Here is a 69,152-nt window from a genome sequence, read left to right as displayed (position 1 = left end):
GGGGGCCCCCTTTTTTGAAGATAAAGGGGGTTTTTGCTCGGAAACGGTGAGGAATTTTCAACTTTTTGGATTTTTCCCAATTTTCCCATAAAATTTGGAATCGAATGGAAAAAACCGCAAGTCTCTACGACCACTCCTTGACCCCAAACATTTCTATGAGTGAGTGAGTGAGTGAGTCAGTGAGTCAGTCAGTCGGATTGGGGCTATATAGGTTCTTGAAAAGCCATTTTTTTTCGGACTTATACCAAATTAAGTTTGACTCTAGGGTAAACAGGCCATAATACGAATTTCGTCCGTTTTGCGATATCTCGACTCCTTCATGCCCAAACGGCCTCCCCAACCGCGAGCATAAAAAAGACGCCGCGCGGGGTGCATTCCATGACAGAATAACAGGCCTTGAGACAAAGGTTGTCAGAATCGGCCCAAATTTTTTGGTGAGTCTTCCCTACTAGTAGACACTAAAAACAAATTTTTAGATTTTTTGAAATTTTTTTGTAGTTTTGGTCAACCATTTTAACCAAATTTTTACTACAAAAAATAAAAAAATTCCAATGCTAATCGCATTGCAGGGTGTTCCCAGTTTCATAACTGGTTTAAAAGTAAGTTTTGAAATACCAATAAAAAGGAGTCCTGGTTTGGGAACGGTATTGCAGCAAGTTGTCGAAACAGTAACAAATTGTGTAGAAATCATCGTTTTGGCCTAACTTTAGGCAGCCACTGCGTCTAATCTAAGGCGGCTAATCGTTCTCCCTCAACGGGTGGGTGTTCTTTGGCCTACTTTAGAACACCTTTGTTACGGAGTGCGATTAGCCGCCTTAGTTTGGAGCGGTATTGCAGCAAAGTTTGTCAAAACGGTAACAAATGTGAAGAAATCGTGGTTTGGGCTGACTTTAGGCAGCCACTGCATCTAATCTAAGGCGGCTAATCGTTCTCTCTCAACGGGTGGGTGTTCTTTGGGCCTTCCTTTGAAACACCTTTGTTACGGAGTGCGATTAGCCGCCTTAGTTTGGGAGCGGTATTGCAGCAAAGTTTGTTAAAACGGTAACAAATGTGCAGAAATCGTGGTTTGAGCTGACTTTAGGCACCCACTGCGACTAATCTAAAGCGGCTAATCGTTCTCCCTCAACGGGAGGGTGTTCTTTGGGCCTTCCTTTAGAACACCTTTGTTACGGAGTGCGAGTGCGGTTTGTCAAACCAACCGTTTAGCTGGTCACAGAATTGAGGAAAACATGACAAGTCAACCGCAGCCTTCAGAAGCATGCCAAACAATCCAACCTCAGCAACAATGAAGGGGCAGTTTCAATGCGCGACTACTCGTTTTTTCAGTCTCGTGATTTTCGAAAGGGCGCAGACACCGAGAAAATTGTTGCCAACCCACGAAAATTAATTTATTGCGTCTTTTCTGCTACGAACGTTTTACCAATGACGGATTTCAGAGATGTTCCAATGTCAGGACACAGTGCAATGCGCTAGCATTGGCATTTTTGAATTTCACGGCGTGTTGATTTCTTTTGATGGGTCACTTTAAATTTTGACATTTGGCATGATGGTGTCGTGTCGTTGCCATGGCGATTTTTTTTTCATGTTTTAACCATTTTCTCAGAACACAGACAATTTCTTGTCACTTTGATGAGCCAGGAGGTTTAGTTTTGAGGAGTGGTACTTTTTTTATTTGAACCATTTTTCATATCATGAACGGTTCTGGTTTTCGTTTGTTGCAAATTTATGTTTTTCGCGTTTAGGGAAAAATTTCCACGATGAATTTTCGAAAAAAAATTGGAATTTTCGTTTTTTTTTAGTTGAAATAGTTTAGCGTTGTTTATTTGAAAATCGAAGAGGGGGGGGGGAGGAATCCACGGACCTCGGACAAAAGGGGTTCTTGGAACCCCTGGGAACCCCTAAAAACATAGAAAACGGCAAAAAAATCGGGGTTTTTTTGCAGGCAGATCACTTCTGTCTTGAAGAAAGGGGGATTAGGGGGCAGAACCCCCCAGCCGGGAAAAGTTTAAGAGATTAAAGGGTTAAGATCCAGTTATCTTTAGGTAAAGCAATTCTATCTGATGAAGGGGGTCGGGGGGGTCGGACCCCCTCAGCACGCAACAGGGAAGATGCAACCGACGCCATTGCCAATGCCTGCCGAAGGCAGGCTAGCGCCGCAGGCCAAGGTACGCCAAGGTAGGTACATTGAAATTTGGGTTTTTTTTTCACTGTTTTGGCCTAAATTGACACTCTGAGGGTTCCGTCTCTTGTTGGACCTTAACGCTTGGGTCCCACTATTGAAGAAGCAATCGATAACTTTCAGAACTCTCATTAGGCAACATCTCAGGCCTCTCCTCTCTTGATTCAGAATTTTTGCAGCTGGCCATGAAATAAACTAATGGAGTATTTACCTCAATCCCTCCAATCAAAGAAAATACAGGATACTCCTATTTAGGCTATAACTTTAAAAATCTTCTTGTGCATACTAGTTTGTCGTAAAAGGTTGGCCTTGACACTTTTCACTTCTTCCATTCATTTTTAAAAGATGCTGGGATGCACAACTCAAAATGTAAATTACGTTTTCATTCGCAAGCTTTTTAACCAATCATTTCACTATAATTGATCAAAAATGTACAAAATAGACAAATGTTAGGGACTTTTCAGCTTAAAAAGCTTACAGTTAATAATATAATAGAGATTTTGAGCTATGCATGCTGGAATGTTTTGAAAAGGAATCGAAGAGGTGAAAAATGTCAAGGTCAACCTTTTACGACAAAATATTATGCGCAAGGAGATTTTTTAAGATACAGCCAAAATAGGCTCAAAAAGACTCTTCGACTGGGTTCAGAGCCTGGGATGTGCCTTCAAAATTCAAATTTTAGTCTCCTCGAAGAAAGATTTAAGATTCCGAACAAATTATGACACTGGGATCCATTTGGAAACTGGCAAAATTTTCACCAGAACCTCCCCTTAATTTGCAAGAGTAATTGCATTCTGCATTATCCTGTATTTTCTTTAATTGGAGGGATTGAGGTAAATACTCCATTAGTTTATTTCATGGCCAGCTTCAAAAACTCTGAAACAAGAGAGGATAGGCCTGAGATGTTGCCTAATGAGACTTCTGAAAGTAATCGATTGCTTCTTCAATAGTGGGACCCAAGCGTTAAGGTCAAACAAGAGACGGAACCCTCAGAGTGTCAATTTAGCCCAAAACAGTGAAAAAACCCAAATTTCAATGTTCCTGATTTTTTTTCTCCATTCCTGTACATGGGGCCCTCAATGGGAGATTGCAGGCTCTTAGTACACTAATACGGGAAGCTACAAAAAAATTTTCAGCCAAATCCATGATGACGTCTTTTTTGATATCTGCATTTTTTTATTTTTTGTCGTAAAAATTTGGTTAAAATGGTTGACTAAAACTACAAAAAAATTACAAAAAATCTAAAAATTTGTTTTTAGTGTCTACTAGTAAGGAAGACTCACCAAAAAAAATTTGGGCCGATTCTGACAACCTTTGTCTCAAGGCCTGTTATTGTGTCATGGAATGCACCCCGCGCGGCGTCTTTTTTATGCTCGCGGTTGGGGAGGCCGTTTGGGCATGAAGGAGTCGAGATATCGCAAAACGGACGAAATTTTCGCCCAATGGGTCGTATTAAGGCCTGATTACCCTAGAGTCAAACTTAGTTTGGTGAAAATCCGAAAAAAAAAAATATTGGCGTTTTGCCTTTATATAGGGTCTTGGGGCACGGCTTTGGCAAGTCTGACGACCTTGGGCTTTCGAATTAAGAGTTTTCTCACCATTTCGGTCATTTTGAGTCAGGGAACCCAGCGGAATTCTCACTTTCGCAAAATAAGAGCTGGTCTACCATGTCGTGTTTGGGGGTACCAAAAAGTGACAGGTCGTGCGTCGGTCTGTCTGTCTGTAACTCACTCACGTTTCTCAGCAACTACAGCACAAATAGTTTCAAAATTTCGCACCGGGAGGCTCCTAAATCTCCCCCAGGGGGAGTTTATCTTATATTCACGATAACTATTGTTTGAAATATTCAAAACATCTTTTTGAATCAGGTTCTTAGCGTGGTTAGGTTGGCAGTGGTTGGCAGCTCGTAGCAATTTTTCATACTTGCGGCAAAACCTTGGCAAATAAAACAAACTAAAGAGCAGAAGGGCTAAGAAGTGAGTACGGTCATAGTTTTTCGATATTTTAGAATGATTGAAACCCCTCCGGAGTGTCAACTCAGTGAAATACGGAAAATGAAAGTGACAATTATTACGCGTTTCGTCCGTCCGTCCAGCCCCTCCCCTCCCCCGCTACAGGGGAAATGTTTTAGTCAGTGGAGTGTGTTTGATAATTGCAAGAATGATTTGGTCTTTTTAACCTTTGTGAGTGTATTTCCATTCATATTCTCAGACACTATATTTTTTAGTTTGCTTTGCTCAATAACAGTTAGAAAATATATTAATACATTCTATGAGTACAAACCAGATGCTAATCTTGCCAAAATAAATAGTCTTTACTGACTCTTGGCACTGGTTCTGGGAAAAGGCTTCATTGCAATGCTGTGAGTTTACTATAGTACTAACCTTAAAGAAAACCATATGATGAATGCATGTAGCGCATTCAAGGTTTGACATTGACATCAGATTTAATGAGACGATTCACTGACTTGGTCATATGATTTCATGAGACGATTCTTTTAACTTAAATTCATACATAGTCTACGACAACTGGTAATTTGTGTTGGTCATGGTTTGAGTTGGCTTTTTTTTTTAATTTACTCAGAATGTTAGGTAAATACTTTTGCTAAACTGTTTCAAAGATGAAATAACACACCAGGACTATCATTATGAACAAGATAAACTTGCGTTTAGCAATAAGTGGCCTCGACATTGGATTCTATGAAACGATTCATTGGATCTGACAGAAGGTCTTCTCCGTAAAGTAGTTGAAATCAGCATGCCAGTAAATATGTCTCTTTTTAGATAATGCAGATAAATCAATATAGTTAAATCCACTAGTTTAAACTAAAAGGGAGAAAGGCTTTTGAGGGATTACTAACAACATTGCGTAATCAGAAGTTTAGTAACAAGGAGATATCGAATGGTAATTGAAGTATTTGTGAATCGTATTAAGCAATTCAATGCTGGCTGTTAAATGTTACTCGACTGAGTAACAGGGTTCATGGCATGACACTATGAACAGGAAACGCTCTTAAAAAACCTAACAACTGAAGACCCATACTTTCAACTAGAATAACATGATTTAGGACCAAAATTTCCTCGGTGTTTCATTGCTTTCTGCAGTATTTGGTGTGCTGATCACAAAAATGACTTCCAATGTCATCCCAGACCTTAACTTAATATTTACCAATTTTGGACCAAAATTTTTACATCGAGTTTTACATGGTTTCCTGCAGTTTTTGGTGTGCTGATCACGAAAATGACTTCCAATTTCATCTCAGACCTTTACTTTTCCAAATATTTACCAATTTCGGATCAAAATTTTTACATCGAGTTTTACATAGTTTCCTGCAGTTTTTGGTGTGCTGATCACGAAAATGACTTCCAATTTCATCCCAGACCTTTACTTTCCCCAAAATTTACCAATTTGTGACCAAACTTTTAAAATATAGTTTCACATTGACCCTGTATTGGCCTTACTTTGCATATATTCTTCACCATCTTCTACAAGAATACAGACGCATCGCTCGCCTACTACGCGCCCCAAAAAAACGGCGCGTACCCCTAGTATAGGAAAATAGGAAAAAGTCGCAAAAGTTGAAAAGTCCTCACAGTTTTTTTCCACTCGATTCCAATTTTTTTAGGAAAATGGGATAAAGTCCCCAAAGTTGAAAATTCCTTACCGTTTCCGAGCAAACCTACTCAATCTTCTGAAAAGGGGACCGACCGACTAAAAAAATTTATTCGCCCCTGCGGTAGGTCTGGTTGAAAATTTCCGAAACTGTGCCTGCCGCAGTCGGGTCCCCGCCACCGGCAATGGGGTAAATCATCATCATTAAGAACCTTTATAGCCCCAATTCGACTGACTGACTGACTCACTCACTCACTCATAGAAATGTTTGAGGTCAAGGAGTGGTCGTATAGACTTGCGGTTTTTTCAATTCGATCCCAAATTTTATGGGAAAATAGGAAAAAATCCCAAAAGTTGAAAAGTCCTCACCGTTTCCGAGCAAACCTATTCAATCTTCAAAAAAAGGGAACCAACCAACTTAAAATTTTTATTCGCCCCACCGGTAGGTCTGGTCGAGACATTTCCGAAACTGTGCCGTAATCGGGTCCCCGTCACCGGCAACATCCTCAAAATCAATCATCACCAAGAACCTCTATAGCCACAAAATCCGACTGACTGACTCCCTCACTCACTCCCTATGTTTGGGGTCAAGGAGTAGTAGTAGAGAGTTGCAGTTTTTTCCATTCGATTGCAAATTTTTTAGGAAAATGGGATAAAATCCCAAAAGTTGAAAATTCCTCACCTTTTCCGAGCAAACCTACTCAATCTTCTAAAAAGGGGACCGACTGACTAAAAATTTTTATTCGCCCCTTCGGTAGGTCTGGTCGAGAATTTCCGAAACTGTGCCGCAGTCGGGTCCCCGCCACCGGCAATGGGGTAAATCATCATCATCAATCATCATCAAGAACCTATATAGCCCCAATCTGACTGACTGACTGACTCACTTACTCATATAGAAATGTTTGGGGTCAAGGAGTGGTCGTAGAGACTTGCGATTTTTTCCATTCACCTCTATCCTTGTCACAGCAGGGTGATTGCGTAGGGGGTCATTTTGGATGTACCAAATGTTCTTTTTTAAAGTTCAACTTTAGGGGCTAAATTTGGTGTAGATGGCATACATAGTACCCCACAGTACCCCTCTGAGCGTGGCAGCGCTACAAGTTGACTTTTATTTTCACTCCCTATGAAATACGGCGGAATTTACAGAAATAATGACGGAATTTACAGATTACGGAATTTACAAAGTGAAGTTTTTAGTCTCCTGAACCGCTGGCTTACAAGATAGGTAAAAACTGTTGACGGTGTCATTTTCAGCATCCAAAATAGCATTTTTCAGCGAAGGTTGTGGGAACTTTCTCCCTCAGATGGAGGAGCTACGGCCCGAAACGGAATTTACATCCATTTTTACACCCTTACCGTTTTGAACACTTCTGACGGCCTGGAAGCGTCGTTTGACCGCCCCAGGTCCCGTGGGCACGGGCTTCTGGAAGTGTTTTTTATGTTCTTTCGATCCCATGTGGTCGCGAGTTTCTAAAATGAAAAGGAACCCCAGTAGACCGTCATTTGTAAAAACAGCATAGGTCACATGGTCACACGGTGGACATTTTCCCAAAGGCTGTTTCGGGTTCAACAAGTGATGATACAAAGGTCACCCTCCGTAATTTTGTGAAGAATAAGTCAGGGGAGAGAGTGAAATAGCCAGTTTTCTTTTGATGTGGCTGAGTCATATACTACAGCATGGCAATGTTGTCTTATAGGTGTTGGTGACCATGACGGAACTTACAAAACGACACTTTAGCAGCTTACGAAACCCAGATAAACAGAAGTTAGATCGACTTATCCACATGAGGACATGGTCTTCGTTTAGTAAAACAAATTTGAATTGCCCAAGCTACCAAATCAACCTCAGTTCAGGCGCAAGGCCCCGGTGACCTGAAATGACCCCCTACGCACGGAATCACCCAGCAGTCTTCAATATTTTCCGGACCTTGTATGCACCCATTGACTGCCCCAATGCAATACAAGCTATCTATTTGGGCAGTAAAAGTAGCTTAATTATATGGTCAAAAGCTGTTAAATAGACGTTTCAAACAGGGATCCTTAACTTAACTCAACATTTAACTAACACTGCTGTCTTAACGTAACATAAGACAATGTTCGCTATAGGTTAAGGGTACGGACTCATGAAAGTACTTGCAAAAGTATATCCACACAAATTCGAGACATAAAAAAATAACTTACCCTTTTGAAAAGATGTTAGAAGTTAAGGGTAATAACAACTCTTATGATAACGTTATGATGCACTTATGAGGTAAGTTAAGGATCCCTGCTTTCAAAGAAGCAGTACATTTACTTCCTTAGAAAGTTTGCCTTTGGTCACCACGGACTTACTAAAAATACTTCGGTACGCGCCCCACACATGCAGGGGTCTGGGGGCGGAGCCCCCAGCGAGCGTCGCGAGTCTTGGATATATTGTCGGAGAGCCGACATTTTGAGAAAAACCTTAGACATCGAACTTATCTCCTCTAATGTGAGAGTGATAAAAAATATCCCAGATTTAAAATATGCCCAATTTAGCCAAAACGCTGTAACGAAAATTTTGGCGAGGTGCTATGGTTGTACCGTTGAAGTTAAAAAGTAGGGCTCTGGCTGAAAATAGAATCGGATACTCACTCCAAATGTCTTACGAAGAAATTTCCCACGAAGGAAATGGCGCAAGCATAATACGAAGGTGGTATTTCTTCGTATTGCGAAGGTTTTTCTTTGTATCTTTCAATGTAAAAGCTAAAAAGATTCGTATTACGAAGGAATATTGCTTCGTATTATGCTTGCGCCGAATTCACTGTAACATACGAATAACATAGGCCAAATTTCATTGTAAGACATTTAGAGTGCTCTCAAAAGTCCGGTCGACCGGTTGCCGTCGGCTAAGTAGTTCCCGAGAGCGAGGTGGGTGGTCACTGTACTGTACCCCAGTGGTCATGGATCCCCACCCTCCCATACAGCCAAAACCTTCCTTTTTTCCGCCAGTGTAAAATGTACCTTACCTCACCCCTCTGTGGGTTTCGAACCTGCGTCCGATGCAAAGCACCTTGTTCGGGTTTTTGAACATGATTTTTTGTTGACTTCTGATTTCAGTACAGCGATGATTCAAAGATGGGTCGCGGCAGTCAACACGGTCCTTGTTTTCAGCGCATTCCTTGTGTTCGTTTGCGAATCAAACATCGCCCACGGCACAACTAGGAAGGCTATAAACTCATTTGCGGTACGTGACGAAATTCTACAATGTTAAGTATGTTGTAGTGTCGAGTTGAGTGAGATTGCCGAAGTATTATGGATTGTTTGCTAACATTGTACGTTTAATATTGGCCAATTAGGCGTCCCATAAGAACAGGTACATAATACATATTAACCACCAGTGTCACTGGGAGAAAAAATGAAGGTTCTGGATATCAATCCTCATGCCACTGAGCATATATATATATATATATATATATATATATATATATATATATATATATATATATATATATATATATATATATATATATATATATGATAGGAGGTTGGGCCTCAGTCACGGATCGATAAATTTGGCCTTAACGGGGTGCGTGATGTCAGGGCCGAAGGCCCGAGGGATGACCTCTGACTCACCAAGGTGGGTCTTATGCGAGTTGGACTATCCTGACTGTACATGTCAAAAGCAGTCTTTTCTCAAAGTCCGTGACGCCAACGTATTTCATAAAATTATTCACCAAGAGGCTTGTTACAAAGTTTCGTCCTTGTACGGATACGTGGACTTGTGCTTCCGAAATATCGAGATTCTTTGATGTGTAGTGGAGAGTGAAGATAGTTCATGAACACTTTTAAGCTTCTCTGCAGTTAGGACAGTTCTAAATCTGCTCTGACAGTTAGGATTGTCTTGGATCTGCTCTTACAGTTCGGATTATTCTATTCGGACGCGTTGATGTGTCCGACCATTCCGTGTACAGTGAATATCTTTCTACTCGCTTTATTTTCAACTGTTCAGGGAAAGTACATCGCCTACGCAGACAGGTTTTACATGTGTGAAGAGGGTGATAGCCTTGACTGGCGCTGGAACCTGAGGCACTCCCACTGGAATCCTGCAAAGCCGAACGAGCTGCAACGCCTTACTGGGTGGCTGAATGGCTCCATTAACCACGTTACAGACTCAAGCTGGGTAAGATTCACATGGTAAAACCGGTCCCCTGTTTTCCTAGAAAATCCCTACGTCTGTACCCTGATAACCATTCAAACTACTTTCGGCGTTATAAAGAGAAGGAGGTTGTTATAACAAAGTACTTTCATCATACATAAGCTTTCATAGAAAATACTTCGTAATTCACGAACTACTTCTTCGTTTGCAAAACTAAATAGCTCGGAAATTATACTCAAAGCACTTTTTAAGGTTTAAAGCGTGTTTATAAACTTTCAGGAAAAACTAGAAACCGTTTGTGCCGTGCGCCCTTGAGGCTCACACTACTATTGCTTTACAAACTAAAGAGTACGGTTGATTTTTTTAAAGATTCAACCTGAAGAATGACGCTTCTCGTCTACTTGACAGGCATGCTAGAAATAGGTTTGTACCTAGAAAGACATTAGGCCATGTATGCTCCTTTATATAGATTGGAAAGTAGACTAACAGGTGTCAATGGTTCTACAATCGTCACGTTCACTCTTTAGGAGAGCCAGGGCCAAAGCATGAAGAAACGCAGAGATGGTCAATACACCGTTATTCAGGGGTACTCTGAAAGTTGGTGTCTTCTGACGCTTGCCTTAGATTTTGTAGCGCCTTTAGGCGCCTCGCCAGGAGGTATGTTTCGAGACACCTTTGGTCCAACGCACTGTAATGAACAAGGCTCGAACTGTTGCCCAGGCCTCAGCTGACAGGGGTCCAAGCACCTTGCCAATGCAGTGTGGCCTATGTTGTCATGCATTTCACTTGCAATGCAACCACAAAGGTGTATGGACAGCTAACACCTTGCACTGCATCCGTAGGGAACAAGGTGTCCCGAAACTCAGCGCCTAAGGCACCTCGAGAAACGGCACCTTTAGGCGCCTCCTGGCGAGGCGCCCAAAGGCGCTACAAAACCTAAGGCAAGCGTCAAAAGACGCCAACTTTCAGAGCACCCCAGAATGACAGTGAAGCTATAATTTCAAAGTGAAACATTTCTGTTGAACACGTATCCAGGCTCAAGTTAACCTGGACCGACGATCGAACAACATGTGGAAGGACAACGCGTTAATATTCAAGTTTCCAGCGGGCTCGTGCACGGCGTTGAGGAAAAACATACCCGGTTTCTACTCGACCGTGTTCAAACTGCCCAAAGATGGGCCGTGCGACATTCCTCCGGTTAGTGACCTTTGACTTTCCTCTCACGGGTCCCTCACATTTTACGTAGCGTTTTTCTTAGGTCTGTTAAGGCATAATTACATTAAGCGGTGGCAAAAACCGTGTGAACCGTCATAGAACCCCTCAAGCTGTTCTATGTTCGTTCTTTTTCCTTTTTCCGTTCTTTTAGGCACGAAGTAGCCTTAAAGTATACCCAGGGTTCAGCCGGCGGGAGATTCAATTCGCGTGGCCCTTTATGCATTTTGGAAATTTTCCATAGGATTTGAATGAGATTTGGCAGACTAGTACAACGTTGAACGCTGATTCTGATGTTGAAGTGTGGTTAAAAATTTAACCGCAAATTTTGAGAAATTTGCTTTTAAAATCACCGTTTCCATGGCAAAACTCGACTCCTCAAAGAAAAAAAAGGAGTGGGGGGAGCCGAGCCGGGGCGGACCAATAGCCGGGCTTTTTTTTTCGTTTGTACAGCTTACTTCAAAAGCTCAAATAACACGTTCGAAATGAAAAATCTCTTTGACTGCAGCTAGAGAAGATGCAACAAGAGAATTGATGTCGATTCGAACGCAGTTTTTCGGGTAGAACTCCAACAATACTTCTTGACCGGAGTGTTTTTGGACATGCGCAGTAGGTTTGCAACCTGTTAAACAGTTTAACCAATAACTCTTGTTACCATCAGACGTCTAATTACTTAACAGAAAGAGAGAAGTGCGTCGTATCCGTGCAACAACCACCGATCTGGAACGGGTGTCCAAAACGAGGGGGCAACCACTCTAGAAATCTTGTGTCCCCTTAGCCCTAGAAATCTCTGGGAAACCTGAAATCTTGCCCCGGCCCCCACAAAAAAGGCCAACAACGGGCTCATTTTGGGCCGAATATCGGTTAAAATCTTGCGAAATCTGACGAAATCTTTAGCTTTAAGGGAAGGTTCTACCGAAAATATTGCATTTTTCAAATTGAGCCCCAGTGTAAAAATTTGTTGCAGATGTATAGTAAAACATAGTTAATAGTCAAACATGAAATTTAGAGCCCAATACCTCCCTCCAAATCCAGTCGAAGAGGTTTTTTCAGCCTATTTTAGCAATATCTTAGAAAATTCTTCTACGCAAAGCATTTCAACGTAAACTGATGTTCTGGACATTTTTCACTTCTTTGGCTCATATGCAATAAAGCGTGGCATCACCAAGACATGGTACCCAACAAATTTATTTTGACGTTGCTTTTCAGAAAAAAAGACACCAAAATATCAGAATTTTTAACATTTTCATGAAATTTTATTGACATGCTGTCTTAAAAACACAGCTTATGATTTTGTAATAGTCCCAGTATCTTACAAATGCCACGGTTTATCAATTATGAACCAAAGAAGTGAAAAATGCCCAGAACATTAGTTTACGTTGAAATACTTTGCGTAGGAGAATTTTTCAAGTTACGACTGGAAATAGCAGAAAATTCCTCTTCGACTGGGTTGGGGGCTAGGTATTGCTCTCCAAACTTCAAATTTATCTATTTACTATGAAATACTTTAAATTTACAATGAATATTGATAATGGGACTCAATTTGGAGAAAGTAAGATTTTCAAAAGAACCTCCCCTTAAGAAATCTTGTGTCCCCAAGCATCCAATGTGGTTGCCCCCTAGATTGTCCCACGAAAAATTCGATGTTTGAAAATGCAACCTCTCACCCCGGACTTAAGTTCCTTATGTAAAAAAAGGACTCCATGATTTTTTTCAGAATTTTTGAACAGAATTTAGAGGTCGCGCATCGGCAAAAACACGTTTTTTGCCATTTTTCTCGAGTTTTTAAAAATGCCTTACCACCACACCACACTCAGCCCCACCCCCTCCCCTTAGTTGGACTTCTCGTGACCCCGTGACTTCGTTCAGTAGGACACCCGTCCCTCCTGAGCCCATCTAGACCCTCAAGTCGGCACCCAAAACGATAAAAATAAGTCGAAAATTTCATAAAAAGCTGCAAAAGTTGTGCAAATGTTGTGTTTTTTGATAATCTGACATCACAGAACGATAGAGCGTGAAAAATTACGTAGGGGTGAAGACAAATGAGCACGCCACACGGTCAGTTTCGGTTACATAAGCGCGAGCGAAATAGAACGCCTCCACGAATTCATACATTTCCTGTGCAAAACTTGAAGCGTGGGGCTTTTATTCCTTTTGTGGGATGTCAAGAATCATCTGATGATTGTTTTATATTAAAGTTGACGAAATAAAAGCTCTGCATGTATTAAAATTACAAATATATGGTGCGGGTCGCTGGTGGTGCCACCTGTCGGTAGCCACGGCAACTACATCGCCGCCTTTTCGCGCGCTTTGCCGCGCACACGAAACGAACCGCCCAGCGAGCGTTGTTTTGAATCGTCGTTTGTGTTTTGGGATTTATTGTGTGGAATGATGGCGTCCCGACGGAAGACGAGGCTGCAGGCTCACCTACCTTCGAGCTAAGGAAACAGTCAATCATAGACCAGCTAGAAACTCTGTTTGACGTAGCTCATCATGAAGCTACAAGCCAGCACCGACAAGCCAGTGCAACCTCTTCTTCCGTCGGGACGCCATCATTCCACACAATAAATCGGGGGCGTTCTATTTCGCTCGCGCTTATGTAACCGAAACTGACCGTGTGGCGTGCTCACTTGTCTTCACCCCTACGTAATTTTTCACGCTCTATCGTTTTGTGATGTCAGATTATCAAAAAACACAACATTTGCACAACTTTTGCAGCTTTTTATGAAATTTTCGACTTATTTTTATCGTTTTGGGTGTCGATTTGAGGGTCTATATGGGCTTAGGAGGGACAGGTGTCCTACAGAACGACGTCACGGGCTCACTAGAAGTCCAACTAAGGGGAGGGGGTGGGGCTGGGTGTGGTGTGGTGGTAGGGCATTTTTAAAAGCTCGAGAAAAATGGCAAAAACCGTGTTTTTGGTTTTTGCCGATGCGCGACCTCTAAATTCTGTTCAAAAATTCTGAAAAAAATCATGGAGTCCTTTTTTTACATAAAGAACTTAAGTCCGGGGTGAGAGGTGGCATTTTCAAACATCGAATTTTTCGTGGGACAGTCTATTGCCCCCTCGGTCCAAAACCACCGATCTGATTCTAGGTTTCACCAAAACCACCGATCTGATTCTAGGTTTCACCGATTTGATTCAAGGTTCCTTAAAAACCACCAATCTGCGTACTGGCTGATTCCGAGCTGTCACAAGCTTTCATTCGCATGGAGAAAGTGCACAAGGTGCATGCAGAGAATTTATGTCACATCTTTCCTCTAAAACCAGAGGAGTTCATTCAACCGAGCCGTAAAAAATGTACTGGTTCAGCTTAACGAGAACTGTAGGGACGTATTTTCAGCTCGGAACTCTTGACAATGGTACATCGGATAGTTTTCCGTGATCCAGAATCAGATCGGTGGTTTTTGTGAAACCTAGAATCAGATCGGTGGTTTTTGGGGACACCCGTTTCAGATCGGTGGTTGTTGCACGGATACGAACAGTGACTGAGCAGTTCACGCCCCAAATGGCATCGCCACGCCGGAGGCACGCCAAATCGGCAACCTCCGCTTCAATGAGGTGTGTTCACATGTGTCTCTTGCGTGCAGGGAAATTACGAGGTGAAGAATGAATCAGTCAACTGGGCGTTCCCCGCCGTGCCCATCCTACAATATGGAGAATATCGCTTCCGTTTCCGCCTGGGAGCGGCGAAGGCAAAAAACCCCTACACTTGCCTCGTAGTGGAATGCCACGTAGTTCCCCAGTCGTAAACAATGCCTTAAGGTGAGGAATGGTGAGGCAATTTGGCTTTAAATACTCTACAAACTCAAGTGTGTTGCTTCAGGTTGAAGTCATGCCTGCAAGTACACTCCACCTTGAGCCAACCTGGCATGTATACTCCACGCTGGAGCATGCTTATCAAGTACACGGCATGGTGGAGCATGCCTGCAACTACACTGTTGATGACGTCCTTGTTGTGCAACGGTGTACTTGCACGGAATACGCCACCTGGATTGTTTTTGAGCATGCCGAGCTGGCAATCCGGGGGACCGGGGTTCGGTTCCGGAGAACGCAGTTCGGTTTCTCCGGGTGTTCGGGAGTACAGGAGCGACGGAGCGAATGTGTAGGAACGAACGATCGTTGAGGTTCAAATTTTGTTTTTAAAACGACAAATTTTTATGAATTTTGCATTGCAGAATTCTGTAACCGGGAAACAGTTTACCGTAACGCGTGATACAAAATTTTGTATCAGTGCTGATACAAAATTCTGTAACATCTGTAGTGGAAATTACTGCGTAACCATGTTACAGAATTTTGTATTGAAATTTTTTTGAGTGTAGTGTAGCCTTTTCCCGAGAGATGGCACCACAGTCAGTATACCAGCCGCACTGGGAATCACGGAATGTGACGTCACGTTCCTTTAAACGTAAATCGTGTCATGTTCGTTTGAAAACTGTGTCACATTCGTTTGAAAACTGTGTCACATTCGTTTGAACGTGAATCGGCTCCTGGACGAGGCTGGTTAGGTATATTAAAACGAACGTGACACGATTCTCGTTTGAACGAACGTGACGTCGGTGACGTCACATTCACTGATTCCCAGCCCAGTGCGTGCATTCTGGCCAGTGACAGCGTGGAGCGTTTTGACAGTATCGATGGCCAGACAGTGCGGCGCGGCCGGTGCAGCCCGGGCCATTCCGTGCGCTCCAACAGACGTCATTGTCCGTCCCTGCCTCCTCACCCGCACAGTGCAAGCGAGAAAACCGAGGCGGGGCATGGAGGGGGAAGCGGCCGACCGGCGTCGCATGCGGCTCGCCTGGGCTCACCCTGGAGTCCGTCTACCTCCAGTTTCAAAATTTAAAATTTGATTTTGACTTTTGAGTTGAGGCGGATGGGTACCAATAATTTCCTTTTCCGGACACTTTGATACCACTTAAATGACAAGCTGTAATTGGATTTAAAATTTCTCCAACGACCTTTCAATTTTCGCATCGGACAGCGTGGATGAAACGCGTCACCCCTTTCCCCGTACGCAGCCTCTTTCGTCAAATTCTGGCAGGGGACGGCGCGAGCGAGTTGCAGGGGTTACTTATTTTGATTCGATTGTAAGATCTAGGCCGTTGATGGTAAAACGCTTTGCGCAGATCAAAAGAGCACAAAATTTGGCGTGCATTAGGCCTAGTAGACTGCTCGATACTTGCAATTCAACCGAACACAAGCGCGGAATCATTTACATCAACATGGCGCATTCGAGTTTTTCCTAAATTTTATGATTTCTCGTGTTTTTTGGTGTTTTCACTGCACCTTAATATTAGGTAAAAGGGGGGGGGGAGGGTTGGAGAAGTTCTGGTGTACACATGAGTACGGGTGAGTACACCTTGCTTTACTCATAAATTTCACAATTTTAAACGTTTACAGGCTTTATTTGGCGTTTTTAACGGCAGTCGACGTTAAATCGGTTGAAATACTAGAGAATTTCACGTTTTTAAAACTTGGGAGTACACTGAGTACGGGCAAATTTGTACACATGAGTACACTAGTGATTCACCCCTCGGTCAGGCCCCCTTGCTTGGCAAAGAGGCATTTTTTTTAAGAAGTCCGATCGTGGAACACGACCGATGCCGATTTCCTCCATTTTTTGGTCAAAGGTAGTCCTTGTGGGTCTTAGAAAGGCCACAAATTTTTTGGGTCGAAATATGCACCGTTCAGATTCTATGGGCAATTTTCGTTTTCTCTGACAACTTTCCACATAATATGGCCAAAATTGAAAAATCACCTTTCTGAGGCCTCTATGCACTCGATTGAGCTCAAAATGTGGTATCTTATGTAAAATCACGCGAGGAACACGAATCCGGTGCCCGTTTGTTGATAGGACAACCCAAACAGATGTTATGACTGTTTTTCAGGTTTTGTAGTGGTTTTTACTTTTCTTGGGGTTTTGGTGTTCGGCATCGATTTTCGCCAATCCGATGAGTGGATTTTATAGATAAAGGACCAATCTATCATAATACGAGATAAAAAGTTTGTGTACGCCGCGTGAAAAGCAGTGGCGCTGCAAAAATTGAAAAACCGTCATTTCTGGGTAGTTTTAGATCAGATAAGCCACCTTTCGCGTGACCGTCTCCGCCCCATATTCAGTCTAAATATTGTCCCAAGTGATGTCAGAGTTGGTGTGAAATTTCACCGCTGTAGCTCAAGTAGTTTGGAAATGGCAGCTTTCTAAAGTTTTGCAATCGCGTAAGGCATTTACTGTAAGTAGAATTGCGGTAAATGTGAAGACTTGTCACAGACAGGCGCGTAATTAGGGGGGGGGCGGGGGGGGCGATCGCCCGCCCCCCCTTTGGCCCCCGAAGGGGGCCAAAAGTACTGCCCTTACTGGGTCCGATTGGCCCAAGAAATAGCAGTTAGTCAGGAATCGTCCCTTAGCCTGGCCCGAACAACTCGCATTTTGGACACACTTAGGCATTGGCTTCTAGCTCGCTTCGCTCGCTGGAGGTAACTTGCTTCTGGGTCCTCTCCGCTGGCAAATAAACAGGATTGAGGTACCTTATGACTGATATATGTGATGCCTTCTTCGATCCTTAACCATCTTAGGCCGGGAAGAAAATTTGTTTGCAACGTATTTTCATTTTCAACCATTTGTTTGTCTGGCCAACCAAAATATGTACCTGGTAATGTTTAAAATCTCCTGGAACCCTAGGACTAAGACCCCCAAATTATAACATTTCCCGCTCAACAAGGCTATAGCTTTTAGCTCGCTTCGCTCGCAACAGGAAGCCTCTTCTAAATTTCGGCTCCGTGGCAAGTGGGGGGAAGCAAGTGCGCCAGCCCTTCTAGACGAAAAAGTCTTCCCCATTGTAGGACTCGGAAACAACGTTTCAGACAGTTAAGCATTTATAGCTTTTGGCTCGCTTCGCTCGCTGAGAGCTATCTAATTCTAAATTCTCGCTATGAGTCCAAACAAATGTAGAATAAAGTGAATCCTCTTCAAACTTTGTAACAACCCCTCAATTTTCTGTAACGTTGTTTTGAATTTAGCCCCCCTCCCCCAAAACCACGTCCCTAAAAATTACCTATCAGACACAGGCTCCTTGAAGGTAGGCAACTTTTCAAACATTCGCCCCCCCCCCCTTTCGACCCGCCTAATTACGCCCCTGGTCACAGATCGGGTAATAAATGAGATAGATGAGTGCGTCAAAGTTCTCTAGGCGTAATTTTGGACAAGGAATCCGATTTTGCCGGTACGAAGGCCCTAGGTGTACTCTAAAACTACGTTTTCGTGCAAACCACATAAAAATGGCCTTTTTTCCAACTTCAGAGTTCGCCTAGGGTCTTCGTACCAGCAAAATCGGATTCCTTGTCCAAAATTACGCTTAGAGAACTTTGACGCACTCATCTACCTCATTTATTACCCGATCTGTGACAAGTCTTCACATTTACCGCAATTCCACTTACAGTAAATGCCTTACGTGATTGCAAAACTTTAGAAAGCTGCCATTTCCAAACTACTTGAGCTACAGCGGTGAAATTTCACACCAACTCTGACATCACTTGGGACAATATTTAGACTGAATATGGGGCGGAGACGGTCACGCGAAAGGTGGCTTATCTGATCTAAAACTACCCAGAAATGACGGTTTTTCAATTTTTGCAGCGCCACTGCTTTTCACGCGGCGTACACAAACTTTTTATCTCGTAGTATGATAGATTGGTCCTTTATCTATAAAATCCACTCATCGGATTGGCGAAAATCGATGCCGAACACCAAAACCCCAAGAAAAGTAAAAACCACTACAAAACCTGAAAAACAGTCATAACATCTGTTTGGGTTGTCCTATCAACAAACGGGCACCGGATTCGTGTTCCTCGCGTGATTTTACATAAGATACCACATTTTGAGCTCAATCGAGTGCATAGAGGCCTCAGAAAGGTGATTTTTCAATTTTGGCCATATTATGTGAAAAGTTGTCAGAGAAAACGAAAATTGCCCATAGAATCTGAACGGTGCATATTTCGACCCAAAAAATTTGTGGCCTTTCTAAGACCCACAAGGACTACCTTTGACCAAAAAATGGAGGAAATCGGCATCGGTCGTGTTCCACGATCGGACTTCTTAAAAAAAATGCCTCTTTGCCAAGCAAGGGGGCCTGACCGAGGGGTGAATCACTAGTGTACTCATGTGTACAAATTTGCCCGTACTCAGTGTACTCCCAAGTTTTAAAAACGTGAAATTCTCTAGTATTTCAACCGATTTAACGTCGAGTGCCGTTAAAAACGCCAAATAAAGCCTGTAAACGTTTAAAATTGTGAAATTTATGAGTAAAGCAAGGTGTACTCACCCGTACTCATGTGTACACCAGAACTTCTCCAACCCTCCCCCCCCCTTTTACCTAATATTAAGGTGCAGTGAAAACACCAAAAACACGAGAAATCATAAAATTTAGGAAAAACTCGAATGCGCCATGTTGATGTAAATGATTCCGCGCTTGTGTTCGGTTGAATTGCAAGTATCGAGCAGTCTACTAGGCCTAATGCACGCCAAATTTTGTGCTCTTTTGATCTGCGCAAAGCGTTTTACCATCAACGGCCTAGATCTTACAATCGAATCAAAATAAGTAACCCCTGCAACTCGCTCGCGCCGTCCCCTGCCAGAATTTGACGAAAGAGGCTGCGTACGGGGAAAGGGGTGACGCGTTTCATCCACGCTGTCCGATGCGAAAATTGAAAGGTCGTTGGAGAAATTTTAAATCCAATTACAGCTTGTCATTTAAGTGGTATCAAAGTGTCCGGAAAAGGAAATTATTGGTACCCATCCGCCTCAACTCAAAAGTCAAAATCAAATTTTAAATTTTGAAACTGGAGGTAGACGGACTCCAGGGTGAGCCCAGGCGAGCCGCATGCGACGCCGGGCGGCCGCTTCCCCCTCCATGCCCCGCCTCGGTTTTCTCGCTTGCACTGTGCGGGTGAGGAGGCAGGGACGGACAATGACGTCTGTTGGAGCGCACGGAATGGCCCGGGCTGCACCGGCCGCGCCGCACTGTCTGGCCATCGATACTGTCAAAACGCTCCACGCTGTCACTGGCCAGAATGCACGCACTGGGCTGGGAATCAGTGAATGTGACGTCACCGACGTCACGTTCGTTCAAACGAGAATCGTGTCACGTTCGTTTTAATATACCTAACCAGCCTCGTCCAGGAGCCGATTCACGTTCAAACGAATGTGACACAGTTTTCAAACGAATGTGACACAGTTTTCAAACGAACATGACACGATTTACGTTTAAAGGAACGTGACGTCACATTCCGTGATTCCCAGTGCGGCTGGTATACTGACTGTGGTACCATCTCTCGGGAAAAGGCTACACTATCTGAACGAAAATGGCGAGGAGTATGCACGAAAAAGACTCTCTGTCAATACACGAAATAAGTTCCTTTTGCCGTCCGGGGACCGGTAAGGGGGGCAAGCGCCTTAGGAGAAGGTGGGGCACCATGTGATAGTTTTTGCTTTAAGGGAACGTGGGGCACCATGTGACAGGGCTGCCATGTGACATTGGCTGGCTTTTCCCCCCAAACGGCTTGCTATCCAACAGCGGTAAGAAGACTTAAAGGAAGGTGTCATGAAGGGGCATCGACGTGCACACGGTGAAACTGATGTCTGGAAATTTCCAGATAATTTTTCGCATTTCCAAATATTATCTGGAAATGCCCTTTTTTCAGATATTGTCTGGAAATGTCTCCTTTTTGCAGACAATATCTGGAAAAAGTCAAATCCCAGACAAATTACTGAAAAAAGGCATTTCCAGATAATATCTAGAAATGACTCAGAACCAGACTATGTCTGGAAATAAAGGCCTTGACGCCGATGTCCACGGCCGGGTGTCCAGGATTTGCGACCTGGGGGTCCCCGATGGTGTCCTCGAGGTCCCCGCCCCACGGGATCATCCACGTGGACGAGACACGTGGACGCAACGTTGATTTTCACGTGAAATCGAAATGGATGGCCGACTCGACAATCGAGTAAAACCGTCAAAGTCAAACTACGTGGATGCAACGTGGTTTCAGCAACTCGCCTTATCTACCCACCATCGGTGTTACATCGAGGCGCGTACCGGTCCTTCTGAGCATGGTGAAGCTTAATTCGCTTATGTCGATAATCGATTAGTCTTAACCTACCCTCCATTCATGGAAGGAAGTCCTCCCAACTCCCTAGCTTGATCCCCGTGAGGAATTCTGAGAATAGAACGATCGCGACGTTTCCTACGAAGTCTACGTCAAGTCCACTTAGGTTGCCCGATGTGCTTCGTAATATGGCTCTCACGGTAAAACCTTTGTCGTGTTTTACAAGGACCGGTCACCTAAGCTAAGGGTCTTGGCCCCTGGTCCTTAGGGAGACGCCTCTGGCTAAGGTAGCTCCTTAGCCAAACTAGCCCAGCGCGTCGTTTTCACCGAGGGGAAATCACTGTGAATTTCGGTGTACAAATCCAATGAACTTTAGTCGAATTTAGACGAACTTCAGTCGCTTTATAAACTGAAGAGTGCGCATGGCACGCTCCCCCAGGGAGTATGCCACAAAGCACGCTCCGTCCTGGAGTGTGCTTGCAAGCACACTCTACGGAGGAGCATGCTTGGCAAGCACACTCTACGGAGGAGCATGCTTCCAAGCACACTCCAGGATGAAGCGTGCTGCGGCGCTATTGCAAGGCCCATATGAACGAAGAGGCACGCCTTCATCCTGGAGTGTGCTTGCCAAGCATGCTCTTCCGTACAGTGTGCTTGCAAGCACACTCCAGGATGGAGCGTGCTTTGTGGTATACTCCCTGGGGGAGCATGCTATGCACACTCTTTAGTTTCTAGAGCGAATTTCGGTTGAAATTCGATGAATTTCAGTCAAAACTCGATGAATTTCAGTCAAAATTCGATGAATTTCAGTCAAAATTCGATGAGTTTCAATCGAATTTTGATGAATTTCAGTGAGTTTTAGTGAATTTTACAAGTTTGATTAATTTCGGTGTACAAATTTGGCTGGAGTTATTTCCCCTTGGTTTTCACGTCCGCCATTTTTAACCTCACATTTGCCAATTGTAGGAATTCAGAAAATAAACTAATAAAACAAAACGCAACATATTTTTTCACGTAAAATTTAACGCTGAATCCGATTCTGTACTCGCTTATCGAAAAGAAGGAAGGATTGCTGAGAGAAATTTGGATTACGTTTACGCTACGGCGCTCCTTCAGCCGACCACATATTTCACGGATGCGAATGAACTAGATCATCCAGAGGCAAACACACTGCAATTTGGATGGGAAGACTTCACGCCAAAATATGGCGAGACTTTTATGTCTTGCCTCTGGAGTGGCGAGAAGTCTGACCTTTGGATTTGTAGTGCAGGCTCTCGAAATGGAAGAATCGCAGTTTTTACCTTGGTATTTTATGAAATTTAAATACCTTTAGTTGGTTGAATTCGTCTGTTGAGCTTGAAGCATCGGTATAATTAGGTTATAGGCTCAACATGGCCGACATGTAAACAAACGCTTGGCTAAGGAGCTACCTCAGCCAAACGGGTCTGCCTAAGGACCAGGGGCCAAAATTGCCAAAACCCTTAGCTGAGTGAGATGACCGTCCTTGTAAAACACGACAAAGTTTTTACCGTGCTGGGATAGGGTGAATTTGCATCCTACTTGGAGGTCGAGAGGGTAAGGAATGACAAGAATATCAGCAGGCCCTCTGTCGGCAGCTTTTAAAACTAATCGAGTTCCAAGGTCCTCGCATCTTCGCTGACTAGACATACACATCTAGACAGACGACCATGCGTCAATGAATTTGGATACATGTGATCGACATCGAGACCGTGTTGAAAAGTTAAGGCCCTCAATCCACATACCGGAGATACGAGGACGTACCACAAGGAGTCCGTCAAAGCAACTTTTTAGTCGGAGGCCAAAATCATCTTCGGCCTCTGGTTGCGTTCCACTTGGGTGTCCGGGACTTTCGACTTCAGCATCGTGTTTAGGTAGTGCTGGACTACCAGGAACCCGTCAGGGGTCGCCATCGGGCCTCCGCTGCGCCCATGATGCCGACGAACGTGGGTGCTGTGCAGCAATACGGTTCTGACAGACTGAGTGTACCACTATTTATGCCCTGATCATCGTACCTGTCGAGGGGGAAATCACTCTTAAAAACTGTGACCCGACTACTTCCTATTACGTTCTATTACGCTATTACAGAAGGCTTATTTCGCTCAAAAATATCCAGATTTAGGCTAAAATCGGACCCCAAATAGGGAAAATTTCAAATAATTTGTCTGTTACGCTATTACTATTACGCGTAATACTAGGATTCGGTGACCCGACTATTACGCGAGTGATTTCCCCCTCGGTACCTGTGTAGGGCCATTCCATGCCAGTTCATCCGGGACCCCAATTTTAATGTCTCGGATTTTGACAAAGAGGAGCTCCAGCTCCACGCACAAAAAAAAAGCACTTGGCCGGGGACCCCCTCAGATCTAGCTCCCTTCCGGTTTATAAGGTTCCTCAAGTGAATACGAATTGCCGAAACATAAATAAACAGGACCGGATCCAACACCGATTGGCTTTTCGGTATGGGTAAAAAAACCCGAAAATGGTTGTTTTTGAGGGTTTAGGGCTTTTTGGGATCCCGGGACCTGCTTGCCAAAAAAATCTACCAAAGTGTCTTTTCCGATAAGAAAAAAGTGCGCTCTTTCGTATGCCGCATCGCGCGAGGCTCTACGACGTCGAGTTTGGACGCTACGGGCTCTCAAAGTTGCTCAATTTCACTATTTTTCCTGAAGATTTGAGCATATGAAGGCCGTTCGAAGTAGACCATCGGCGATTTTACTCCCCTTCGGCTTAAGGGGGCTCATACATGTTAAAAGCACTTTGTGAAAAAAAAATTGTGAAATTTTTTTTTTAGCGTAGACGGATAAAGATTTTACAATTTCTGTGTTAAAACCCTTTTAGATAATTGAGTAAGCTTCATTTTGGCTTAAAAATAAGTGACTTTGGACATTTTTTTTTTTGAGATTAATTCGAAACGTTTAAAATTTTGGTTCTCGTAAAATTTTGTTCGCATACTTGCTCAGACCTGTGGGGAAAAAATCAGAGAGACTCATCCCTAGTAGTGTCATAGAATTGACTACAATGGGCTTTATATCTGCAATAGTTTTGAAGAAAAAAAATGAAAACAATTTTTGCAAAAAAATTTTGTTTTAAAAATTGTAATTTTTTTTTTGAAGACTATTGCAGATATAAAGCCCATTGTAGTCAATTCTATGACACTACTAGGGATGAGTCCCCCCTGTTTTTTTCCCTACAGATCTGAGCAAGTTTGCGAACAAAATCTTACGAGAACCAAAATTTTAAACGTTTCGACTAAATCTCCAAAAAATGTCCAAAGTCACTTAACTTTCAGCCAAAATGAAGCTTTCTCAATTATCTAAAAGGGTTTTAACACAGAAATTGTAAAATCTTAATCCGTCTACATCAAAAAAATTTTTTTTTACTAAGTGCTTCTAACATGTATGAGCCCCCTTAGCCTAAATGGTGCCTACCCATGTGTAAACTCCCCAAGAACACTTTAGCCATCTCAGGCAATTATTAGAGGAACTGTGAACATTTATAGTTTTGGGTCATGTAAGGCCTTTCGGCAAAGAAGGCCAGGTGCCAAGTTGGATGCAGGTGGGTTGTAATTGCAGGCATGCTTCAAACTGGAGTTGGTAAAGTAGATTACATGGTACTTAAGCGTCGGAAATGGTTTACGCCAATATTAGGACCATTTGCTGGGTTTTTCCACTAAACCTAACGTTACACTGGGATTCCAAACGCTATGAATATAGCACCTACATACGGTGCAATGCACTGGGAAATCACACCATATGTGCAATGCCTCAGTCATATTGCACCTTACGTGCAATGCGTCCCGAAAATGCCCTATGCTAATGCATGGGAATGGGAAGGCATTGCACTTCATCTGCAATGCTTTTGCATTGCACCAATTGACGCCATATCCATAGCGTTTGGATTCTCAGTGAAAGGGCCCGGGCCCTTTTCGGAAGGCGGCCACGGATCCGAATGCATGTTGCAGGCGCCGCCGTGGAACTTGAAACCAACCTCACGCTCCTCCACGCCCTCGTCCAGAAACGGTCCAGAAAAGGCTTTCCGCGCGGTGCCCTGCAACGGCCAACTCACTGAACACGTTAGAAGGAACAGAAAGGTTGCAAATAAAGTGACGGCATCAAATCAAAAAACAAGGATTTTTAGCAGACGATGTGGAACGCTGGCTTGGATTCTCAATAGGCGTAATGACGCAATAATGCACAGAGAAAACAATATAGATGGACGATGTTCACGCTGAGAAAAAATGACGGTAAATCCTGGATAATTTTTTGCCAAACTTTACCGTACTTCAAAAACCAGTATCCACCGTACAGTCTACAGGACCAGGTCTGGTCCCAACAAGGGCCGCTTCCAAGAATTGTCCACATCAGGATATTGAAAAAAGGGGGTCGACCGACTGAAAAATTTTATTGCACCTTTCTCGTCAAGTCCTTTATAACGAGTGGTCGGAAGGGGGGTCCAGGAGTCCGACTTGAGCAGTTGCATACATCAGGAACTTGGAAAAAGAGGGTCAACCGACTTAACAAAATTATAGGAGTTTTTGATAGGTATTAAAAGTACGGGATTCCCTGTAAAAAAAGTACGGTGTTTCCTGTATAAAAAAAGTACGGTATTGCCTGAAAAAAAACGACGGAATTGCCTTTTTAAAAAAAGGACGGTGAAGTCTGGAGTAATCAGTACGGATTTACCGTGATCTTTTCTCGCAGTGAATTCTCCGGTCAAACTGCATGACATTATTGGATTGGCCCCTTTGGGGGAACGTAAGACAAATATAAACTTCGGGAAAAAACGCTGGTCTAATTATGCCCCATTGGCGTTAGAGCTGGGGTTTCGAGGCCGAAATGGATTCCTTTTTCGTCATCCACTGAAATTCGAAAAGTGAGACAACTGACCGTTTTTCCGTGATACAAAACGTATGACCGAAAAACGGTCATACACAAATGTATGACCGAAAAACGGTCATATTTAAATTTATGCCCAAAAAAAAGGTCAGACATCCAAGACTGGCTATTGTTTAGTTTGGGGATACATAAGCCTTTACCCGTGATACACTATAAAGTTTGACCGTTTTTCGGTCTTTCATTTCAGTATGACCCCTTTTCGGTCGTACATTTCAGTAAGACCGTTTAAAGGGGGCAAAAGTCTGACCTTTCTATTTTTAGTGCGATAAGCACCCTCGAAAACACAGGATGTGATGTAAAACTGGGTTTGAGATCATCAGTCAGTGAAAAGTGTTAACGCTTGGACATACCTAATGACCCTGCAAAGTCTCAGTCCGAGCCATTCAGGAGTAATATTGACACACAGGCAGACGAAACAGTTTAAGGTGGGAAATACCCATTGAAGCCCCCTTTTTTAAAGTGCCTAGTTTTCATTGAAAACTCTTTCCTACCTTAAGGAGTTTAATTTTGTCTTGTAATGTGTTCCTTAAAGATTCCAAATTCAGCCAGACATTTAACCCAAGTACCCTATGAGTGTAGAAAACTTCGGCCAAAAAACAGCGCTGCCAACCTTCGGTGCGCCAGTTTTCTCGAAAAGTAATTGATCTCCAGGTCCAGATATTCTGTACAGGATACTTGACACACATATCTAGTTCACACCGTCGCCCTTTTTTGAAAGTGAGTTCCAGTTTTTTTGTAAATAAGGCAGAAAAGTGCAAATAGAGAGTCAATACTTCATTTTTTGCACTTTTCTGCCTTATTTACAAAAAACTGGAACTCACTTTCAAAAAAGGGGGGACGGTGTGAACTAGATATGTGTGTCAAGTATCCTGTACAGAATACCTGGACCTGGAGATCAATTACTTTTCGAGAAAACGTGCGCACCGAAGGTTGGCAGCGTTGTTTTTTGGCCGAAGTTTATTACACTCATAGGGTAATTGGGTTAAATGTCTGGCTGAATTTGGAATCTATAAGGAACTCATTACAAGACAAAATTAAACTCCTTAAGGTAGGAAAGAGTTTTCAATGAAAACTAGGCACTTTAAAAAAAGGGGCTTCAATGGGTATTTCCCACCTTAACCCCACCCGAGGAACAGGCTTCGCTATCGCCACCACACGGGTGGGGTTGAACAGTTGAGCAATTTAATAATTATTGTTTTCAACTGGCCAAAATGGGCTAGGGGAAGGGTTTTGGGGAAAAAGCAATCACCTGCTGCTACATATAATTAACAATATAAACAATCGTGGTTCGTGAAAAGCACTGGCTCGCTCGTGCTGGCTTCAGCCGGCAAGGTACGTAGTTATCGACATCGTGAATTCCGTTATGCTCGAAGATTGAGCCGGAACCCGCACATGCCTCGGCTTCTTCGGTTTTCCTTGTTCAATCTGGGGATTCGATGCGATGCGGGCCGACGGGCACCGAACTATTTAGCTGGTTCAGTCTAGGCACTGTGGAACCATAAGCTCGAGCACACGCCAGCAGCTCCTTGGGAAGTACGCGAAAGTTTAGCCGTGGCTCGCCATTTGCCGTAGAAGAAGGAAGGCACGGCTTTGATGTCGAAGTTGGTTGACATGTTGCTGAATGAGTATGAGCCCTGTGAAATTGAAATCGTGTTATGTTACTAAATAGACAATGAGAGCGATAAAGGTTGGGTATGTAAAAAGTAACAGTGAACAGAGCAATCACGATGTCACGACAGATTGGTGTAGAAGGTTTGGTGACGAGCATGACCAAGGGGAAAAGAGAAGAGATCGGGGGGGGGGGGGGAAAGCCGTTACAAATGGGCAACTTAAAGCTGTCTTTTCACTAACCAACCATGTTTCGAATGGACATGCCCGACCTCACCATAGCTCCTTTTCCAATGCGTCTCGTGAGTATGCTCTCTGCAATTCTAAGTTGTGGTGTTTTTTTTTTCAGACTGTGAATTGAGTAGTTTCGGTGTGTGTTCTCTGCAAACTGAAGTTTTTACTCAGTATGCGTCTACAGATGTATACTTGCCTGAGTGCACGTCTACAGTTGCATGCTCAGCTGCATGCTCAGCTGAGTACACGTCTGCAGCTGCATACTTGGATGAGTTAGGTATGCATCTGTAAGTGTGTACTCAGCCAAGTATGCATCTGTAGGGTGTACTCAGCTGAGTAGGCGTTTGTAGATGCATACTTAGCCAGGTGTGCGTGCATCTATAGATGTGTACGGTGAATTCCACGTCAAACCATCACGACCCAAACGTACTTGCTCACTGAAAAAAGAATGGGCCAAAAATTTTGGGGAGACAAAAAAGTCTCGCCATTCTGTGGCGGAAAAAAAAGTCTCGCCAAAATATGGCAATAATTGACTGGGATTTTATCCAATATAGTAGGGTTGCAATTATTGCCATAATTTTTGGGGAGACATTTTTTTTCGCCAAAAAAAGGCGAGACTTTTGTTTCTCGCCAAAAAAAAAAATGGTAGACTTTTGTTTTTCGCCACAGAATGGCGAGACTGTTTCTTTCCCCCATGGAATGAATTCCGTCCTTTGACTTTTCAGTGCTCGATCCCGGGTCCCAAATTATTCTATCGTGCCCCTTCCTCATGTCACGTCCCCTACGCCCCCTCCGGTGACCCGCTCGTGTGTGGTAGGGTAAGGTGCCCCGTGATGGCCACTTTTAGCGCACAAATGCGCCTTTCTCCCCCCTTACGAAGTTTTTTTAATCGTCGTACCGTTTGGGCAAATTTTTAGGAGCATAAAAGAAGGATAGAGTAAAGGATCTCCAGTTTGAAAAAGAGCAAAATTTAACTCTGCCTTTGCGAAAAGCGTAACCAAAATCAGTCCAGTTTGCCCAGTGATGGCAACCCTTTGCTTAGTGATGCCCTGGGTCCTGCTCGGTGATAGCTTCTTTAGGTTTTTAGAGGGGAGTTTCTGTGCTTCCGTTTTTCACAGTAATCAGGGAAAAAAGAAAAAAAATGCAAATCTGAGAAAGAAACGCTGTGATTTCTGATTTGATATCAGCTCTACAAAATGAACAAAACATGTCAAAACAGCATTCGTTTCGCTGAGCCTGTGCGGCCGCTCACGACAGAAACGAGACGAAATTTTTGCAGTGTTGTGTTTTCTTATAGGTAAGGGTACAAAACCCCAAAAGCTCTACAGTTTTTAAATTCTCCCGCGTGGATGAGAAGTGAGCGCAAAGTCTAAAGTGGCCATCACTGGTACCATGGCCATCACTGGGCACCTTACCCTATCTGGGGGGTTTTGAGTACTAATGCACACTGAAGTCAGAGCTTGAAAACGCGTTCCAAGCCGGATGAGGACGTACCGGGGGGAAGGGGCAGAAGGCATTGGGGTCGTCAAACAAAGCCACCATGGTCTTCCGCCAGAGAGTTGGGGTCACAGTGCGGAACGCCGTGCAGAACTTCGGAAGCGCGAAAATATACGCGTTGTCCTTCCAGCCACCCCCCAGCACTCCACGAGCAATGTTAATGTTGGCCTGGAAGTTGAAAACCATTGAGTGAGTTCAGCACTTTAGAACAAATGGTTTTTCCCCTGCTGACAAGGAACAGAAGGTAGGTGTAAGGCAGATCGTGGCATTTCGTAACAGGCTTCGCGATGCTGCGCCAGTTACGACAATCCACGTCTCGCGTTTACTCCTACCTTGGCCCGCGGCGGCGCTGGCATGGCTTCAGGCTCCTTCCTTTGCTAGACATCGACACACTAATCGACGTGATCACTAGTCAAACCACTCACTAAATGTTGTCTACAATTTTGTACGAGACATCAATTTTTTGGGGCACACGAAATTTTCGTTCTATTTTCGTACGAAAAAAATGCTCATTTTCGCCATTTTTGTACCAAATTTTGTACAAATTTGTACAAAACGTTCGTGTGAACAAAAAAAAATGTGATGTCTCGCTCAAAAATTTTACAAAAAAATCCAGTGTGCAGCATTCGGTTCTCCAACTACTGCTGCTGGGCTACGCCCCCCAGATCCCCTTTCAAGTATGCAGTTACCGGGCTATTGCTGGTCGCACTGCAAGACTCCTTTGAGCTTGGTACCCGCAAGAGCGTCAGACATTTCGTAAACTTCGGACTTCACTTGTGTTCAAATTATGCCTTATTCGTTCGCTGAAAGTGTCTGAAAAAAGTGCCTTTTTTTTCGTTTAACAGTTTATTCTGGTTTCTTTTACTGAATGTTTTGAGATAAAAGGCTGATTTAAGGCGTGTCGCTAGCCAAGGACATAACCAATGACCCTCCAAAATCTCATAGACAGGGAAGCATTTCAGATATCTGCAATGCGAACGGCGTTTTGTGCTACAAATTGGTAACCGGCCGTTTTAGACTAATTCGACCCCGCTGATCACGAATTGCCCGGTTACCAAGCTCGATTTTTTCTTTTAAAGCCCTTAAATCCAAGATGGGGGCCCAAAAATGGCGCCCAAAATGCCCGAATCGCAGTTCTAACGCGCTGTGAAGCCCACACTCACGAGTTGTTGGTTGGTTTTCAGTTAGATTACCATTCAAGTAACGTGATGGGAGATTTTAGAGCCATGGGCATGAGTGTTAGGGGCCCAAATGCGAAGATGGCGTCCGAAAACTTCAAAAAACGCTTAAAACGTCACATTTTGACCGTTTTTTTCGATAATTTGCTGATTCTGTGATTGTTTTGGGTCTTCCTTCGACTAGATAAACCAGATTTTAAGTTTGCATGACGTGTTGTCACATATGCTAGGGGCCAACAGGCCAAGATGGCGTCCGACAACGTCAAAAATCGCTTAAAACATCTTATTTTGACCATTTTGCGGTAATTTGCTGATTCTGTGAGTGTCTAAGGTCTTCCTTGGACTAGATAAACCAGATTGTAATTTTTCATGACCTGTTGTCACATAAGCTAGGGGCCTAGAGGCCAAGATGGCGTCCGGAAACCTCCAAAATCGCTCCAAAGTACATTTTTCCTATTTTTGGCTATTCAGCATTTCTGTATCTCCCGTATCTCCTCGATCCTAAAGCCTGAATGGATCAGGGTGGCATAAGGCGTATATGGAATGTCAAAACCAAATAAAATCGTAAAAAAAATCAATGTTCTATTTTCTAATGTTTAGAAAAATAAGGTTTCAAATGAGTGTTTGTTAAGTGTTCTAACAGCAACATGGAGTTATAGTTTCATTACCTGAAATCGACAGTGACCCAAACGGCGACGTGTGTGATGCTTTTTTAAAATTTCTTACTCCACTCTTAATGTCTTACGATAAAATTTTGACCTATGTTATTTGTATGTTGCAGTGAACGAAGCGATATTCCTTCGTAATACGAATCTTTTTAGCTTTTTCGTTGTAAGATACGAAAAAAAACTTTCGTAATATGAAAAAAAACCACCATCGTTTTAGGGGAAAATTTTCTTCGTAAGACATTTAGAGTGATCCTTAATTTTTTCTCTATTGATACTTCTGGACTTATCTCGTATCTCCAATTTTAAAATTTTTTTGTGACTTTCACTTCATATACTTACTAACTAAGATCAAATGTCAGCATTCAACGTTTGCCCGCGTGGAAGGATCTGTAGTAAAACTACATTTTAAACTACAGTCCAAAACTGCATTGCTGACTGCATTTTTTTGTAAGAACAAACTTCAGAACTTGTACATTTGTACAGTGTACAGTTTGCTCCTGGAACTGAAGGCTGCTGTGCTTTAAAACTGCACTCTATCTGAACTGTTATTTGTTAACTAGGTATTGAGTACGGTCTGTATTTTAAAGGGGAAGTTTTAAATTTCTTTAATTCTGTAGTCTACTACTGAAGATCTGCCTACATTTGTATCTTCAGCACAATCCACAAAGCAAATGTAGTTTCTGTTCACATTTTATACACAATGAAAAGCAAGTTGAATGTTTACTAAAATTTTGCAGTAATTTTGCATTTCAGGCATGGTTTAAAGATAAGTCAAGCACTGAAATTTTGATATGAAGACACAGAAACAATTATAAAATGTAACTAAAATATAGAATATTAGGAGGGGAATAGATATTTTTTTAGAAATTTTAGAAATTTCTTTTAAAAAAATTTCAAGCTAAAAAGGGTTTGGGTTTTTAGTCTCTATAATGATGAGCCTAGGAATTTATAAGTGCGCAGACCAACAGTTTACGTTGAAATACTGGACATTGGAGACTTTTAAAAGGGCACGACTAAACAAAAATTTTAAAAAAAGAAAAAACGAAACACATGACTGAATGTAACCAAATCTTGAAAACACCATCTGGTAATCTGTTTGATTATTTTATAACGTTCCATATTGGTCGGGTATTATGTGAAAAGGGAATCGTGGAAATCAAAAAACCACAATGTGTCACTATTTTGACAAAGATGACAAACAAGTTCTAGTTAAGAAGCATCAAACTCATTATAACCAGGTTTTTGAATTTTAAAACGAAAAAAAATTAGGAAGCGTCTTGATCCAGAACGTCTCAGAAGTTAAAAAGAAACGACTCCTGTCGTTGAAAATAAGACTGAAAAGGCACTCAAAATTTAAAATCACTTCATGGTCTCTTTGTTTCAGAGGCAAACTTAATACAAATTACTTCCACTGTGAGAAAAAAAGTCGTAATATTACGAACCATTCTTTTATAGTTTTTCCCCCCATTAAATTTATAATTTTACGAATAATTTCACGACGAATGATTCATTATTTTATGAAACACTCATTATTTTATGAATGCTTCATTCGAAAAATGAATAATTCATAAACACCCACAAACGAATGATTCATTCCCCAATTTTTACGTGACAGCATCACGAGCCATTCGTAATTTTACGAATGTTTCATAATGTTGTATGAATAATTCATAAATTTACGAATCATTCATAAATTTATGAATGTTCCATAAAGTTTTTTTTGAGCCCTTCTTGTACACTATTTTCCCATTAAAAATCGTAAATTTTGGAACAATTGAAAGATGAAAGGTTCATTATTTCATGAAGATTCGTAAAATCTGAATACCTTTCGGGCATTTTCAGGCACATTTTTCAACCAAAATATGAAAGGTTCATAATGTTCATTTATGATTTTTTCGTAGTGAGCATGAAACGAGCCATTCATAAATTTATGAAGCATTCATCGCCAAATATGTCGTAAAATTACGACAACTTTTTTCAGTGTCTTGGATTTGCAAAATTTACTTATAGTACAGAGCAGTTTACAGTAAAAATGTATTTTTCTTGCAGTTGCACTCTAGTTCCTGGGGATAGCAGGCCTTTTCCCTGTGGTCGAGTGGCCAAGCCCTGTCCCACATGGAAGCTCAGTGGAGCAGTGGTCAAGGCCCCTGCTTCGCAACTGAAGTGTCCGAGGTTCAACTCCCGGCAACATTCACCCCAAAAAACACAATCAACACAACTTCAGTTACCCATGGGGTGGGGGGGAGGAAGAGTTTCCTCAAAACAGGGCTCGAAAATTACTATTTTTTAATTTTGACCGCAAAATTCAAACTGCAGTCTCTTTTCTTTTTTTAAAACCCAAATCTACCCGTGTAAATAAACTACAGTAAAACTGTACTTTGAACTATATAGTCAAGTGGGACAAACTGGGGTCAAAAACTATAGTTGTCCGAAATAACTGGTAGTTTTTTTACAGTTTTAAATATAGTTTTTTATACTTTATCTCTACTTTTACTACATTTTTATGCACTCAATTTAAAAGTTTAATTGTATTTAAAGTACAGAAATCTCCCTTTTAAATCTAAATAGACAATTACAAAAAAAATTATATTTTTCCAGTGTAGCCTAAACTACAGATCCTTCCACGCGGGTGTAATCACTGTGTTACAAAGATTTTACCGCTGACGACAGTAGGAAAGGTGCCCGGCCACCTTTACTACTAACGACACTTTATAAAAAACCGAAAATTTTAGGTATCCTTTGTCAAGGATTATTTTGTATTCCTAATCCATACCCTATCTAGTGACGACGTTTATCTGCCACTATCAGTAAAATAAATCGTCACCGGGTGATTCTGTGCGTAGGAGGTCATTTGGGCTGTAGCTAAAAATAAAAATAAGTTCACCTTTTTGAGACAGATTTGGTCTGGACAGTACTCCTCTGAGCGTGGCAACGCTAGTTGACTTTCATTTTCACACCCTATGAAATGCGGCGGAACTTTCAGAAATCATGACGGAATTTACATATGACGGAACTTACAAAGCGAAGTGTTTAATCAGCTGACCCGCTGCGATACAAGATAGGCAAAAACTGTTGACGGTGTCTTTTCGAGCATCCGAAACATCGCTTTTTAGCGAAGGTTGTGGCAACTTTGTCTCTCGGAAGGAGGGAGCTATGGTCCGAAACGGAATTTACATCTATTTGTACACCCTACCCGTTAAACATTTCTGACGGGCTGGAAGCGTTGTTTGGCCGCCCCAGGTCCCACGGGCACGGGCTTCCGGTTGTGTTTCCTATGTTCTTTCGATTCCAAGCGGTCAGGGGGTTCTTAAACGAAAAGGAATCCCAGTGGAACGTCAGTTGTGAAATCAGCTTAGGTGACGTGGTGACACGCTTGATATTTTCCGAAAGGATGTTTCGAGTTCAACAAATGATGACACAAAGGTCACCTTCCGTAGTTTTGTGAAGAATAAGTCATGGAAATAGTAACTACAGTATGGCAAAGTTGTTTAATAGGTGTTCCTGACCATGATGGGACTTACAAAACGACACTTTAGCAGGATACAAAAACTAGAAAAACAAAAGTTAGATCGATGTTGTCACTTGTCCACACGAGGACATGGTCCTCGTTCACTAAAACAGAATTGAATTGCCCAAGCTACCCATTCAACCTCAATTCAGACGCAAGGCCCGAATGACCTGAAATGACCGCCTATGCACGGAATCACACCACCTACATAATTCCTCCAGATTCACGGAAAATGAGGCACTAAATCCGCAGAAAGCGCAAGTTTTGACTCTTTCGGACGCCATCTTTGACTGTGGACCCTCAGTTCACGTGACAGAAGGTCATGCAAACTTACAATCTGGTTTATCTAGTCGAAGGAAGACCTTAGACAATCACAGAATCAGCAAATTATCGCAAAAATGGTCAAAATGTGATGTTTCGAGCGATTTTTGACGTTTTCGGACGCCATCTTGGCCTGTTGGCCCCTAGCTTAGGTGACAACAGGTCATGCATACTTAAAATCTGGTTTATCTAGTCGAAGGAAGACCTGAAACAGCCACAGAATCAGCAAATTATCGCAAAAACGGTCAAAATGTGACGTTATAAGCGATTTTTGACGTTTTCTGACGCCATCTTTGCATTTTGACCCCTAACACTCATGCCCATGGCTCTAAATTCACCCATCGCGTTACTTGAATGATAATCTAACTGAAAACCAACCAACAACTCGTGAGTGTGGGCTTCACAGCGCGTTTGAACTGCGATTCGGGCATTTTGGGCGCCATTTTGGCCGCCATCTTGGATTTGAGGGCTAAAATGAAAAAATCGAGCTTGGTAACCGGGCAATTCGTGATCAGCGGGGTCGAATTAGTCTAGAACCGCCGGTTACCAATTTGTAGCGCGAAACGCCGCTCGCTTCGATTTAGAGAGCCTTTTTCAGAAATGCTTCCCTGTCTATCAGCCAGATCGGCCGAGCCATTGAGGAGTAGTGCACACACACAGAAAAAGTTTTCCAACCCCACTAAAGTGCTGCGCTATCGCTCAACCAACAAAATATCAAATCGACTAAAGTGTCAATGGACGCAAAATTTTATTACCTAACGTAGCCAGTTTCCAATCAGTCCCTGTTCTGAACGTTTAAACGGACGAACTATTACGAACGCAATACCGTTCTCAGAACGGAAATCGAATGAAAACTTGCCAAATTCTGACCCAGTTTTGCTGCCAACCTCATCAGAAACCAAGACGATACGGCAGCACTTCAAACTTCTACTCTTGGTCGAAAATTGTATGGCTACACACATTTCTTCTTTTGCGTGTCAGCTTTATGATTGCCGGTGTTATGGCTAATGTCAGGACCCTGGCTATTCCTATCATTAGCCGGCTAATGTTAGGATTAACCAAGCCAAATGGCTAATGTCTTGCAGGCTTCTTAAAAGTCAACATTAGCCGGCTAATATCGACAGTAGCCGGCTAATGTGGGCGTAAATAGACATTAGCCGCTCGGGCTGGCTGAGTGGCTGGCTAATGTCAAATTTGGTGGGGTGGGGCAGGGGCGCGCCGCGGCAAGTACCATTGTAGGCGGCTACCTCGCACCCCGCCGCTGAGAATTGTTTGGGGAAAACTGGGCAAAAATGGCAACTCAAAATTATCCGGAGAAAGAGGCATTTTACAAGAAACTTGAGGCCAAAATAGAAAAAAAACGAATGGACAACGCACATTATTTTGATCAAGACCAATACAACAAATTCATCCGGGAAACGAAAGAAGCAGCTCTCCGACGCCACGGCACGCGGGACTTCAGGCGGCTCCACCGCTTCAACGTCATGGAGCTGGACGGAGAGGAGCGGAATGTCAGTGCCTCACAGGATGCATCAATAACAGATGTGGATGCAGGAAGACAGGAGAACTCTGCAAAAGCCACTGCCACCCCGGCCGCGGTTGTACCAACAAATAAAAGTTTGCCATTTTTGCCCCTTTATTTCCCCACTCAATTCCTCACCAAATTTGACATTAGCCAGCCACTCAGCCAGCCCGAGCGGCTAATGTCTATTTACGCCCACATTAGCCGGCTACTGTCGATATTAGCCGGCTAATGTTGACTTTTAAGAAGCCTGCAAGACATTAGCTATTTGGCTTGGTTAATCCTAACATTAGCCGGCTAATGATAGGAATAGCCGGGGTCCTGACATTAGCCATAACACCGGCACTCGTAAGAGTAGACGCTTCGAAAATATCGAGGCACTCGCTTGGTGGGCTTGGGGGCAACCAATTTTGATGTTTAGGGACATAAGATTACCTTAAGAGAAGAAATTCCGTCAGATTTCGTAAGATTTTGTCCAATTCACGCCTGAAAACTTCTTGGTATTTTGCCTCTTTGCGGGATGATTTCGGATTTTCAGAGATATTGAGAGCTTTGGGGGACACATGATTTCTCGAGGGCTTGCCCTCGGGTTTGCCCCCTCGTCAGAGGTAGGCCTACCGCAAGTGTAGGCATGCCAGCATTACTCTTGAAGGGTGGGGGCAATTCGGCTAATCCACCACCGAAATTTACTAACCGTAAGGTCGTCGTTTATCTCGAAGTACGATGTCCCGTTCCAAGAATAGTACCACAAATCTGGATTCTTTCTGTCTCTCCAGCCGATGTAATGGTGCTTGTAGTATGTCTTATTCGGACGCATATGGTGTGGACATTTTTCGAAATGGTCCGGGATCACGCGAAACGGCCCCTGTTCAATTTTTTTTATATCATCTTTTATATCTTAACTCACAGATGTGCTACGCTTAACACTGCGAAAAAAGCTACAGTAAATCCTGTAACGATTAGTGCAGCTGTCACTGTAGTTCAGAGTACAGGATTTGCTGTACTTTTTTTTCCGGATCTACTCTACTTCCACGGAATTTGCTGCGAAACAGAGGATGAGTACGGAAAATCCTGTACAAGGTACAGTAAATCCTGTACCGTAGAACGGGGTAATATGAGACAAATTTCGAGGTTTTTTGTAAATTTCCCCCTTTTAATTTCAACTTGAGGTGCTGAGGTGTTCATCACTTGTTCATTAACCCTTTGGCTACACTCCCTCCAAATTTCGGATTTTTAGGTGCAGTAGGGACTTTTCAATAACCCTCGGAATGCCGTCCCATATTTCCCTGCAATGTGGGGTAATATGAGAAAAAAGAGAAAAATGGTAAAGAAGTATGGAAAATTAACTCATTTGGGCGGGTTTGGAGCTTTTTAAGTTCTTTTCATTCATTTTTAAGATGATTGGGGACCATGATGAAGAAGAGATAAAATTTGGAGGGAAGAAAAATGGGTGTCACTAAAGAGAGCTGAAAAATTTCTAAGAAGTCATGAGTTGTGCCTGTCACATGAAAATACTAATTGTCTACAGATTTAAACCTCGTTCGGACGAGAACCCGAGTTCCAACCGAGGTTTCTGGGGAGGTTTTTACGAACTTTATAAAACTTGTCAGAATTTAGAGGATTTTCGTTTGGTTCTTAATAATCCTGGCGAGTCTCCGATTGCCATCGTGCGTTTCCTGTGAGCTGCCAAGGCCTCCTAGATCACGAAAAAAATTCACGATGGTCTTCTGAACAACTGCTTGAGAGCAACACGACAAAAACCAAAAAAAGGGCGCTTTGTCTCGATTTTCCTTCATGTCTCATATTACCCCGTTCTACGGTAACCAAGTACAGTAATTACTGTATTTTGAACTACAGTAAATCGTGGCCAAAAAATAACCAGGGTTCACTGTTTGTTTCTTCGCATAGTGATGCCGGCTGCAGCGTATCCAATTTTCGCATACAGTAGAACGGCTCTTGCGGTTTTCGTTTTTTTTTTTTTTCAAAGTGGAGTGCCATTTAGTGCGATTGCGAATAATTAACAAATAAGGGAGAAACAGATTTTGTTGAGGTCTCTCTGAGGCTCAAAGATTTGCTTACCGCGATCGCGCTGATCCTTTGAGCGTCGCATCCGAGAAGCAACCATCCCAAGCACACGACGGACGCAAGGATGCGTCCTGCCATGCTCAATCGCGCTGTCTGCGATGACCCAGCCATTCGAAAGCAGCGAGCGAACGCATTGTGTTTCACACAGACGCGCTGCGCCCGCTGCGTGCAGTCTCGCTGGCCTGTGACGCAGACCACAGCCAATGAAAGAGGTCGACGGACGAGGTGGCATGTCGCGTCAATCGTACGACCTCGAGGCACGTCCAGCCACTTAGTCCGAGCTCTGAGGGCTTTCACCCCTTCTTAATAGGGGCGTGGCTGTTAATTCTTTCTTCGGGTCTGTCCACACTAAAATACTAAGCAGGGGAAGGCCTTCGGCCGCGATGCTGAGCCGGCTTACGTGTAGAGTAGATGCAACTGTACACCGAAAACCCATGGACGATCAAATTACTACTTTAGAGGCAGTAATGCTACGGGCGAGATCCTTTTTAGCAGATGATTGTTAAATCGGCTAGCTTTGACTCTCGATCGCAGCCAACAGCTTTGCAAATCAGACGTATACCAAAGCAAGTGCAAATGCAGCAATAGCACATAGCAGTTTAACAGTTGTAGCGAGAAGTACGTAGCAGTTGAGGCAGAGGCATCGGATACCCAACCCGACAGCGATAAGCAGCGCTGAGCAGCCGCCTCGGTCCTCAGCCCCAAGCCCGCATCCATACACAGGCGAAGGCTGTCGCGGCGTCGCGGCGTCCCTAGATTTTGCGGTTTTTCGCCTCTAGCGGTCGAACGATCAATTTTACATATACACAACCATTATATTGTTTTAATCGTATCCTCCCGTTCTTTGCAATGCACCATTAAAATTTTCAAAATTCAAAATATTAAAATTGGTTGTCGTATTAGCATGACTTCTGGTGCTGCGTTTCCGCCTTCAAGCACAATGCGGGATTAAACTTGATAGGGCGGCTGGTCGAGCGTTGCATATGAGAAACTTGTACACACGGAACCTTCAATAGTTAAATCAAAATGAACATTTTCGTCCATCAAACCACGCACGTGTTAATCATGAATTGCGATACACTAAAATTAACATTCTCGTCAGTATCGTCTGCTTTCACGTTAGCGTTAACGTTTTTTTTTACCGCCTTTCGAAGATCGGTACACTCTAAATGTCTTACGAAGAAATTTCCCATATTACGAAGGAGATGGCGCAAGCATAATACGAAGGTGGTTCTTCTTCGTATTACGAAGGTTTTTCTTTGTACACTCTCAGACTCGTATTGACTTTAAGTCAATAACCATGTAAGAATTTTGTCAATACGCTACAAAGTTTTTTACGCAGCAATAAAATGTACTATTTTGTCAATTGGTAACGGACAAAAAAGTCAATGGAATGGGCGTAGTAGATCAATCGTCAAAGGATTATTTAGTCAATTAAATATGAACAAACTTCTCTTTAGTATTGATTTTTGATAAAAGTCAATGAAAATTTGTTCTGTGGAAAAGTCAATAGGTATACACAATTTTGTCCATAGTTAAGAAGGATAAAGTACCTAATAAGAACAAATAAATTCTTCTAAAAGTACATAATACGAACAAATAAATTCTTCTTAACTAAGAACCAAAAGTCTATACCTATTGAGTATTGTGAGATACAAGCTGATGCTAATAAAATGGGACGCTGATGTAATAGACACTCGCAATGTCTCTTCTATACAGATGCCCAATAAAGCACACAAGTTCATAATCCATATGGGCCATCAGTGGAGAATATCAGAACCGGTCAGACAAAAGGCAGCAGAAATTAGTCATCAATTAAAGAGAATAATCAAATTTATTGCAAAATATTGCATTTGCATCAATAAAATATTTTCTTAAACTGCCAAGGAGCTAACAAAAACAACATGGAGTGTACATTCTCCACTAAAATAAATAAAAGTAGATTTTACATCTTGGAGTCAACAATTAATAAAAATGAGCAAATGGCAGTTTTAACTGACTAACATAAAACAAAAATTAATCTACAGCTGGTTTCGGTTATTTTACAATTTTGTGTTTCTTTAACAATTCAACAGCAGAGTTAGTAAGTTTTCCAGGTTGCATTTGGAAGAGTCCATTTTCCACCATCTCCCAAAATGGCAGCCAGCCAAGTGGGTACTTCACATTGAAAACAGTGTATGATTTGAACAGCATTGCTAGTCCTTGCAGGACTGACCCACATGGCATTTGAAGGATCTGGCTGTCAGCAATTAGAAACAGCTTTGTGACATCTTTGTCCGGAACTAAAGCCAACAAATAGGGCTGCACTGGTGCCTTGGCATCTTTTCTCCTTTTATCCACTACTTCCTGCACATTAGTTCCTAGCTGAAAAAGAAAAAAGGGTTAAAATAGAGAAATTTTCAATAAATTGAGAATAAGTAGAGATTATACTTACAGGTACAATAGTGACTAGATCCTGTAACTGAGGCATCACTGATTCCGATTCCTTGGTCTTAGCCGAAGTCCTTCTGGAATGTTTCTGAAGATTCGGTCTTGGTAACTGCTTTGCAATGGATAAGCAGGCTCCAAGAGTATCTGCAAATAAATAATAAACAAAAGTTTCAATAATAATCATAGTGCATCAAATAAGTGTTCTAAAAAAAGTCTGATCAACAAAATAATATGATTAAGCTATAAGGAAATACAGAGTTGGAGAAGCAGTTCACCAAGTTTAAGCATGGAAATGGTATGAAGTGGGATGTAACATTGAGTGCTTACCATTATTGTCTCCAACATTGAGTTCCTCCACTGTAGGGATCTCACAGGACCTCTTCAAACTTTTAATCAAGTGAGGAAACATCTTGGCAAACAAATGTCCTTTATCTGGACAGATCAAGCTGAATTCTTTCTCCAACTGTTGGGTAAAAGAAGCATAAATAATCACGAGTTTGTTTCAAATGTGTTTCATTGAGACTGCCAAACCAGGAAACTGGATGGCCTGTAAAGGATAATTATACTTACAAATTCACAATCGAATGACATTAGGTGTGGGTACATATTCAAGATGTCAGTGACACTTGGTCCTTTTGAGAGGATCCACTTTCTACGATGCTCAAAGGATGCTTCCATTCCTTGTGCCAGCTTGGCCTTGTTGCTAGCCCAAGGCATTGAAGTCCTCATCCACTCAACCTAAATTTGCAATAAAAAATAAATTATTACAGAAAAGCATAGAAAAAGAAAGAGGGTTTAGAATTTCCTTACATCAGGATGTTCACTGGAATTATTCTCCTTGTCACTACTATCTTCGTCCTCAGAAACGTAGGATGTACCCTGGCCTCCACCTCTAGGTCTATCCTTTGAATCCAAGGATCTCAAAATACCTATTGATGCATTGGCTATGAAACCTGATGGTCCATCAGGATTGAAGATTCTCCACTGAAAGAATAAAAGATATGTAGTTATGACAGGTAAATTATGGCTGAAACCAAAGAAATACCTACCCATGATCTTTTAGCGGGATTAGTTTCATCCTTGAAACTTGGATATAATGATACCAGGCTTGCTGCCATGCCATTTTTCATCTCTGTAGTTACCAGTTTGACATTGCTGCATCATAAGAGACAAGTGTTTCATTATTACATATGGTGTAAAGCAAAATGATTAGACCAGTTGATAAAATAGAGCCAATTGCTTTAGAATGAAAGAGACTTACTCAACATGCTTGAAATATAAGTGCTTGGTTAAAGTCCTGATGAGAAGTTTTCGATCTTTTCCATACACTATGCCTGTTTCTCGGAGGTTGTTCCTCACTTTCTTTACCTTCTCCCCAGACTTAGACAAAATGTCATCAATATCAAACTGAAATAAACCACAGCAAAATAAATAATGTCTTTAACTCAAATTTCAAATTAAGAGAAACTCCAGTTCAAAAATACCAATACCTTTGGAAGCTTGGCTGAAAATGCTTCCTCACTGATGTTCTCCGAACGGTTGTTCTACAAATTAAAGGAGGACAAAGAGTCATTCAAATAAAACATCAATCCTCTCAAAACATTGAAAGAAATTGTCACAAACCTTTCTCCTTTTCCTTTTTTTCTTTGCAGGTTCTGACACTGATGGCGTTTCTGATTCTTCAGATGGCGGCCCATCTGAGAAATCATTGAACTCCAATGCTTGATTAGAATTTGTCTAGACAGAGGAAAGATGCAATTTATTACTTTGCCAATACTTTCAATATATTGACCTAGAAGTCACAACAAACTAATGCCCTTGACTTACCTTTTTGGAAGGGCGCACAACGTTTCCAGAGGAAGTACCAGGTAGTGACAATCCTGAAGCACTATCAGAACTTGTGGTAGGTTGGGAAGCTGATTTGGAGCATGACGCATTAGTGTCTCCAGGAGAAGCAGTGAAATGTGACCGTAAAGTTCGTGAAGATTTGGCACAAGGTGGATCAAGCTGAGAGTTGGAACTGGAACCACTTGACTGGTTCTTCAAATTAACCTGCAGACAGAAATCCATTGTTCAATTACAGACAGTTATAAAGAATGCAGATAAATCTTAGAAAGGTTGAACACTTCACTTTGGCAGCTGGTTTTCTGGGGTTTCCACTTCTTTTCACTGTCTCAGCTGTCTGCATGAATGCAGGCATTTTCAACACGGTCAGGCCTGGAAACATAAAATTAAGGATTAAGAATAAATAACTTGGGAATATAAGGCCAATACAAAATATAATAATAACAACCCACCAGGCATTGACAGCCCCCGCTCATAGTTTCTTTGTTGGCATAAGTATGCTTCCTTTTCATAATTTGACATCTCCTTAAAATCTGAGGGCTTAAAATACTTTTCAATTGACGAAAAGTCTGTTGAAGCCTAGGCAAACAAAAGAAAATGGTTTAGTTTTGTTTTGTGATTTATCTATGCATCTTGATAAAATAAGGATACTCTACCTCTTCTTCTGATAGATCAATACGAAGTCTTTCTTCCAAATCACTAGTTTGATCAATATCTGACGATTCCAAATCATTTAACTGCGCTGTCTGGTTGCTGGGTTGATAAAGATTTGTCTGCAAAGGCAAAATATGAAATGAACCAGTTTAGCAATACTTTCAACGATAATAAGAGGAAGAAAGTAAATCCCTTTCACTTGCCTTGTTGAAAATTTGAGTGCCTAAAAAATTGGGAGCAGCAGATGATCCAGCAGCATTATCGGAACTTATAGTAGGTTGCAAATACGATTTGGAGCTTGATGCATCCAGGTTCCCACAAGAAGCAGGGAAATGCGAATTTTCTTTTTCAGAGGATAATGGAAATCGGTTGGATAAAGGGTTGGATTTAGATAACGAGTTTGACAAACTTAACTGATCCCCTTGCTGAACCTGCATGTGGAGACAAAGGTTGGTTTAGGATAATAGCTTTGCACTATGAATCTTAATGAAATGAAGCTTAAGTACCTTAGGATTGGATTCATTCAGTCCTGCAAATCTTGTTGTGTCTGCACTTGTTTTCTTTTTTTCATTTACTTCAATGGAAAAATTTTCACGAACTGCATTGCAATCAAATTGAATACCTCCACTTTGCTGGAAAAGAGCAGTCAATAATAATGTAAGTTAAAGAAGTATCAAAAACTTGCACTGGACAGCAAGAAACTTACAAAACTTTCGATAGCTCCTACAATATCAACGGCCTCTCCGTATGAAATCCCAACACTCTTCCAACCTAGCAAATCTAATTTAATGGCTCTTTTGCCAGAAATTTTTTCACCTGAAAGAAGGAGAAGTCAGTTCCAAGCAAAGCAGAAAAGCATGGTAAAGAATCAATAGAGGAAGGGGAAACTAACTTCGAATGATTTCAAGCGTTTCAGCTTCTACATCAGGGCAAAATTGTCTAAAAAATGATAGCATTTCAGCAGCGCTAAACTTGTCCATGGCTGGCTGAAAGAGATGACACTTGTTAGAGAAGCTATTTACGTATGACAAACGAAAGAATAAATCTGGTTTAAAAATAGAAAGATTAAAAATTTTATAACCCTACTTTGTTACCTGAACAGATAAGCGGCATTCATCTAATACAGCGCAAACATACACAATGCACAAATCACGAAAGGCTTTCACTTCAATAGAAGGTTCTTGAGTATTTTTCAATAATTTTGAAAGTACCTCAGGTTAGTGTTCGAATGGGCGGCGCGACGCCATGCGCGCGGAGTCTTTGCTGGCCGAGCGGCCGCCCAGCCCGCCCAACAGCTCGTCGGCGGGGCGGGCAGGCCGAGATTTCAGTCCGGGCGGCCAGTTACTGCGCCGACCGGCGTTTTGCCACCTAGATGGCAGCACTCGGGTCGAGCACAGCGAGGGGTGAGGTCGGGTGACAGGCCGTTTAGGCGCGAACAGAGTCGAAACGAGACAATCGGCTGTCGGTTAGAGTGTCCGAACGTCGCCGGTGCGGGCGCGCAGTGCTTTTCGTGGGCGGTACCGCCGCGCCCAATGCTCGATTGCACATCACTAAATTTCAAGTAATCACGCGTGACTTCTAGCTATGTCAGAGGAAGCATAGGCGTGTGTGGAGTTTCACAGTGCTGCTGCACGCGAGGGCTGCATGCTAGGTCAATGGTTGGATGACAGTGACAGAGTTTTTTTGATAGAGGCTTCTGTTGACAGAAGACTAGGCAAGAAGGTGAGTCGACGTACCGCTCGTTTGGAGCGCCAGTTAGGAATGCACAAACTGAATACTAATTTTCTATTGAACTACTGTCAGTTGATAAACGACGGTTCCGTTTTAAGTTTTATATCTGACTTATGTTTATTCACTGTTGAAATTATTTAGTTTTGAGTTCAGTGACACGTGGACAAGGAAGTCGACTCGGTTGCAATTCATCTCAAAAACTGAAACTCTGTTGTGCTATGTGCATGAAATATCGAGGAGTGGAAATTTTACAAAATCTGTTAATTGGAGTTGATGAGTGAGTGCAAGGATCGGGTGGAGTGGATTCAATTTCGTTGCAAGATTGGAGTGAACAAGTGGGTGCTATGCGCTGTATCCAATTAACTACAGATGCCTGAGCTTGGTCCTTTGACGCAAGCGGTATCGCGGAATCTATCACTTGCTGGCTGTACTGTGCAGTAAAAGGTAAGCAACGTGGGTCGTGGAGTCATGAAGTGGTGGGGTGGGGCGGAGTGGGGAGTACAGTCAAGTGACAGCTGACTGAGTTTTCCCTTGCATCCACATTGTCTTAGAAAGACAATGAAAGGTATAGTCGGTAAGTTTGTTCTAAACCAATCCTGCCATGTCTGCTGCAAACCTGGTTTTCCTGTTAATCGTGACCTAATTGACCTTTAGAGTCATAGTGAAATCACGCATTTGAGGTGTTTTTAATGTCCTTCAATTCAATTTTGATGGGTCGTGTGGATACCCTTTGCTCGGGCTACTTTTATGTGTGGCAACTAACCTCGTTTTGTTGTCTCAAAGAAGTGTATCTTTTTGAACAGGTGCCGGAGAGGAGTTCTAGACTCCCTGTCCTTATCTGGGATACTGCTTGGCTGTGTATTGCTGCTCCTCATTATGGCTGGGAACCCACAAGATAATCACCATGTGTTTCAGTAAGTATTTGTTTAACTAACATGTACTTGATTTAAATGTTGAAAATCTAATTATTATTTTTTTGTCTATCTGTCTTTTAGATGTGGTGAATGTCAAAATGCCAGTGTAGGAGCATCAGAGTTTCGACGCCACATCAGACAGGCAGGCCATCTTCCACCCTTCCATTGTGGTGAATGTGATCAAGAATATGAACATCAAACATCCCTCATGCGTCACATCAGAGACTCTCACTATCAAGCAGATGTTGAACCGAATGAAGGAAATGTGGCTGGTGCTGCTGGTCTTGGCGCAGAAAATGTTATTGGCGATCAAAACTTTGCAGCAGGTGAACCTGATGGTATACCAGAAGAGGATCAAGAGCTAAGTGACTCTTCAGATGAAGATGTTGAGTTCAACTTAAAACGAACAGCTGGTGAAATGATTTTAAACTTGCGTCAATCAGGTGCCATCACTGGCAGCGCTATTGAGCGGTTTCAAGAAGAAACCAACCGAATGCTCACGGTTGTAGCACAGTCCATGAAGAGAAAAGTGAAGACATTTCTGGTTGATCAGAATATGTACACGGCAGATGCAAGGAATATGTTGAGGGAGTTGACGGTTGAAGATCCTTTTGAGGGTATTAAAACTTTAAAGCAGCAGCTTAGTTTCTTCGCAACAGAGTTTGGTCTTGTTAAACCTCAGACAAAATTTCTCAAATACCGCATTGACTATAGATTGAATCCCCTTACAGCTCAGTATGAACCGACCCGTGTACCAATGAGCTTTGAATATCTCTCTCTCATTGAGACATTGACCACTCTTCTCAACAATCCAAAAATAAGAAAGCTGATTGAGGAAGAAGGGCACATTGAAGATGGTGTTTTGCGTGACTACCTGGATGGCTCAAGAAGTAAAGAGCACCTGCTTGTAATTAGATTCCCTGGAATTATAAGACTCCAAATCTACTGGGACGACGTTGAAGTGGTAAATGCCCTTGGCTCAAAGACATGAGTGCATAAAATAGCAGCTTTTTATTTCAGTATTCAAAACCTGCCTGCGGTTGAAAACTCCCAACTGTCATCAGTGTACCTACTTGCTCTTGCATTTTCTCAAGACCTGAAAATACCAGGTGGATTTGAAAAGATTCTTGCACCTTTTTTGTATGAACTAAGAAGACTGGAAAGTGATCGGGGTGTGATGATTCAAGTAATGGACAACCTTATTGTTTGAGAGCAACTCTGACTGTTCTGTGTGCTGACACATTGGCAGCACATGAAATCCTTGGATTTCTTTCCCCGTCAGCCCGCCACTTCTGCAGGAAGTGCATGATTTCTCGGGATGATTTCCGTGCCAACATAAACCTGATGGGAGAGAAGAGAACACGAGTCATGTTTGATGAACATGTGGATGCAGTGAAGCGGGACAGTCGCTTCTCAACAAACTGTGGTGTTCGTACAAGTTGTCCACTTCACTCATCCAAGACTTTTGATGCCACCCAAGATGCAGTCCTGGACTTGCTACATGATCTTTTGGAAGGAGTTTGCCACTGGGTAGTTTCACTTGCTCTTCGGTCCTTTGTTGCAAATAAGTATTTTACCATTGAAGACTTTAATAGTCGAGTTGCAGCATTCAACTATGGCATTCCGGATTCCAAGAACAAACCTTCTGCTAACTTTACCGAGGACTCGTTGAAAGGATCCAAGCTTAAACAAAAGGGCAGCCAGATGTGGTGTCTTACAAGAGCATTTGGATTCCTCGTTGCTGATGTGCCTGCAGGCAGTCGTCCTTTGAAAGTAGTCAATCTTCTACAACAGATCATGCTGATTTCATTTGCTGAAGGAGCTCGCCCTGATCATATTGATCTACTGGATACTTTGGTTACACAACATCATAGTCTTTTTCAAGAATTGTATATGACTCCACAGACTAATGTCCTTGATGAACTCAGTGATTCAGAGGAGGAAGATGATGGTGACTCTGCTGAAGGAATGCCAGCAGAAGCAGCAGCAGCAAGAGTAGAAGAAAGAAAGAATTTGAAGAAGGTAAAGCCTGGAAACAAGTTGCATCACATGAAGCATCTGGCTGAAGAAATAAGGAAATTTGGAAGTCTCATTCGCTATTGGTGCATGAGATACGAGGGTCGTCATCATATTTTCTGTAAATATGGAGCTGTTTGCTGTAATTTCATTAACATAGTCAAATCAATGGCTCAAATGTTCCAAATTAGTACACTAGCAGGTTTGCTGAAAACATCATGCAGAGCAGAAGAAATTGAGCTTCAGTCATATGATGAAGTTTCTGTGGGACAATGCTGCCACAGAGAGCTTCTCCTTGGGCAAGGTCTTCAACCCACTGATATTGTTTTTGATGTGGATGCTGTGCAAATTGCAGGAGAAGATTATCGTCCTGGACTCTTTGTGCTGACTGAAGCTAGTACTCCAACGTTTGCTCTGATCCAAAAGGTGTACTCATTTGAAGCTCAAGTGTTTTTTGTCCTTGATCGTTGGCGTACTATTGAGTTTACTGAACGATATTGTGCCTATGAAGTAACACGTACATTTGTGACTCTACCCTTTATCGTTACTCATGGTTGCCTTGCTAAGCATGGGGCCTATGCTCCATGGAATCCTTGGGGTCAGAGAACAACATTCATTGCTCCTAGAACTATCATTTTCTAGATCTCAAAATGATCGAGTTCTCTTGTGTGTGAAATGTCATCATTGGTCCACGATCCTGCCAAAGAAAGTTACTTTTTTATTGTATTACACTGTTTTCAGTTGTCTTATGCAAAAGTGGGCACCATTACTTATAAGAAATCAAATGTTTAAAGTATAAGTTCTTTGATGTAAGCCAAGTTGTTTCTTAGAGGTCTTTTTAATGAATATGTTTTAGTAAGTAATATTTTTGCTCGTTTATGGTTGTCTAATGCAAAGGGAGCACTGGTATTAATAAGAAATCAAATGTTTTAAGTATAAGGTTTTGTATGGAAACCAATATTTTTCTTAATGGCCTTTTTAATCTATATGTGTGTTTTTTAGTAAGTAATATTTTCTACATTGATTTTAAGCATCAGCTAGTTTAATGTCTTGAACTGATTTTATTTTTGTGTTTCAAGAAAATGATTTGCGATATGTCTTCCATTACTTTTTAATCAATCTTGACAAGTGAAACCAGAACTTTTCACCATTACCACAATATGGTGATCTCTTGATTGTTTCTGTCCCTTTTTAGTGTTAAATTGTGCATGTAATGAAAGTGTATCAAAAGACTTCAATATATTAGAATTTTATTACTGATGAGTGTAGAACAATTTGTTGAATTGATCAGGTTTTTCTCGTGATCCAAGTAGGTGTGAAACAGTTCCAGTAATAAAAAGAATTTAAAGTCCAGTCCTCTAAATTTTTCTTTCAATTAAATAACAGTTTCATCGAAGCCATACAGAACTGAGAACAGAGTGCCTTTCTTATTACCAAGTCTTGCTGTGAGAGCTGAACTGCGACTGAGATATGGAGCTGGAGGCAGCTTGCCGTCTTGATTCCACCTTTTGTTGAGAGTCGCCCTAAAAACAAGCAAAGTCATGCTTCAGTTAAATACGTTTGTGAATATCCAGTAACTGTCGATAAAAATAAATAAAATTGTTACTATAAAAGTTGAAATTTTTTTAAGGAGCCGTTTTAAGATTCAGGATACTCGACAAATTAATACGGTAAATAGATAAATATGATAGCATTACAATCACTACAAATGACACACTGTGAGAAGGTGTGGCAAATTAATCGAAAAATGATTGTTACCTCCTACTGACACATGACAACAATCTTCTCTTACCTTTTATCTGAGGTTGATTAGACTAAAGCTCGTTGACCTCTGGTTGGCACCGTAAATAGTGAACTGTCAGCTGTGTCCCAAACAAACGTCTCTCTTAGTGAGCACCTTGAGACTGGCCTCCCCAGTCGAGCCCTGGAACCAAAAACATCAAAATGATTAGAACAGTACTGCTGCGGTCGAAAATAAACCTAAACAAGCGAGTCTTGCTTATGAAGTAGGGTTAGTGCGATCGAAAAATAGGTAAAAGAGGCGTAGTTGAACGAAGTCAAGCATAACATCGCAAAGAGGACACCGATTATGTACAGGGTGGACGAAACGAAGACAGAATAATCAGTGCATGAACGAAACAAGCAGTTGCACAAACATAATTTTAGGGCCAAAGATGACTCACTTGAATGAAGACACGAGTGCCTCCCAGGCTAGATGCTCACACTTTGGAATAAGGGAGCTAAGTTCACTGATTTGTGGCGTTTACCTAGCTTCGGTCCAAGTGCAGCATGACCCGAGGGCCTTTGGCCCCTGTGAAGTCGTGGGTAGGCCGCGCCGCAACACACCGCAGCGTTGCGGGCTTGCCTACCCTGCACTTCTCAGGGGCTCTTTCTGGGACCAGCCGACAATTCTCGCGCCTGGCATACCGTTGCTAGTCGCGGGCGAACAAATTTCTAAGTAGTTTATGGAGAAAATTGTCAATAGTAAGAACAAATTTCTAAATAGCGTACAAAGGAAATAGTCGATATAAAATAGAAAATTTTAGTCAATAGTCTAAGGACAAAATAGTACATAAAAAAAGTCACTAGGGGAAAATACCTAAATTGTCAATAGTGAAAGGACAATACTGTCAATAGTCATTGACGTTTTCATTTCTTTGTAACACAATTGACAAAAAAAGTCAATACGAGTCTGAGAGTGTATCTTACAATGAAAAAGCTAAAAAGATTCGTATTACGAAGGAATATTGCTTCGTATTACACTGTGGCAAAAAGGTACGGAAAATTCTGTTAATTTTTTTGCCAGGATTCTCCGTAGCCCTCTTATCAATATTCTCCGTAGGCTCTTACAGAATTCTCCGTAGGGCCGTACAGTATTCTCTGTAAGTCCGCACAGTCTTCTCCGTAGGACCTGGAAGACTGTATAGTCCGACGGAGATCACTGTAAGGTCCTACGGAGAACACTGTGCGGTCCTACGGAAAATACTGTAAGAGCCTACGGAGAATATTGATAAGGGGGCTACGGAGAATTCCCACAATCTGCTTACAGAATTTTCCGTAGGTTTTTGCCACAGTGTATGCTTGCGCCGTATTCACTGTAACATACGAATAACATAGGTCAAATTTCATTGTAAGACATTTAGAGTGTACTAAAATTACCACCCTTTGAAGGCAATAAATTTACCACCTTCCACAGTTGTGCCTTGAATGTTCCGTTTGGAGTGAACATTTAATGCGACACAGCTGTGAAAGGTGGTAAATTTACGGCCTTTAGGGTAAAGTTCCGAACATGGATCGGGGTACCAAATATGGATCATTTCTGTTTGTGGGTCTATATCTTAAGACCAGGGGGCCAGATTCTAAATGTCTGTCTTTCCTCGCTTAGACTGCCCCATTGACTGTTAGACGTGAAGCTGACAAGTTTGCAACTGCCTCTCGTTCCTCTGCAGGGTTGCGTTTAGAATGACACCTACAACAGGCCCCCGAAAATCGAGGTAGTAACTAGGTAACCAGGTAGTAACTAGGCAGAGCTAACACTCAAGGCTGAGCTAAACAACCCAGACATGAAATTCCAATTCAAGTTAGTAAAATGGATTATGGTACTGGTTTTAATATGTTTCAACATATTTTTAACGTTGATTTTCAATATGCACTATTATTGTGTGGTATTATTCAACATTTGTGGATTAATGGAGTAAAGTACATAAAGCACAACTGTTTTATTTAAAAAAAAAACACACTATTGATTTGATTATTACCATAGACAACCAAGTTGACAACAATGCTGACTGGCGTTCTTAAGTACCTTCACCCAACGTGTGCATTCCATCATCTCTACCTGACATTGAGCAGCTAAAGCAGCTAACAGCAGCTAATTTGTCGTCAATTTTTCTGATTGTTTCAGTGACAGTCTCAGTCTCTCTGAATGTGGATCACGTCATGCGGAAGTTACCAAGTACACTACAAAATCAAATGTGTGCTTAGTACACAGCTGTGGGAGTATGCTTGGAAGCATGCATCTATAGGAGTGTGCTTGTCAAGCATACATCTATAGAAGTGTACTTGGGTAAGCATGCATCTATAGATGTGTACTTGGGCAAGCATGCATCTGGCTGTATGCTTTTAAATGGGTGAGATGAATGCAAGCTTCTCCAAGTACACAGCTATAGATGCATGCTTGCCCAAGTACACATCTATAGATGTATGCTTGTCAAGCACACTTGACTGTAAAACTTTGTAAAACTTTGTAAAACTACGTTTTACAAAGCTCTCGTTTATAAAAATTTCCAGTGAAATCTTTGTAAATTTACGAAAAAATTTCGAACAGTGTTTACACGCACCCTTCTCCTTTCCCTGTCCGTTGACAAGGTCAATCTGAGACTTTCAGAAATCATAGAGGATCAATGTGGAGTGAAGAGTCCTCTTGAAGGTGAAATGACGGTGTATCACACTCCTAACTAACGCTTCATAGGATAACCATCCAAATGGACTCACTGCAAACACCATAACCTGTTATACTTTTGGCCAGGCATGGAGGACGTCGTGACAAATCGTCGTGTTTCTGGGAAAGGTGATAAAAAGCGCACTATACTAAAAACACAACATCGTATTTTCGCACGACGTCCACTGTGAAAAAAAAGTTGGCACATGCAATGCAGAAGAACGGTGGACGGAACGTCCGTGCTTGTCCCATGTGAACTTATGTTAAGGGGCAGTACCGTAGAACGGGGTAATATGAGACATGAAGGAAAATCGGGACAAAGCGCCCTTTTTTTGGTTTTTGTCGTGTTGCTCTCAAGCAGTTGTTCAGAAGACCATCGTGAATTTTTTTTCGTGATCTAGGAGGCCTTGGCAGCTCACAGGAAACGCACGAAGGCAATCGGAGACTCGCCAGGATTATTAAGAACCAAAAGAAAATCCTCTAAATTCTGACAAGTTTTATAAAGTTCGTAAAAACCTCCCCAGAAACCTCGGTTGGAACTCGGGTTCTCGTCCGAACGAGGTTTAAATCTGTAGACAATCATGTCAACATAATCAGGACAAAATTTGGTTCTGTTATGTCTACTCCCGGGCCGCCTGTTCCAGATGGAGTACAATTTTGTTACCTTGCACGGAAAATAGAGACACCTCTTTTCGTTTCAAACATGAGGCCAAACATACTCCACTGTTATTAATTTCAAGTAATAATGATTTTAACACGAATTGGTTTTACTACCTGACCGGCATGTATGCTCTTCGATTAGTATTTTCATGTGACAGGCACAACTCATGACTTCTTAGAAATTTTTCAGCTCTCTTTAGTGACACCCATTTTTCTTCCCTCCAAATTTTATCTCTTCTTCATTATGGTCCCCAATCATCTTAAAAATGAATGAAAAGAACTTAAAAAGCTCCAAACCCGCCTAAATGAGTTAATTTTCCATACTTCTTTACCATTTTTCTCTTTTGTCTCATATTACCCCACATTGCAGGGAAATATGGGACGGCATTCCGAGGGTTATTGAAAGGTCCCTACTGCACCTAAAAATCTGAAATTTGGAGGGAGTGTAGCTAAATGGTTAATGAACAAGTGATGAACACCTCAGCACCTCAAGTTGAAATTAAAAGGGGGAAATTTACAAAAAACCTCGAAATTTGTCTCATATTACCCCGTTCTACGGTAGCGCCATTGACATCATTTTTTGGTCAAATTTTGACGAAGTTCCTACTGTTACAGAGTCCTTTCACTTAATCGTGGGAAAAACACTTATTATCAATGGGAAAAAGGGTTCTTCTAGGATGATTTTTAAAACAAAGTGGTTAATGTAAGGAAAAGTGGGGCGATTCGTAACAGGGGCGATTCGTAACAAATGCGTTTATTAATTAAATGGAGGGAGCAGAGGAAAATCTGAGTATGGCCCCTCTTTCACTTCAAGTAGAGGGTCCCTTAACAATCGAAGCGGATGTGATCGGTGCTCAGGTATAGCTTTGGAGGGAGTCTGACTGAACTATAGGGTACACCGAAAACAGGCAAATCTTAGATTTTGAGTTCTAAGAAGTTTCTGGCTGAGGTTCCCCAGGTATGAATCACCATCGAGGTTCCGCTGGGGCCTTGAAGCGTGACCCCTTCCGCTACTCCAGTACATTTACACAGCACAAAATGCTATTTGAAGAAGGCGCTATCCGACATTGAGTATGTCTTGCCTGAACGCACGGGTGGTCGAAGTTCCGCAGGGGGTTTCTCGGCGTCGCGGCCACTTGGCTTGATCCCGCGACCATGGACCGTGAGTTTGCCGGTTTTGCCCTCCAGCGTCTACGAGGGCGACACACGCACTTGCTGTAGAATTGGTAAAATGCTGTTCCTTTAGAATTGGCTTGCTGTGGAAGTGGCCAAAATTTTAAAAGAGTTTGAACTGCGGTCCTCAAACAACAACAACAACAAAGGCATAAAAAAGGTACTTTAGTCCCATGAGTTACCATTTTCTCGCATGATATTATTGGAAGTCCACGTATGCACGACAGACGCCTTGCCTTGCTGTGGCTAGGCAACTCAACACACGCCACTACCCCTCCTTCGTCGCTCTGCCTCCGGGGTGCGAGAGAGGCAGCGACGGATTCTTCGGAATCGCTTGCTGCCTGCCCGCCCTGCATCGCGGTTTGGACGGCTCCCGTCGCTCTGTCCCTCTCGCTGTCTTACGCAGCGCCGGCTGACTAGCGGGCTGGCTGGGCGGGCAGCGGGCGAAGCGTCGTGACCGGTGCGGCGACACGCTCTCATTATCACACAGGCCGTCCCAGGCGGCCCAATCAGCTGATTTCGGTCATTTTGGACATTTTCGCACCGCCTCTCTCGCTCCCCCCAGCGCCTCTCCGGGCCCGGTCAGGGGCTGAGTGACTTTTCTTATACCCATGATACCTTTCGATCTACGTTAGTTATGGCCTCGGGCCCGTGTGCTCTCGTAAAAGTTGAAAAACGGTGAAAAAATGTTAAAATTCGAGTGAATTTTGACTTAAAAAATTCAGTTTTTCAGGTCTTTAGCACATTAGAGGGGTGACCCACGACCCCTCAAGGCTCAGAGTGTTGTCTTTTATGTTACTGAAGACAACTCAACTGTCACCTACCTTGACCGACGACGTGGAGGCTATCCGGGAGCCTAAACACTGTAAAACATGAAGAACACCGCTTTTTTGCATAAAACGGCCAGGAGGGTCATGAAGGCTTTGTCTGATCGCAAAAACGAGGACACATCTGAAATCAGCATTAAAAAACGCAACTTTTGAGTGCTATTCCGTTGTCGAGCCAGTCGGCAGAAAAGCAGACATATCAAGCAAAGGGAGTGGTCATAATACAAGCGACTTAACTAACACCGCTCGACAGCAGTCACTGTGTCAACCACCAGACTCTGACCGAGTGGTGTGTCCGTCCTTTAGCGGCTGGCATCATCTTCCACAAGAAAGCGATGGCAGCCCCCGGGGGGAACGTAAGGGAGTATGGGGCGATTTGTAACAGATTTCGGAATTCTCTATGCAAAATTAAGAACATTCTGCATATCGGTGTCAAACTTGTGCCAATTGAGCAGTCTGGCCCTTCATCTAGGCTGTGCAGCTCCATTGGATCAATCTGGAGTCCGTAATCTTTGAAATCTAAGACGTTTTCCCAACCCTTGCATGCTGTTACGAATCACCCCAGCATGGGGTGATTTGTAACAGCCATGGGGCTTTTCATAACATCCTACACATTAAATGAAACATCGTCGGGAATGTTATCTCCTCTAGCATTTGTTCTTCGGGTGTCCTGCAGACGTCTAAAATTCTACATTACAAGCTGCCGTTGACCGCCTCAGCATTAACTGATCGGCTATGTCAATCCTAACCTCACTTTTTTTCAATTTTAGAGGAAAGAATAGAATAACTCGCTTTAAAATGCATTTCGAGCTGTGCAAATGAATTGGAATAAGGCAGCAGATGATTCGAGAAATAATTCAAGCATTTAATTGCAAAAACTACTTAAATTCTTGTCTTTATACGGGTCTGTTACGAATCACCCCAAGTGCCTGTTACGCAAGAAATACGTCCCTAACTATCACTGGACAAAGTAAAAGCAACTTACGCCACGTGGTTACATTGTAAAGGGGTCACGCTTCAAGGCCCCAACGGTACTTCGATGGTGATTCATACGTGGGGAGCCTCAAATAGAAACTTCCTAGAACTCAAAATAAAAGATTTTTCCTGTTTGCCGAAATTTCGGTGTACCCTATATTTCAGACGCCCTCCAAAACTATACCTGAGCACCGATCACATCCGCTTCGATTGTTCAAGGACCCTGTACTTGAAGCGAAAGAGGGGCCATACTCAGATTTTCCTCTGCTCCCTCCACTTAAATTAATAAACGCATTTGTTACGAATCGCCCCTGTTACAAATCACCCCATACTCCCTTAGGGATCATGCACATACCACGTGACCCAAAAAAGGCCACTTTCGAACCCCTCCCTCCCCCCTTGTGACCTTCTGTGACTCTTCCACAACCCCTCCCCACTCCCCTAAGAGTCACGTGGTAATTTTAGAAAATTGGTAATTACGATTTAGAAAGACTGCCTCGCCAATATTATCGTCTTTTCATTGTTTCTTGGATTGCGTAAGATTCGAGTGTAAATAAGACAGCTTTTCTACAGCTGGACAGGAGTTGAAAGGTCTACTCTAACTGACTATGTTGGTTTTTATGCACGCCCGCGTACGAAATTGGACATGCTACGTTGCGCACAAATTTGTGGGCGAAAATGCGTGATTTTGTGCAGGGATATGTAGAAAATCGTGCACTGTTACGCTCAAATTTATGCGCATGTTTAACGCATGTTTACTTCCGTACGTAGCAAATGCAAGAAAAACCTACACAGTTGGTGTCAATGAATTACTGGTGTTTTTTGCACACCGAAAACCTTGCGAAGAATCTGACTTGTTCGAAACAGAAAGATTGTTTTTAGCATAACCAATAATTTCTTCGCTCTTCGCAAACCTTGTGTTCGTAATTTGCAAAAATAAGGGTTTGCATTATGAACTCTTATTTAAAGGTTAGTTCGCAAATTTACGAAAGCGCAATTCTTCACAGGTTACAACCTGCAGGGTTGATAATGTAAATAACACATTTTGTCGGCAAGAGTGTGCTGTAGCAATTGTTATTTTAGTTAAAGTGTTGCGACCTTTAATTTTAAAAACAATGTGCAGTGCAGTCTATTAAGTTCTGAAATATTCGCGTCACGTGACTTTTTGGCAAGCCCCCCGTCCCCCCTTGTGACTTACCGTGACTTTTTCGCGACCCCTACCTCCCCCCACATAGGTCACGTGTGCACGACCCCTTACGTGTGCACACGGCCCGGACGCGACGGCATGGGGAAGGGAACGTGCGGAAGCAGGAAGCAAAAAGGCAGGCATACAGTGAGATGAGTAGGCCAAGCGATAGAAAGCACCCTGCACCTGGTGGAGCGACACACCCACAAGCACGCAGTCACACTCAAATCCTGCCCCCTACAGCAAGCCCTCAGCGCGCGCGCCGAAGGCGTGCCTAGCACATCCCCTCCCCCCAATTCAGGTAAAAAGTGTTAAATACAAAAACCACTCTATCTCTTGAAGTTTGCTATTGTTTTGACCTCCGGGTGATTGATCAGATGGTTTCAAGTGTGGCCGATGTGATGCGCGCAACGGGACAAGCCTCCAAGTTGGCCGTTAGATGGGAGCATCATCGCCATGCTTCCGAGCAGAGTTGTCCGAAATTACACCGAGTGTCCGAAATTACCCCGTTGCGCGGTATACATGGATATCCTGGAAAACCACTTCTTGCCTGCAGCCAGGGCCTTGCGCCCAGAAGAGAGGATGAGATTCATGCAGGACAACGCAGGAATCGTCTTAGCACCATGGTGGTGATTCTGGTGGTGGTTGGTTGCTGTTCCGACCGCCCGCCATTACATCGACGGGTCCTATTCAAAAGATCTTATCTGCGCGTTCCCCCAAGACAATCTTATCTTAAACGCAGGCGAATTTCACTCAGTTTGACCACTTGTGATGGGTACGAGAGTAAGCGGAATATATTTCTGCATGCACTGTTGGTTTCTTTGATCTTTCATCTTCACATTCCAGTGAATCTAATCACAAATTATATTGATTTGTAGCTGTATCAAATGATCAAACTGAGTGGAATTTGCCCGCGTTTAAGATAAGATTGTCTTGGGGGGAACGCGCAGATAAGATCTTTTGAATAGGACCCCTCGACATGTGCAGCTCTCCCTTGGCGACGTCGTGCTGTTCTGATTGATTGTTCTATTCGAGCCGTACCGTTTACTTTGAGTCTGAAGTCTGAGTGATTCGTGATTCGATCGTCATGGAAGTGGATCTGAGCGATGCGAATTTTAGTAGTAGGGAGGTCCTTGTTAAAGGATTTCAATGTGTGGTCTTTGTGCGGTCCCTTTTACCGAAGGGCTACGTCGTCCTTACGAAAGGTTCTGACCGTGAAATAGTCTCAACCGAATTGCAGTTTCTGCCCTCTATGTATTGAAGTAGCCATCAACTCTGACGGGTCCAGTAAGCATGCGCATCATCGGGTCTCCATATCTTGTGGGTGGTTGACTTTCGAACAGGTACTGTTTCCCGCTTTCTAGTATCCGCTTGAATCTCTGCAATCCTTGAACGCATTTCGAATCCAATGCGACAGTCCGTCTCCCATTGGGTTCATTTAGATCGACGTTTTCCGACTCATTAGATCTCATGGAGATTCATGGCCGGTCGACCTCGCTTTACACGCCCGTGGCTATGTTCGTCTGACCGGCGTTCCCGCGGTCCGAGAGCGTGCGCCCTGCGCACGTTAACCTGAGCAACCGCTCTAAGTAACATCGAGAGGCTCATGCTTGGCAGCATAGATTGTTGAGAGAACCTGCATCAGGCATTTTGAACGTTATCTGGATGCTAAATTTTTCTTTTTCTTTGTTTCAGATCAAGTGTTTTGGTTCTTTCCTGGACGGGAGGTGGAAAGTTAATGAAGACTTGGCCCAGAATGTCGAATCTATCCTTCAACAAGGTGCTGCCAGAGCCCTGGAACTACTGGGTTGTCAGAATTGTCCAGATTTGACTTGGTGCAAAGCTACTCTCATTAGGAAGCGAGATCCTGAGCGGGTGCAGGGTTCCGTTGGCAAGGGGACGTTAATCCACCGCAAGTCGCGAGGACTCCTGGTGGAGACTGTTTTGATGCACGCCAAGTGCTCAAACATCCTTCCACAACTTCTTCACTATTCCGAGATGGAGATTCTACGCAGGACTGCTGAGGGTATTGATCCAGTCTCATGGCAACACGAGGTGAAGTGCCATGCTTATGAAAGTACCATTTTAAAGATTACAGTTTAAACTGATTGGCTGAGCGATAGCGAAGCCTGTTACTCCAGTGGGGTTGAAAAATTTTTCCTGTCTGTCTGTCTGTCTGCGTGTGTGTGTACACTACTCCTCCTGAACGGCTCGGCCGATCTGGCTGAGATTTTGCAGGCTTATTAGGTATGTCCTTGGCTCGGCACACGCGAAATTTCACCATCCTAGCTCAACTGGTTTGGTTTTTAAAGCCGAAAAACACTTAAAAAACGGCGAAAAATCGAGTTTTCTGTAGGCAAATCGCCTCTGTCTTGGAGAAAGGGGGGTCTGGGGGGCGGAGCCCCCCAGCCAGGGGAAGTGAAAAAGCTACAAGGGTCAAGATCGCGTTATCTGCAGATGAAGCAACTCCATCTTGAATGAAGGGGGGTCTGGGGGGCGAAACCCCCCAGCATGCAACAAGTTAGGAAAATCGACGATGGAGAAGCCATTGCCTGCCGAAGGCAGGCTAGCGCCGCAGGCCAAGGTAGGTACGCCAGGCGCGGATTAGAGAAACAGGCAGCGAGACATCGCGAAGCCTGTTACGACAAGACGCGGTCTGGCGTAAACCTACCTTGTTAATGTTACTTTGCATTCAATTTCATTGACACCATTTTATTTGTGCGGTCGCGCGTGCTTCCAACCTGGGCCTTGCCTTTCAAGGGGTGTTCAGAGCCACACCATGTTTGCCATAGATGTATGTGTTCAGGTCAAACTCAAGTCATCACCAAATTTCACATGTTCAACCTATGGCTGTAATGGCACTTTTCTGATAGAAGATTAGGTTGTGTTGACTAAGTTTGATACGACAGACAACAATGTGGTTGTGGCTGCACAGTGTAGGGCAGAACTCCATCAAATTCTGCAGGAGACAGGGTGGCATATGCACTAGTACCAATTTCATTCATTCCGATAATTTTTTTTTAAACACTTAATAGTCCTTGTTCTTTACAGCTAATTGCCCTGTTTCACTGGGAAGAAAAATCTACTTGGCTGACAATCCAGAGGAGCTTGATAGGACGTTCCACAGAGATTAATTTTACTTTCGGAAGGCATAGGATGCCTGGGACCGACAAGATTTACTACTGAGCTCACTGCGGCCTTGCCCCAAGGGCTTCTGTGGAATTTAAAAAAAAAAATACGACAAATTTACAACTTTCAGCCATTGTAGCGACCCCTAAATATTTTTCGATCGGTCTCAAATTTGGTTTGCGCAGGTTTTATGTCCGAATGAAACCTTATCCGGGTGTGCCGGTATGGAATTAACAAAAAAACGTGCATTTCAATACCCCTTACTGACTACTGGGCATTTTCCATCCAAACTGAAAATATGCATAATTAAACCTATGCATAAGAAAAACTCAAAGGTAAAGGCTGATAACTTTAGGCCATTAACTATAACACCACCCTTCTCAAAATTATTGGCTGAGCGATAGCGAAGCCTGTTACTCCAGTGGGGTTGAAAAACTTTTTCTGTCTGTCTGTCTGTGTACACTACTCCTCCTGAACGGCTCGGCCGATCTGGCTGAGATTCTGAACGCTCATTAGATATGTTCTTGGCTCGGCTCACGCGAGATTTCACTTGCCTAGCTCAACTGGTTCAGTTTTTATAGCCGAAAAACACCTAAAAAATGGCGAAAAATCGAGTTTTCTGCCGGTTGATTTCTCCTGACTTGATGGAAGGGGGGTCTGGGGGGCGGAGCCCCCCAACCTGACAAGTTGAAAAGTTTGAAGGGTCAAGGTCGTGTAATTTGTGGATAAAGCAACTCTATAAAGAGTGAAGGGGGTCTGGGGGCCGAGCCCCCCAGCATGCAACAAATCAGAACTGATGATGGGCAAGCCGAAGGCAGGCTAGCGCCGCAGGCCAAGGAAGGTACGCCAGGCGCGGATTGGAGGAATAGGCCGCGAGTCATCGCGAAGCCTGTTACGACAAGACGCGGTCTGGCGTAAACCTACCTTGTTTGAAATAATATTATTGGATAGGGTGGAACCCTTTTTTAGGTGTAACAACCTTATCAATGAGCGACAGTTTGACTATAAGAAGGGTAAATCCACAATTGATCCATGAAGCGGAAGAAGGGAGTAAGTTGACTTATCTCCAAATTGAGTTTTTATCTTATTATTGTGCCTCAGGATAGTTTGCATCTTTACTCCAAATTATTTGACTTAATTCCCAGCAGTTTAGGAGAAAATCCATATTGAAAATGGATATAACTCAACTTGACCCCTTTTACGGTCTAAATTTCATCGGAAAATGGAGTAAACTTAACCGATGTCCACATGACTCCGTTTCTCAAAATAGCAAAAGGAGATAACTCAACTTGTGTCTTTATGAATCTAATGTAAAAATAGTCAACTCAACTTAACTCCGAATTAATTTAAAAAAACTAATGGAAAAAGGAGATAACTCAGAAAATGTTCCACAGCAATATTGACTCTATGCAGACCTCAGTTCCACTTGAGTTGTCTCCATATTCCATCTCGTTTGGGAGAACTAAGTAAACATGGTTCCTTAGTTCATTCTAACGTAAAGATTTAAATCACAGAAACCGTCTAAAGAGTGATGTTACACTTTAGAAAATTTTTACAGTTATTACTGATGCTTTTTTGGCAAAAATGCAATTACATCATTCATCTGAATTGATTTGATTTTCCCTGCATGTTTTTTGTTTCTCCTGAAAAATGATGAAAATTGAGTTATCCCCTTCTTCCGCTTCATGGATCAATTGATGAAGTCACTATGGTAGTTGACTTAATTGCCGAGGCCAAGAGTGATAAAGAATCTGTGCTTACAATCTTTTTAGACTTAAGCAAAGCCTTTGACGACTCCGTGAACCACGAAACACTTCTCTTAATTATTGACAAAATGGGTGTACGAGGTAACGCTCTGAGACTCATTAATTCTTTTCTGACAGTAAGAAAACAGTCTGTACAGGTTACAAGCCTCGATAAGTCCAATAATATCTCTAAAGTGCTGACATGGAAACTGTTAGATATGATGTTCCACAGGGTACAGTTATTGGTCCCTTCCTTTTTCTAATCTATGTTAAAATACAACTTTGGGGTTTTAGAAGCCCTGCGCGTCCGGTGTTAGTCCTAGCTTGTTGCCCCTAGAGACTTTTTTTTCCCGGGATCCAGGCCGACCAAAAGAACCCCACGGGATGCATTTAGGGCGTATAAAATCGGAACTAGGCCGAGTTTACACTCAAAACAGTGTTTTTTGTCCGTTTTTAGTGTTTTAGAGGCCTACCAAACTGTTGCCTTGCGTCACAAAAAATCTAAACCCATGTGTTTTGATAGAAAAAAGGTTGCTCTTTCAAATGGTGGTCTCGGAAACAGTCTACGTTTTTTGGTTAAGGCACAAGAGCCGTTTTAAGATGGAAAATGGATATTGTCTTAGTGAAAATTAGAGCAAATATGCACTCTCAGTCACGTGGGGCCTGCGGTGTGGTCTAAAAAAAATTGTACATCACATTTAGTTGTAAAGTGAGTGTTATTCATGAAAAACAGTGAACAATTAAAAAGGTGATCAACACCCCAATTAAACAAAACAAAACATTGGAAGGATTCGTTATTATATGAAATACCCTATTAAAACAAGATAGGTTTACGCCAGACCGCGTCTTGTCGTAACAGGCTTCGCGATGTCTCGCGGTCCGTTCCTCCGGTGCGGTTGAAAAGTTTAGTCTGTCTGTCTGTGTGTGTACACTACTCCTCCTGAACGGCTCGGCCGATCTGGCTGAGATTTTGCAAGGCTTATTGGGTATGTTCTTGGCTCGGCACACGCGAAATTTCACTATCCTAGCTCAACTGGTTCAGTCTTTATAGCCGAAAAACACCTAAAAAACGGCGAAAAATCGAGTTTCGTGCAGGTAGATCACCTCTGTCTTGAAGAAAGGGGGTCTGGGGGGCGGAGCCCCCCAGCCCCAACAAGTTAAAAAGTTATAAGGGTCAAGAACATGTTATCTGTAGATGAAATTATCTGTAGATGAAACAACTCTACCTGGAATGAAGGGGGGTCTGGGCGCCGCTCCCCAGCACGCAACAAGTAAGAAGTAACCGACGATGGAGAAGCCAATGCCTGCCGAAGGCAGGCTAGCGCCGCAGGCCAAGGTAGGTACGCCAGGCGCGGATGGAAGGAACAGGCCGCGAGACATCGCGCAGCCTGTTACGACAAGACGCGGTCTGGCGTAAACCTACCTTGTATTAGACGTGCAACGGGAATGTGGGAGCTTCATAATGATTTGGCTAATAATGTCAGACCAAGAAAGGCGACAAGATTCGTCCAACCTGTTTTGGCTGTTTATGCATGTTTTTAGAGTTAGTGCTCTTTTTGATTCTTCCTCCATTTTAATTGAGAAAAACTATTTTCTTATTCTTAGTCAATTGACACTGTTTGTGTTTTAAGTAAGTGTAACATTTAGTCTTTTACAAGACTTTCAGCTACATGTTGTCGTTTATTTCTTTGAACCTGTTGAAACCCAGTTTAACTGCACTGTAAAGTGGCTTAATCTGTTTGGCCTTACTCTTTGTAGGGCTTGATGAAACATTCTGATTTTAACTGTACAAATATGTTGAAATGTTTAAAGGAATATTTTGGCTGACGATAGCGCAACCTGTTACTCCAGTTGGGTTAAAAAACTTTTTCTGTCTGTTTGTTTGTTTGTTTGTCTGTCTGTCTGTGTGTGTACACTACTCTTCCTGAGCGGCTCGGCCGATCTGGCTGAGATGTTGCAGGCTCATTAGGTATGTTCTTGGCTCGGCACTCGCAAAATTACACTTTCCTAGCTCAACTGGTTCAGTTTATATAGCCGAAAAATACCTAAACAAGGTAGGTATACGCCAGACCGTGTCTTGTCGTAACAGGCTTCGCGATATCTCGCGGCCTGTTCCTCAAATCGCGCCTGCGTACCTTTGGCTGCGGCTAGCCTGCCTTCGGCAGGCATTGGCTTGTCCATCGTCGGTTACTTCTTACGTGTTGCATGCTGGGGGGCTCCGCCCCCAAACCCCCCTTAATTCCAGAAAGAGTTGCTTCATCTACAGATAACACGGTCTTGACCCTTGTAACTTTTTAACTTGTCGAGGCTGGGGGGCTCCGCCCCTCAGACCCCCCTTTCTTCAAGACAGAGGTGATCTACCTGCAGAAAACTCGATTTTTCGCCGTTTTTTAGGTGTCTTTCGGCTATAAAAGCTGAACTAGTTCAGCTAGGATAGTGAAATTTCGCGTGTGCCGAGCCAAGAATATACCTAATATGCCTGCAAAATCTCAGCCAGATCGGCCGAGCCGTTCAGGAGGAGTAGTGCACACACACACGCAGACAGACAGACAGACAGAACTTTTCAACCGCACTGGAGTAACAGGCTTCGCTATCGCTCAGCCAAAAATGGCGAAAAATCGAGTTTACTGCAGGTAGATCTCTCCTGTCTTGACGAATGGGGGGTCTGGGGGGCGCAGACTGACAAGTTGAAAAGTTTCAAAGGTCAAGGTCGTGTAATTTGTAGATAAAGCAACTCTATAAAGAGTGAAGGGGCGTCTCCCCCAGCATGCAACAAATCAGAAGTAACTGATGATGGATGGGCAAGCATTGCCTGCCGAAGGCAGGCTAGTGCCGCAGGACAAGGTGGGTACGCCAGGCGCGGATTGGAGGAACAGGCCGCGAGACATCGCGAAGCCTGTTACGACAAGACACGGTCTGGCGTACACTTACCTTGTAGTTCATCAACGTTTTACCTAGTTACCTAGTTTTTAGTGTGTTCTTGTTTGCTTCATCAAGGTACGAGGTAACTATCGATTAATTGGTAAGGAACACTCTCATTCCAGGAACGTGACATCACGTTGAAACGAACGTGACAGAATGTCACGTTCGTTTGAGCATTGTGTCACGTTCGTTTGAATGTGAACAAGCTGGTTTTTGGCCAATTCACACTCAAACGAATGTGACACAATGCTCAAACGAACGTGACATTTTGTCACGTTCGTTTCAGCGTGATGTCACGTTCCTGGAATGAGAGTAAATGAATGTGATCATTTGATTCCTATTTTTCTTTAAGTGGATGCCATGTTGTAAACTAAGCGGTCCCCATATCATTTTTTACCTTGAATGTAACGAAAGAAAGTTAAAGGTATCATTAAAATGTAATTGGCTGAGCGATAGCGAAGCCCGTTACTCCAGTGGGGTTGAAAAGTTTTGTCTGTCTGTTTGTCTGTCTGTCTGCGTGTGTGTGTGTGTGTGTGCACTACTCCTCCTGAACGGCTCGGCCGATCTGGCTGAGATTTTGCAGGGTCATTAGATATGTCCTTGGCTCGCCACACACCAAAATTCAGCTTTCTATCTCAATCCATTCGGTCATATTAGCCAAAAAACACTTAAAAACGGCAGAAAAAAGACAACTTTTTGGGTACTTTCAACTTTGTGTCAAGTTTCATATCGTTTCATATGTTTTTGAGGCTGCTGATGACGAAAATAGAACCCGTTCAGACCCCCGACCGAAAGTTGAATCCGATTGGTGTAGATTTTGATGACCAAATGCTATTTTTGAGGGGATCACGCCCATTTCCACGGCCTGCCTAGGAAAGCAGCCTGCCGAAGGCAGATTAGCGCCGCAGGCCAAGGTAGGTACGCCAGGCGTGGATGGTCGAAACTGGCGCAGCATCGCGAAGCCTGTTACGACAAGACACGGTCTGGCGTACACCTACCTTGTCTTATTGTCTGACTGGTTCTGGCTTCAATCCTTACCCACCCTTTCCCAAATTTTGCCCGTGTCTCAAGGGCACATTCAACTAGATGCCAATAAATTCATCAGTGGAAACATCCTTTGTAGTAGCAATGAGAACTGAGAGCAGCCCTCTATAAAAATCTGACACAGCTTTATTTCTTACCTCTTGCCAGTGTTGCCTATTAGAAGGGCAGGAAACCAATCAATTTATATGACATTTTTCCAAACTCAAATTTGATTACACAAAGACAGTTCACAAAGATCTTATTCAGAGCGGAGTGGAACGGAAACAATGAAATTCACTGAAAATGTCTTGTTGTGATTTCGCTTCCCCCTTAAGTTTGTTCTAAAAAAAAATCTATCTATTTTGGGCTTTTAAAACTATGTTCATGACGTCTGACAGACACTTTCACTGACTGTTCAAATCAAAATTACTCTCCTCGCGGGACTTAGATCCAGGGTTTTGGATCAAGTTACGCACTTCTTGGGACCAAATTACTGCGGTCCAGGGGCCGGACTCCAATTACGCTTCCCCTAGGACCAAATCACTGCGGTCCGGACTTAAGTTACCCTCTCCTCGGGACCAAATGTGAAAGATCAAACTTTTTGCAACAATTTCAAAAAAAAAATATTTTGTTTTAGCGTAAGGGGAGGCACTTATATGAGGGACGTAAAAAAGGTCTGCAAAATCATACATGGTGTCACTGCGCGCACGATTTCAGCCAAAGTTTTCAACTTTTTTCCAATCGGTAAAGTGCATAAAAAAGAGCATAAAAATGCCTACAAAATGAACCACGGGGGTGAATATCCCCAACCGTCCCACGCAGGTCTTGCAACAGATGCGATACCCGCACGGGACTGCAGCCTGATTTCTACGGCCGTTAAAGCAGAGGCGGCACTGCTCATCTTGCCACTCTACCGAACTGGAAGCAGCTGTCCCTGCTGAGTCCACCGTGCTGTAATTTGAGCTTCATCCATCAATCCTTCGGGAAGCCTTGCATTGATCTGCCGACGGTTACGTCTGTCGAAAGTTATGTCTGTCGACGGTTATGCCTATCAAATATTATGCCTGTCAAATGTTATGCCTGTCAACAGTTATATGTATATGCGATTTGGTTATTTCTGTAAAATGTTATGTCTGTAGCAATTACAATTTTAATTCAAATAATAAATGCTTTTTTATTTCAGAAATAAATCCGTTATTCCTGTCACCAGTTATGTGGATTTACAGTTATGTGGGTCGAAAGTTATGTCTGTCAACAGCAACTTCACGGGGGCGCTGCGACAGACATACTTTTTGACACACATAACCGGATTCAGTCATAGACTGCGACAGACATAAACATTTTATTTTATTTTTTATTTTCCTAAATTGAAATTAAAACAAAATTAATTTCGCGACACACATACTATTTATTCAGAATTAAAGTACTGTTAACACACATTAAATTCTTTACGCATACCTTCATTACACATACAAGTCGTCATACATATAAAATGCATCAGACATACCCCGAGTTCGCGCGCGGAGTATCGCTGTCCCACCTTCCACTGTGCCTTCGCGGAAGGCGTGCCTGACCTACAGCCTGGCGGTCCTGTAGTGCACACCCCTGTAGTGGACGGCCTCGCCTAGTACGTCCAGCTGGGGCTGCCGAGCCCGTACGTGGCCGAGGACGTGGTCGACCGCGGGGAAGCCGTGCACGCACGTGGTGGCCGCGGCCGTGGGCGTCAAGAGTCCGACTCTGAACCCGACGAACTGCCTGAAGAGCCGGACGCGGGGCGACGGCTGCAGCAGTTGCAAGACGCCGAAGTAGCTTGTCCCATGTGCAGGAAAGAGATTCTTCTCATGATGGAGATTTTTGATTAATTTTACCTGTTGGCCTTTCTTGTCTGCCTTTTATGTGTGTCGCTGGCGACTTTTATTTCCATTTATATTTCTATATTTTAAAATTTAATTACAAAATTCAACCTATATGTGTGAAAAATAGTATGTGTAATAAAGTTATGTGTGTATCCAGTCACAACAGTCTGCTTATTATAAATTATATGTATGTCGTAAGTTATGTGTGTCGCAATTTATGTGGCGGTACAGGTATGACTGAATCCGGTTATGCGGGTTGAAAAGTATGTCTGTCGCAGGCGACTCACGAGAGCGCCACTTGCCCGCTGTACAGGAAGGAAACTTTGATGATGGTCCGAAATTTTTGACAAGGCTCCATTTTCTTCTTTTTTTCCTCTATTTAATTAAACTTATATATATTTTTTTAAATTAAAAATTATTTCTGAATAAAGTTATATGTATTTAAAGTTATGTGTGTTTACAGTTTTGCAACCACAATTAATCCTCTTTTATGTCTGACACCAGTTATGTCTGTAGCCAGTTATGTCTGTCAACAATTATGTGGATAAACAGTTATGTGGGTTTAAAGTTATGTCTGAAGCAGAACTACCTTAACGCTAAGCCAAAATATATTTTTTTTGAAATTGTTGCAAAAAGTTTGATCTTTTACATGGTTACCGCCGTTTGTCTCTAGCATTCATGCAAGTCTTTTTTATTCAGGTGCAAACAGAAAAATCGAAAAAAATTGAAAAAGCGTGTACAAAGTGCTGCTACTGCCCCCTTAAAAAGTTTTGTCTGTCTGTCCGTCCGTCTGTGTGTGTGTGTGCACTACTCCTCCTGAACGGCTCGGCCGATCTAGTGCTAGCGGCACATCGCCGATTCTTGAA

General features: G+C 42.8%; 1 protein-coding gene, 1 long non-coding RNA gene and 1 pseudogene across 2 annotated transcripts; 1 reads left to right on the top strand and 2 right to left on the bottom strand.

The window, feature by feature from the left end:
* Positions 1-8,869: 8,869 nt before the first annotated feature.
* On the top strand, positions 8,870-25,361 carry LOC117643490. Its single transcript, XM_034382413.1, has 5 exons — positions 8,870-8,996; positions 9,762-9,932; positions 10,944-11,105; positions 14,712-14,886; positions 25,205-25,361. Exons 1-4 carry the CDS (start codon positions 8,877-8,879, stop codon positions 14,871-14,873), a joined length of 615 nt encoding a protein of 204 aa, XP_034238304.1. The 5' UTR covers positions 8,870-8,876; the 3' UTR covers positions 14,874-14,886; positions 25,205-25,361.
* A 2,197-nt stretch (positions 25,362-27,558) lies between these two features.
* On the bottom strand, positions 27,559-29,663 carry LOC117643352 (annotated as a pseudogene).
* A 19,860-nt stretch (positions 29,664-49,523) lies between these two features.
* LOC117643597 lies at positions 49,524-50,723 on the bottom strand. Its single transcript, XR_004587626.1, has 3 exons — positions 50,533-50,723; positions 50,142-50,273; positions 49,524-49,872 (listed from the first exon to the last, which is right to left on the bottom strand). It is a non-coding gene; the product is annotated as an uncharacterized LOC117643597 (long non-coding RNA).
* Positions 50,724-69,152: the final 18,429 nt, after the last annotated feature.

The sequence above is a fragment of the Thrips palmi genome, unplaced genomic scaffold (genome assembly GCF_012932325.1).
Source record: "Thrips palmi isolate BJ-2018 unplaced genomic scaffold, TpBJ-2018v1 HiC_scaffold_17, whole genome shotgun sequence".
Classification (NCBI taxonomy): Eukaryota; Metazoa; Arthropoda; class Insecta; order Thysanoptera; family Thripidae; genus Thrips; species Thrips palmi.
Note: the sequence above shows the minus strand (reverse complement) of the source record. Positions and strands in the feature narration are given on the sequence as shown.

What these genes read in the sequence shown, in the direction of transcription:
- LOC117643490 (XM_034382413.1), top strand. Translation starts at nt 8,877, where the DNA reads ATGATTCAAAGATGGGTCGCGGCAGTCAACACGGTCCTTGTTTTCAGC. An exon ending in AGGCTATAAACTCATTTGCG is followed by an intron (nt 8,997 to 9,761) that starts GTACGTGACGAA and finishes TCAACTGTTCAG; the next exon opens with GGAAAGTACATCGCCTACGC. An exon ending in GGCCGTGCGACATTCCTCCG is followed by an intron (nt 11,106 to 14,711) that starts GTTAGTGACCTT and finishes TCTTGCGTGCAG; the next exon opens with GGAAATTACGAGGTGAAGAA.